Source organism: Haliotis rubra, unplaced genomic scaffold (genome assembly GCF_003918875.1).
Source record: "Haliotis rubra isolate DU_JTF1 unplaced genomic scaffold, ASM391887v1 Scf577, whole genome shotgun sequence".
NCBI classification, from domain to species: Eukaryota; Metazoa; Mollusca; class Gastropoda; order Lepetellida; family Haliotidae; genus Haliotis; species Haliotis rubra.
Genome location: NW_025767276.1, coordinates 1 through 67,666, shown reverse-complemented (window position 1 = coordinate 67,666; position 67,666 = coordinate 1). Strand labels below are relative to the sequence as shown.

The following is a 67,666-nucleotide window of genomic DNA, read 5'->3' as shown; positions in this document are numbered from 1 at the left end:
ACAACTACATTCAAGCGGTCGTGATCATGAAACAACTACCGTCACGTTGACGTTTACACAGACTTTATACACTCATATCTACGAAAACTGTAACTGTTTTTTCGTCATTTCTGTGGCTCTTGTCATCACTAGAAACCGTTTGTTCTCTCAAAGCGTCCTTTGGTCAGCTCCTGCAATGTTAAAGCTCACTGAATGTTTCTAGTGTTGTTGTGAGTGTTTGATTGCCCAGGAACCTCTATTGTTTTAACTGTGCGTATTTTCTTCTCGTGATGTGTGCAGTGATATCACTGGGCTGTGACCGGATTGTTTGATATCAATCCGGGCCAACATTGGCGTGAAGGGGAAACAGACGCCAGGGATTAAAGGATAATCCGAGAGACCGACGACTTAGCGTTGACTCTATGCTAATTGACAATTGTGCCTGTAGTGTGTAAAGAATAGTGCCTGTAGTGTGTAAAGAATAGTGCCTGTAAGGCAACGGAAATGAAGTTAATTTCTCTGGACAGAAACCTGTGACTGTATTAAAGGTCTCCGCGACTCTCTTCTTTTGACAGAGGGTCTGTGGGGTAGCCTAGTGGTTAAAGCGTTAGCCCGTCACGCCGAAGGCCCGTGTTCGATTCCCAGCATGGGTACAATGTGTGAAGCCAATTTCTGGTGTCCCCTGCCGTGACATTGCTGGAATATTGCTAAAAGCGGCGTAAACTCACACTCACTCACTCTTTGGACAGAAATTGTCATATAGGCAGAGCTATTACAAGCCAGTGTATGTACTTTGACAAAATAGTAGCGTTAACTTTAATGGTGGTTGAGAAGTTTTAACTCTAGTGACTCTTTTTATATGTAGCACTTTGAGCATGCTCTGGGTGGACTATGGCGCATAAGAAATATCCATTTATTATTATTATTATTATTATTAACTGGCCGAGTGTGTGGTTTCTGTTTGTTATAAGTGCTGCAGATCTGTAACATATTTACAGTCACCCTAGAACGGTGAGGTCGCCCTGTAGTTAAAGCGTTAGCTCGTCACGCTGAAGACGCAGGTTCCATTCCCCACATGGGTACAATGTGTGAAGCCCATTCTGGTGTCCCCTGCCATGATGTTGCTGGAATGTTGCTGAGAGCGGCGTAAAATCACACTCAGTCACTACCATCATCCCGAAACGGCATTGTTATGAATTATGACAGTTGTAATGTGTCGTGAAAGGGCTTATAGAATTACCGCGACTGCAGTTGTTGAAATCAATATTATATTACACAATGTACACAGTAATATGTCGATAAATATCCAGGAATAAGTAATTCTGTGTAATATACTATCAAAAAATGCATTTGTGTTCATGATAGCGGTAGTCAGTTTATATACACGAACGCCTGATTATTGGGCAAAAGAAACAAAAAAATTTACTCGTCGTGTCCTTGAGGGACAGTGGCGTAGCCCAGTGGTTAAAGCGTTCGCTCGTCCGCCTAAGACCCGTGTTCTATTCCCAACGTGGGTGCAATGCGTGAAACCCATTTCTGGTTTCCCCGTCGTGATATTGCTGAAATATTGCTAAAAGAGGCATACACCCAAACGCACTCACTTACTATGATTGAAGGAGGGTTTTACGAGTGTATTCAGCTAATGCCAAGAGTGCAACGAGTAGTTAGCCGGGTAACGACTGATTTCGGGGTCGACACGTAATAATTCATTATGAATTGAGTATACAACAAATTCGACGAAGATAGCTGCAAGTACATCTGTCTCGCGATTGTATTACACATTGTCTTAAGATAAAATGCGAAAATGAGCGAATTAATTGAGATGCAGTAGCGACTCCCCGGATATGACATTGACAATACCCAAGATTGACTGCAGTCTTGGATATGTCTTTAGATCACGTATATGGAATTACGATTGATATGTCGCAAATGTTCAGTGTAACAATGTTCCAAGTTAAAAACATTGTACCTTATGGGTCAGGTGTGTGCTACATTTAGACAGAGTTCTGGAAGTTACCACAGTTTACTACCATCTTTTGGGCCTTTTCGGTATATTCTGACCTAGGGAATTGAAGAATCTTCTTGAGTCTTATCGTAGGTATATAAAGGGGGCTAACTCTTGCCTCCCACCTCGGATTACATCTCAAGTTAAGAAAAGACAAGCAATTTTGTGGATATATTTTCCAACAGCCTATTTACCAGTATATCTTTATTGCTATAAGCATTGCTTTTGTACTATACTGCCTTTGAATTTATGCTGCCGCTGTAATACCTTTGTAGAGATTTGTATTAATTTGAAAGCTTAGATAGTTTTAGAATACACTGTTAAAAACATCACATTGGGCCCCGTTTCACAAAGCTATCGTAGCGCTACGACAATGGTAAGTCTATGTTACAGTATAGGAGGTACAACAGTCGGATCCCTACGATAACTTTGTGAAACGGGGTCCTGCTTTGTTGTTTGGTTTCACGCCGTGTTCTTTTACGGACTGATTTACCAGTTGCGTAGATCGATGCTCATGCTGTTGATCACTGGATTGTCTGGTCCAGACTCGATTATTTACAGATCGCTGCTATATAGCTGATATATTGCTGAGTGTGGCGTAAAACTAAACTCACTCACTCACTCTTTTCCAATTTCAATTATTGCAGACCATCATTTTTTTAAATATTATATTTGGGATTATTCTTTCTCAGTGAAGTACAGATTCTGGTACTTTTGTTGCTATCAGTCCCATCGGGGATCCGAACCCACACCTTCATAGTCAGGCACCTAATCGCCAGCACACAAAGTCAGCACTAACCAACTCAACCACCGCGGCTTCCATAAAATATAAGTCGGACAACTGGTAGTCTAGACCACGTCATATAGCTAGAACATTTGAGTGCAACCTTAAACAAGCCATACGCAAACAACCAAAATGGTAAATGAAGCTGTTATCAGACATTACAATGTCACCCTGTATGGCCATCTCCATGTTAGAGAGCATAAACTCTTATGGGAGGAAATGGCTCTCTTTGATGTTGCGTAAAATGAGCCTTAAAAGCAAACTTAGGACTTTCCTTCTGCTGTGGTGTCATAGGCAGGTAAGCATCAAAGGTTTGTACAGCATTCTATGGAATGCCAACACAGCTTCAGCGCATATTAATATTGGATATCAACATTGGCTATTATCATTGGATATTAACATTGGATATTAACACCGCACATTAACAGTGGACATTAACATCGGTTATTAACATTGGATATTAACATGGATATCAACATTGGATATTAACATTGCATATTAAGATTGGATATTAACATTGCATATTAAGATTGGATATTAACAATGAATATTGACATTGGATATTAACATTGAATATTGACACTGGATATTAACATTGAATATTTACATTGGATATTACCATTGGACATTAACATGGGATATTAATATTAGACATGAACATCGGATATTAACATTGGTTATTAACACTGGATATTAACACTGGATATCAACATTGGATATTAACACTCCATATTAACACTGGATATTAACATTGGATATCAACATTGGATATTAACACTGGACATTAGCATTGAATATCAACATTGGATATTAACACTGGATATCAACATTGGATATTAACACTGGATATTAACACTGGATATTAACACTGGATATTAACACTGGATATTAACACTGGATATCAACATTGGATATTAACACTGGATATTAGCATTGGCTATCAACATTGGATATTAACACTGGATATCAACATTGGATATTAACACTCCAACATTGGATATCAACACTGGATATTAACACTGGATATTAACATTGGCTATCAACATTGGATATTAACACTCCATATTAACACTGGATATCAACACTGGATATTAACGCTGGATATTAACATTGGATATTAACACTGGATATTAACATTGGATATCAACATTGGATATTAACACTGGATATTAACACTGGATATCAACATTGGATATTAACACTCCATATTAACACTGGATATTAGCATTGAATATCAACATTGGATATTAACACTGGATATCAACATTGGATATTAACACTCCATATTAACACTGGATATCAACACTGGATATCAACATTGGATATTAACACTGGACATTAGCATTGAATATCAACATTGGATATTAACACTGGATATCAACATTGGATATTAACACTGGATATTAACATTGGATATTAACACTGGATATTAACACTGGATATTAACACTGGATATCAACATTGGATATTAACACTGGATATTAGCATTGGCTATCAACATTGGATATTAACACTGGATATCAACATTGGATATTAACACTCCATATTAACACTGGATATCAACACTGGATATTAACACTGGATATTAACATTGGCTATCAACATTGGATATTAACACTCCATATTAACACTGGATATCAACACTGGATATTAACGCTGGATATTAACATTGGATATTAACACTGGATATTAACACTGGATATTAACACTGGATATCAACATTGGATATTAACACTCCATATTAACATTGGATATTAACACTGGATATTAACATTGGATATTAACACTGGACATTAGCATTGAATATCAACATTGGATATTAACACTGGATATCAACATTGGATATTAACACTGGATATCAACATTGGATATTAACACTGGACATTAGCATTGAATATCAACATTGGATATTAACACTGGATATCAACATTGGATATTAACACTGGATATTAACATTGGATATTAACACTGGATATTAACACTGGACATCGACATTAGATATTAACACTGGATATTAACATTGGATATTAACATTAAATACATATTCCTGTTAATACCAGAAGAACTAAAGTGGTTATTGAAAATAACACAGTAATTGTTCGTCTGACCATGCTAATAACCACCGTCACCCTCGAGGTATTGGCGTCTTAGTAGCAGGAATGGTTAGCAGTGGTATCAAAGGTAACAAATTTATGTATAAGCTTAGCAGAATCTCTTGTCATGGAGGATCAGAGCTGTTCAATAATGTATATGATAAGTGATAATATACAAAATTTTGCATAGCGCCTATGATTCAGGAACTAAAACACTCTAAGGCGCTTAAAATGATAAACGCTTTCTTTAATAACATCACACTCCAATGGTTACATGACCCTGGGGCCAAACAGTGACACATCTTGGGACAATGAAAGTGCAAATACGAATTACGTTTAACATAATAAAGATAAATGTTGATAACATTTCAACTTGAAGGAAAACCAAGTTCTATGGATAGTCAACTTCTTTATTGCAATGAGTGCGACGTTTCGGTGTAGGTACTAACACTGTTATCAAGCAAGTGATACAAAGAGTTGTAACATGGAGAATATATACATAGCTGCACAGTGTGTATATACAATTGACGAGGTTGATATACATTGGATTGCTAATTAGTGATTTGAAGGTAACGTTGATGTAAAAAGGTTGCATATATAATCAACAACACATTCAATAAACTTAGTATCTGATAAGAACGTCCATTGTACGATTCGAGCTAAACCATAAGCATGTGTTTATGAATCACTATCAGATATTGATGATACATTTGTCACTGGTACTTTAAATTGATACTGATCATTTGCGGCATAATACACTTTCTTCAATGCTTGTCATCAACATCTGTGCTTGCTATATGCCACATGTGTACAGCGAGACGAGGAAAATTACGATATGCAGTTAAAGGGAGATAACTCTGTCGAGAGTACGTTGAGTATAGTTCGATTAAAACATCTTACATTGCCAAGAATGGATCGAACCCATCGCTGACGAACTTTTGCGAAATACCTTCTCACACACGCCAAATGAAAACAAACGTTTGAAGTGCAAGTCAATGTGAAAGATCTATGATATATACATATATCTTGCTATGGTATATTTAGGAGATAAACCTACTGTGTGGGAAAATCAGAGGTATATAACGGAATTATAATAGCTCTAAATTTAATTTAAAACCGAACGCGTAGCGTGAGGTTTTAAATGAACAATTTAGAGCTATTATAATTTCGTTATATACCTCTGATTTTCCAACACAGTAGGTTTATCTCCATTCTACCATGACAATTTTATGAACAATTTCAGGTGGAGCTCTTTCTTTGGTTACAAGTCAATACGTGAAGCGGCCTCGCATTCCAATCTCAAGTGGTATCGCCCGAAACGGGTGTTTGGTGGCAAACCGTCAATGACTAACAAACTCCAGATTCAGTAATAACAAATCACGTTTTGTTTTTCAATGCATCAATCACCAATCATTAACTGATAAGTTGGAAAACATATATCAAATAAGTTTAAAAGCTTGGTTCACATTTGAAAATTCCACCGTAGACCCTTTTCCCCACCAGAATAGTGGCAGCAACCTCATGGCCTTGACCTTTTCTCGAAGTCATTGTTTACATTTGGAAAGATGCGACAGGAGAGCCACTGACAGTTTGCGCAAGGTTAACCTGATTGTATGACTGAGATAGTCTTTGATATCTAATTACTGGTACTGGTACAAAATTTAAGAGTAGGGGCGCTTTTGCTGTAACGAGAAGTCCGTGTTGTACCGAATTTAGATACTGTTGAATTTTGCGCCCTGTCAACTTGACGATTTCACGCACCTCTACGTCTGCGTGCGACAGCTGTGGTGACTCTTACACACTCATGTGTGTACTTTGTGCTCAAATTCGATTCTACGGATATTATTTTCTACATTTTGGAAAGTGTTTTGTGACCTAGTGGCTTCAAAGTGTAGTGAATTCAAATTGAATCGGATTCGCTGGCATGTTCGCGAGTCTGTTGACAAAGAGCCAGATTTGTGGTGATATTTCCGAAAGGATGGATCAGGACATGAGGGTGTACCTCTGGCATAAACACGGTAAGGTAATTAATTATACTTTAATAGACTACTTTAGATCAAGCAATGTAATGGATAAGAGGGTCATGACTAAGCTAAATAACTTTTCAACGATATTATATACTTTTAGAAAAAAATATGTTGGGCTAAAACAGAACGGTTTGCAGATTCTGTTATTGTGTTTTACTACCTCTAAATTTGAAACAGTACAAATTTCAAAATATCATTTTGTTTGAATTGATAACCCAACTGTTTATTTAAGTGGACGGAAGGCATTAAAATTTCTTCGGCGTTCGATGTTAATGCATCCTCCGTTACCGGATCAAGATCAGTGGCGATATCGTTGACGAAAGCTAATAATAAATTTAACACGGAAATTATGTAGCAGTCTATTGCTGGATCTATTCTGACATAACATAGAATCAAAGTAAACATATTTGTTTTTGCTGAATTTTTATTCGGAAAGCAGACGATGTTTTGATCTTGTTCGACTGAATATTTGTTTCCATGCTTTCGAAGTACTTTTGTATGTATAAACACCTATTGCTGGGATTTACGCAAGTAGTGAGTCGAGCCCGTCATCGCTAAATCCATCTTTAAAGACAAATGTGTAATTTCCGACAGTAAAATCGCCGTAATTTATCGATGCATCGGTAGGTTGTTTGGTGTCCGCCATGTTAGTGGGCAGACAAAAATAGTGCATTACCGTAAACCATGTATGATTGCGCACGGAAAACAGAGACCTGTATAACGTGATTATATACCTCTGAATGACTTTAATTAACCAATCACAATCCAGTGTTTACTGAAGTCATGGTAGAATATGAATTGTATTACTAAATTCTAGATGGTTAAAAGCATTTATACTGCTGCATTTACACACTTCTCCCAAGTAAATTATTACCATCACATATGTACTGTTTATTAATATCACATGCGTACGGTTAAGTATCATTGACGCAATGTAAGTATCTACATAGATGTTAATGTTATCTAGGTAAATCTTCAGTATTTTAGACCGTGACACTAATAGGCTTCCATACTATTGTGTGATTCCGTGTGAACAGTTGTGCACACTAATAGGCTTCCATACAATTGTGTGATTCAGTGTGAACAGTTGTGCACACTAATAGGCTTCCATACAATTGTGTGATTCAGTGTGAACAGTTGTGCACACTAATAGGCTTCCATACTATTGTGTGATTCAGTGTGGACAGTTCTGCACACTAATAGGCTTCCATACTATTGTGTGATTCAGTGTGAACAGTTGTGCACACTAATAGGCTTCCAAACTATTGTGTGATTCAGTGTGAACAGTTGTGCACACTTATAGGCTTCCATACAATTGTGTGATTCAGTGTGAACAGTTGTGCACACTAATAGGCTTCCATACTATTGTGTGATTCAGTGTGAACCGTTGTGCACACTAATAGGCTTCCATACTATTGTGTGATTCAGTGTGAACAGTTGTGCACACTAATAGGCTTCCATACAATTGTGTGATTCAGTGTGAACAGTTGTGCACACTAATAGGCTTCCATACTATTGTGTGATTCAGTGTGAACCGTTGTGCACACTAATAGGCTTCCATACTATTGTGTGATTCAGTGTGAACAGTTGTGCACACTAATAGGCTTCCAAACTATTGTGTGATTCAGTGTGAACAGTTGTGCACACTAATAGGCTTCCATACTATTGTGTGATTCAGTGTGGACAGTTGTGCACACTAATAGGCTTCCATACTATTATTGTGATTCAGTGTGAACAGTTGTGCACACTAATAGGCTTCCATACTATTGTGTGATTCAGTGTGAACAGTTGTGCACACTAATAGGCTTCCATACTATTGTGTGATTCAGTGTGAACAGTTGTGCACACTAATAGGCTTCCATACTATTGTGTGATTCAGTGTGAACAGTTGTGCACACTAATAGGCTTCCAAACTATTGTGTGATTCAGTGTGAACAGTTGTGCACACTAATAGGCTTCCATACTATTGTGTGATTCCGTGTGGACAGTTGTGCACACTAATAGGCTTCCATACTATTGTGTGATTCAGTGTGAACAGTTGTGCACACTAATAGGCTTCCATACTATTGTGTGATTCAGTGTGGACAGAGTGAGTGAGTGAGTTTTTGAATTGTTTTCAGCAGCCAATGCTGGTCGTAAGAGGCGACTTGCTGGATTGTGTGGTCAGGCTCGCCGACTTGGTTGACACATGTCATCGTATCCCAATTGCGAAGATCGATGCTCATGATGTTGGTCACTGGATTGTCTGGTCCAGAGTCGATGTTTTACAGGCCGCTGCCATATAGCTGGAATATTGCTGAGTGCGGCGTTAAACAACAAACAATACATCACTGGCTTGGTGACGGTGTTAGAAACATTGCTCCTCCCCTACCACATAACCTAGGTCAAGATCCACAAAGCGTTCGCAACGTTACGACCTGTCGTAACTCTATAGTTTATCATAGGCTTACGAATGGCGTAGCGCTACGAACGTTTTGTGGATCGGGACCCTGTTCATCCATTTACCGTATCCTAACTTAGTGAACTCAATTCTAAATGCACCTCAAAGAGTTATGGAAATAATGCACACAAAAAGACTACAGTTATAAATGAAGTGAGCTGAGTGTGTCAAATGAAGTTGAAGGGAGACAACTCCGTTAAGACAGACCGTATTCACTTGCATAAACAAGGCTGATCGACCTCATAATATCTTTACTAGTTCGTCACTGTATCCAGATAACAGTTTTGGTAAAACATATCAGTTGTGATTCCAGTTGGTATTTATTTACCTATATGCACTGGAATTCCTGTACTTTTACACAACAGTCGTAAATCCAAATTACTAACTGGATTTCCCGGATCATCGATCACTTGATTGTCTGGTTTGTTTACCTGTCAGGAGTACTGCTGTGTATCTCCATGTTTAGCCAGTTGTGTTAATTTCGGGTGCTACCGGTAGAGCAGGAAATGCTTACCCTTTTCGCGAACACCTTGTTTCATCACTGATTTACCAACTTCTTTGTTGCGACGATTCGGTGGAGATACTAACACCGTTATCAAGCAAGTGATGATAAGTATTATTGAATGGAATTCAATAACCGATAATATACAACTGTATCTTCCTTGGTGGCCTTTCTCTACCCATATATTGGTGGAAATGACGCCTAAGCTAGTACGTATATATAGACAGGCAGTGTTCTCTTTTTCATACCTGAAGAAAGGGATTTCCGCCATATCGATTCAGAATCACAAACAGCGCCAATACCGACAGACAAGAAAAACCTATCATATTCTTCCTTGGTATTTGTAACTGCCTCCGTGGTGTAGTGGTTAGAGCGCATCATACCAAAAGACGTTAAAATATGGTACTTGTTGGACCCTGCCTGGCGCTCGGCATTAATGGGTACAACCAGGACTGGTCGACTCGGAGTCAGTATAATGTGTCTGAGTGGGGTATTCATGCTTCACTGCGGCATGGTATCTCAGTGGGCTAGCACTATAAAACCAGCTTCAGTCTGTGCTAGTACAAGCAGACGCACATACACATACACACGCACGCACGTCGTCATATGAGCGAAATATTCTCAAGCACGATGTTAAACCCAATTTCACCTCACCTTGGTATTCGTCTGTATTGGTATTCAATGCCCGCCTAACTATCTGAAGCGGTCATAAAATGCTCGATTTCCGTATCCCGCCCTGCCCACTTGTCGAAAGAGTTCAATCCAGTCAACAGGTTGACAAGGTGTGTTTATCTTAACCTTCCCTTTAAATTAGGCTAGAATACCCTGACTGCAAGCTGACTGCAAACAACAAGCTTCAAAGGAAAGTTAAAGTTTTGTTTATTAGAACAAATATGGTAAACGATTTATATCCCAACAGGTGGTGGTGTGTGGGCCTGTGCATAAAGCTCAGGTCATAAATCGACCCCCCTCTGCTCATTAACTGTCGGGTGTTTCCGTAATAGGCGGAAGTACGAGTACGTTTTTGTGTTTTTATTGCTATTTTACAAACTTTTATTCAATTTTAATCACGGAATGTGACTTTTAGAATATCCTTTACAATATATCAAAAGTTTTGTTTCATTCGTATTCTCCCTTAAAGAACAAATAAACTTTGTTTTTTTGTACTCTTTTAACTATTACATATGAAAGATTTTTGGTCAGTATTATGCGGAACACCAAATTCATTCTTTAAAAAACTTGTGGTTAATTAGTACCGAGCGATTAAAAGTTGCGAAAAAGTCGCCTGCTTCACTCTCGCCCGCCAACGAAACCACAGACAGGTTACGTAACTCTGTCGCCAGAGCACTGCAGTGACGTCATATGAGGAACGATTTTCAGTTAATTGTATAGAAAGTGTGTAGCAAACTCGTCATTTTGATGATTTCTCGACATCAACGAAGACATGCCAAATCGTTGCGTTGTCGTCAATTGCTCCTAGAGGTCGGGCGATGGTGTCGCCATGCACAGATTTCCACAGGACCCCGCAGTTCGTGAATGCGAAGCGAGCGTTGTGGAAGCCTGAAACGATATCTTACTTGTGTTCAGATCGCTTCACGGAAGTTAAAGAATCAAAACTACTTACTAGTCGTAGTAAAATATGTATATGATTGATGACCATAAAGATTTTCCATGACACAACTTGTAACATAACGATTTCTGCCTCAGAAGCGAGGTTGTGGTAATAATAATACTGTAAGTACATGTAGTATTATATTGACACTCACCTCGCTTCCACGAGAGAAATTGTTATGCTATACGCTATGTCATGCAAAATCCTATTGGCCATCAATCAAATACATATTTTACTACCAGCAGAAAGTAGTTTTGAGTTTGTAACTCGGTGAAAACAAACCTAAATAGCATTTATACTCAGACTGGCGGATGTTCGCGATAGGGCTCCGCCAGTTTTGAAAATCGTGGAGTCACGGGCTAAAGACTGTTAGACGTAATGAAGTTATGGTTTGTGTTCATCAAGTTAGGAAATCAAAACTACTTTCAACTTGTAGTTAAATATGTATTTGAATCATAACCAAAAGCATTTTGCATGACACAACTTATAACATAACGATTTCTTCCACGGAAGCGAGGTGGGGGGTCGAAGTGACAATACTGCGCGACAAATTTCTTGCTACATTCACGTGGTTAACGTCCACTCACCAGTATGTAGATACTAGTCAATGTACGTCTTTATATTTGGTCTTATAATCCTAATTAGTTTATTATCATACTTGTATGAATTTTGAAACTAAATAAAAAGCAGACGATCTGCTGATACTTATAGTGCATTTATAACAGGACTGTAATATCTAGACGTTTTATAGTTTGCCAATGTGAATCATAATTCGCACACACGCCCTAGTGTATGTCTCATTACACTTCACGGCGAAAACAACGATTCTGTTGAATGCTACGACAAATGAATAAAAACAAAATGTAAATATTAAAGTTAAAACAGATTAAATTTATAGGAACAATGTCAGGCTATTACCTTGTTCCAGGAATGTATCCATTAATATCCACAAAAACGAGTGATATGCCATTCATCTGCAGCTGTTCCAAGTAATGTGTCTTTTAACAGTCTAGTATACGAAAAAGTGATATATCGTTTCAGGTATGTCACATTGGTGTATAGTCTCATTGGTCACCCAAGATAGCACACCTGGCAACTGATTACATAATGTCCGCCATTCTTTAAAAGCGGTAATTTAGTTAGCCAATAATGAGCAATCAATCACTGTATTGGCGGTTAATTTTACGCAGACACAGACACGACAGACTGTATTCAGTATAGATTAGTAAATCTACATACATAAACACTACCTTATGACAAATCCGCTGTGCAAGATAAAAGTAATTAATCAATCAGCGTGTTATGGGTTAATCCTTTGATCGATGTTTATAATGTTGAATATTTACTCCAGACACAAGAAATGCCAAATGGGAACCTTTGTCGGGTAATCTAAGTGGTGTTACCACTAATTATACCTGTTATAAATTCATTAACTGACCATCAAGTGAATGATGACAAATAACATGTGTATGTTTATACCACCTAATACGGGTTACAACTAGGGAGTATTAATTGCTGTATTGCATGTGAAAACTTATGGGCCGACACTGTTTTGTGAATACAAACAGAACTTCATTGTTGCATAAGAAATACATATAAGCATTTGCTGTGTGCTAAAACTGTATGTAGTTTTCTAGCAATGGCAAAATAGGGTTGTTTAGTTTACCGATTCAAATAAAACAATGTCAATTTTTCATATCATGCGTAATAAACGTCATATTTTTACATGACATGATTAAATATCGAGGTAAAAAAAACACAGAAATGGGATCAATTTGGATCAGTCATTATACAAATAAGGCCTAACGACACCAAGCGATTTTGACAGAATCGTCTATGAAAACAAGTTGTAACTCGGAAACTAGGCAAAGCAGGAGACAAAATTATATGACAGTAGATTGTGCGAACATATAGCTTTCATTTTCCACAACAGTTGTCACGATTTCATGTTTATACAAACCTGTAAACAAGATAATTTACCCCCTGAAATGTAGATGAATTCTGCATCGGCCCTAATATCTATTCCTCATATTACGTCACAGAGACCCCCGCTCTGATTGGTTGAAATTTCGTTCGCGGGTGAGAATTGTGCACTGTTGTCAAAAAGGTCGATTTAACTTGATTAAAGATCGAAGTGAGTAGTTTTAATAACGGGGTTTCATTTATAGCGATGCCAGTTAGTGATTTATGTATTTGTACCCCCCTAGAGTATATGTGAGCTTTAAGCAACGTTGGTTGGGTGATCGTGTTTGGCAGCTTGATGTCTGAGAGTTTCTAGGACTTCAGTCCTGCCCCACAACGAAGCACATGTGATACATGTGGTCTCACCTTAGGCAAGTAAGTTTGTTCAAAATCGCCTCTGTTCACCCAGCAGAAAATGGGTACCCGGTGGGATAAGTAATGTGACTATAACTTTCTAACGCAGCTTGGTTTATCCGGGGTAATAATGTGTTAGTGAGTTCATTTTTACGCCGCCTTTAGCACTATTCCAGCAATATCACGGCGAGGGACACCAGAAATGGGCTTCACACATGTGGGGAATCGAACCCGGGTCATCGGCGTGACGAGAGAACGCTTTCACCACTATTCTACCCCGCCGCCCCTATGCTGAAAGAGATAACAAGCTACCACAAATGTCTTGAAATAACATTACAATGCATGAATATGTGGTCCTCAGATATACCATAAAAAATTCGTTTTGAATGAAGTTATTGCTGTCCAAACTAAATGTTATCCTCGAATATGAAAAATTGAAATTATTGCTTCCAAACTAAATTTTATTCGAATGTATTGAAATAATTAATTGAAGATTACCATCCAAACAACTGCATTTGTACGCATAAGTGTATTTTATTGCTTATTCCGTCACAACGCATGAAATGACCCTCATGGTGACTTCGCACAAAAACACATGCAAATCATGAAAATGGCAGTTAATGTAGGGGTGTATAAAAGCCCATGTGCTTTCGTATTATATTCATTCATTTGTCGCCGAAAAGCTGTGTTGAAAAATGCCACGATTGAGTGCTGCCGACCGAAATATCGCCATTGGTCGTGTTCGCCGGAGAAAGTTTTGGAACTGTTGCACGGCACCTAAATGTTCACAAAACAACGATATCCCGACTTTGGAGCCGCTACAACAACTTCAATTTGACCAACGATCGCCCGAGAAGTGGAAGGCCAAGAATCACGACCCCCCTTCAAGATCGGTACATCCGGGTCCATCACCTGCGTAATCGGCATGCCCTACCAACCGTGACTGCCACACAAATACCAGGTTTGAGGAGAGTGTCAGCTCAAACGATTAGGAACCGTCTGAAAGAAGCGGGTTTACGTGCCTGTAGACCAGTTGTTGGACCTGTACTACGCCCCCTACATCTCCGCCGACGACTCAGGTGGTGCAACAACGTAAGGATATGGACTTTACAAAACTGGAGGCGCATCTGGTTTTCTGATGAATCCGTTTTCTTTTGCAACATCACGACGGAAGAAAACGTGTGTATAGGAGACGTCATGAACGTTTTGCGCCCATCTGCGTCCGACAGGGGACAGATTTGGCGGAGAAAGCGTTATGGTTTGGGGATCCATCTCATACAACCAGAAATCAGACTTGGTGATCGTTGAAGGAACCTGACAGCCCAACGTTACATCAACCACGTATTACAGCCTCACCTTCTCCCGATTATTGACCAACAGACACAGATTTTTCAACCAGACAACGCCCGGCCTCATACTGCACGTGCAACAATGAACTTTCTGCAGAATTCCAACGTCAATGTCTTGCCATAGCCCTCTAAATCACCAGACCTCAACCCTATTGAACACCTGTGGGATACTCTGGGTCGACGCGTACGTCAACGTCAGCCGCCGCCACAGACGCTGCAACAGCTCGGCGTTGCACTGCAGGAGGAGTGGAGAGCCATTCCCCAGGAAAGAATCCGGCGTCTTATCCGTTCTTGTCCAAGGAGATGCCGTGCAGTGATTGCAGCTCGTGGTGCTCATACGAGATACTGAGAAAGACGCCCCCCTGGTGACAAACTGGTGTCTGTGAGATGACTTTTGAAATGACAATTTTAAACATGCCCATCTTGGTTATTATTCTGCCAAATTTCAGACTTCTGTCTTAAATAATAAAAATGCTGTGTCGTCTTAAAACTTCAGATCAAAATCTCTAAAATACAGGGGTTGCGTTTCTTTTTTGACAGAGTTTATATGCATGTGGTTAACATTATAATACAGGAATGTGTGCTCTATCCTTGGTGTGTTATTGTACATATGTTACTTCTGTGTTGATGGTCAAAGGTGTCAAACATGTATTTGCATAGCATTGTATGAATGTGTGAACCGATGATGTACATATTCCCTGTATGTTTGGTTGCCATATGTGTGTGTGTGTGTGTTTGTTTGTGTGTTTTAGAGTGCTTTTTACATTTCAGTTTATGTTAGTAACATATGCACAAAGAACTAGCCTGAACATATACTAAAACGAATATAAAGACCAACAATAATCAAAAAGATTTTTTATTGTATCGGACAATGGCTAATCACAATACTTGACATTAGTTCTTATTACCGGAGATGGGGTGATATCGAAACATCCTTAAGCACCCCCTGACATATCTCACGATTGAATGAGCCCCGATCTTAACCCTTTGGCTGACTGACTGAGTTTAGTTTTACGCCGCTTTTAGCAATATTCCAGCAATATCACGGCGGGGGACACCAGAAATGAGCTTAACACATTGTGCCAATGTGGGGAATCGAACCCGGGTCTTCGGCGTGACGAGCCAACGCTTTAACCACTAGGCTACCCCACCGCCCCCTTAACCCTTTAGAGCATATCTGGGACATAATTGGTCGTCGTGTGCAACAAAGGGATCCTCAAGTACAGAACCTGGCCCAATTGGAAGCTGCTTTACACGAGGAATGGCCCTTGAGAGGATCAGGAGGCTGGCAAGGGGTATGAGGAGGAGAGTGCTGGCTGTCATACAGTCACATGGAGGTTACACGCGGTATTGACCTTGAATCGTGTAAGACACGCAAAATGAAATTTTGAATGTTCACATTGACCAATAAATTCAACATTAAACATACTTGTACAGACATGGTTTTGTATGAAAATTAGTGTGTGTATTTTTAAATGAGCAATTATCATAAAAAAATCAACATGGATTCCAATCATGTTGTTGGTCTTTTTTATGAGTCGAAGGATCATACGGGTCAGAAAAAGTCATCTGCCATCGTGGTCACCATGAGAAGTTTTATGTACGTGTTGAAAACCGATCATTGCAAATGTAAAGGGGGTGCATAATTACGTTCTTTGTGTATATTTTAATTCTCTCTGTATCACAGTTCCTTTTGTTTGTAGCCGCACTCAGCAGCATTCCAGCTGTGTGATGCGTTTGTGATCGACTTCATGAGCATCGAGTCAGCCATCCTTACCACCCAATCCCGTTAGTCGCCTCTTATGGCCAGCATGGGTTGCTGAAGATCAATTCTAGCCCGGATCTTCACGGGCCACTGTTCTTAATGACACTCCCACCGCATTCGAAGTTATTCAGTCGACTGACATTCAAGCGTCTTGCAAATATTTACTTTGTACAGGTTGATTCACGCCGGGTTAACAGGGGCACGCGTACATCCGCGTTGACTCAATGGCTGGTGAAGAAAATGCGGCTTGATAAACAACTTTAACCAAGGAAGAGTGAGTGAGTTTAGTTTTACGCCGTACTCAGCAATATTCGAGCTATATGGCGCCGGTCTGTAAATAATCGAGTCTGGACCAGACAATCCAGTGATCAATAGCATGAGCATCGATCTAGGCAATTGGGATATTATTATCCGTGTCAACCAGGTCAGCGAGCCCGAACCCGTTAGTCGTCTTACTACATGCATGGGTTACTGCAGACCAAGTTTAACCCGGATCTTCACGGGTTAATCAAGGAAGAGAATGTATAGAATGTTCAGTTTATTGTAAAGAAAACAGGCTGTCGTGTACAGAGCCCTCAAAAGAACTGTATACTGAGTAAAAACTTAATGTGTGGTTATGATAATCATTGAACTTGGTATGGGTGTTCAGACGCTTAGTTTTAACGTAAGTCTTCTACAAGACCCCATTGTTATCGGAGCGAGTGATGGTCCTGATAGGCATCACTTGCTTGATAACGGCGTCAGTACCTACACCGAAGCGCCGCATTGCATTAAAGAAGTTGACTATCCATATACCTTATAATAATAATAATAATAATAATAATAATAATAATAATAATAATAATAATAAATGTGAACTTAAAATGCGCCTTTAATATGTTGCAGCGACTTGAGGTTGGCGATACTCCGTTGGTCCCAGGGTATGGAAATTAGGTGAGGTGAAATGGGGTGTTCCTTCATCTCTACAGTTTCTAAAATGCCTCTCAAAGCAGTCACCCGAATCAGTTGTTAACTAATGTTGCAGCGACTTAGCGTCCATTCGATGTGACATCCCGACTGCGTTCGATGTAGTCATTGCGTGATCTTGTTTCTTGTCAAAATAGATTAGTATAACAGTCATCAACTGACGTTTGTAATGCTGCTTGAGGTTGGCGATACTCCGTTGGTCCCAGGGTATGGAAATTAGGTGAGGTGAAATGGGGTTTAACGTCGTACTTAAGAATATTTCGCTCGTTTAGAGATTTGAAGCTGAATAGGTTGTTTTCCAAGTTCTCCATAAACCATAAAGATCGGGGTGTTATTTCTAAGCCGGGGCGACCTCCTTCATCTGCAGTAGGGGATGTAAAAAAGAATGTTTTCTTGATTTTTTCTGTTTGTACACGTGGCAACAAACTAAACCATTATCATTATTATTATGTTTTACAGATTAACATTTATTATTATTCTGTGATATTATTATTATATGTATTATACCTATTAGCATATTATATTGTGCTAATTATAGAAACAAAACCTGTTGTGATCTGAATAAAATTATGAGGAAACATGTCTTGTTTTGTTAAATACAGTAACGCGTTTGAATCACTAAGCATGTTTTGACAGCATAGCCGGGAGAGCCACATTCCATGTTCACGCAACCGTAACTATTGCCGGGAGAGCCACATCAATTTAGGCTATCTGTTTCGGAAATGTGGCTCTCCCGGCCTGTAACCGTGCCGACCAGTCCTTGTTGTACCCATTAATGCCGAGCGCCAGGCAGGGAACAACTAGCACCATATAAATTTGGTAATGACGTAGCCGGGGATCGAACCGGCGACCTGTATGGAAATTAGGACATACATCCAAGTGATAGTTTGTTGTGCATACTTAATTACTTTCAATGAAAACATATCTGGTTTAAACATATTTTTATTTCGCCAAAACTGAAACCTGGATAGGCGAACAAGCCTTGTGGCTTATATAAACGCCGCTCCAGTACATTGTTCAAATAGCTGGATACATAGAAATAATTTAACAACAGAGTGAGTGAGTGAGTTTAGTTTTACGCCGCACTCAGCAATATTCCAGCTATATGGCGGCGGTCTGTAAATAATCGAGTCTTGACCAGACAATCCAGTGATCAACAGCATGAGCATCGATCTGCGCAATTGGGAACCGATGACATGTGTCAACCAAGTCAGCGAGCCTGACCACCCGATCCCGTTAGTCGCCTCTTTCGACAAGCATAGTCGCCTTTTGTGGCAAGCGTGGGTTGCTGAAGACCAATTCTACCCCGGATCTTCACGGGCCTTTAACAACAGAAGAATAATACTGAGAGAACATCATACATTATATAAGATATATGATTGAATAACGAACATGTTTGTTATGTTATAGTTATGCCTAGCAACGAAATGAGCTGCAACAGAAATTCCAATTAATATAAACTTGAGGTACATTGAGTATATGTAGCGGTTATCACTGGAAGCGGTTACTTTTAGAAATGATGAACTGGTGTAATAAGCTGAGAATGTTAGTATTATAGTACTGTCGGAAATAGAAAAAAAATGTAATATCTCATTTATCTCTACAATTTATGTAGTTGATATGTGCAAGTGTGAAATATCTCTTAAACTAAGTTCGGCCTAACTACAGTCTCAATGGTAGGGACACAAGAAACGTAGAAAAAGGACTTTACTGAGGAGAGCTCGAGATTAGTGCAGGAATGAGCAATGCGATTTTTTCCAAGGCCAAAACTAATTATTTGGAACAGACCATGGCTGTATGCAAATTAGTGTGCGACGATATTGTATTATAAAGGACACTTTTTGAGTGACCAATTTGAAGTTAGACGTAGCTTCATTATAAACGATAGCTGGCGTAAAAAATAATAACTTTCATGCTGAAACTATTAAGGATGTAGCTACCATGGAGTCTCACTGTCACTATGGAAAGAAACAGATACACACTTGTTAATTAGGAACACAGGATAATTAATTGAGGCGATTTAATCAAGAAATAACGGTAGAGCGAGCTGTATAAAATGTTTACAACCGACATGAGTTTTCATCACAAGATGTCTGTCACGAGTACACCAGCTGCTAAGCGACCCCTTGTAGAAGTCACGCCATTGATCAAGAAAGAAATCTCCTTTTGAAGAAAGACAAACCCCAGACAGCACAACAAGAAGTCATCACTTTTGCTGAGCAGAAGTTTGATGTGAAGATTGGACGATCAACCGTATCTGACATCCTAAAGCAGTCTGCTTAGTGGTTGAGCGTCTCTACGACTGATTCCAATGCTTCAAGCTATCTGAGGCCAAAACATCGTTGAACACTTTGCAAACATTTCTGACACACCACTTAGACGTGTTTGATGTTAATGACCATCAAAGACTTTTTCAAGTTATAAATTATATATGTTATGATACACGCCTGATTGTACATTAGACGTCAACATGTTATTATGGAAGTAGTTGTATGGACAGTGTAACATATTCAACATCCGGGTCATAATGGCAGCTGATATGCGGTAAAAACAAACTTGAGTTTTGTGCCAATGTGGTCATGAAATAGATATGAAACTGTTCGCTTATGTGATTATATATGTATGTTATGCCATCCATGAATGTTAATAAATGAAAACAAGTATGTATTGTTAGTATTTCTTATTTCTGTGAATATTTTTACATACGATGAAGATAACTAGATCTACCATTTCTGATATGCATGCAACAGTATGACGATCATGACATTTAGTAAACATTGATATTTTCACACAAATACATTGTTCCGACATTTTCATTAATCCGACATTTTCGTTAATCCGACATATTTCTCTGCAACCACAAGTGTCGGATTAACGAGAGTTGACTGTAGGAGGGTTCGTCTCAAAAGCAAAACCTGGACGGGTGTGTTACGACGTAAATTGTAATAAAAACGCAAATTGTAATACTTGCAGCAAATTGTAATAAACTTGACGTAAATTGTAATAAAAACGTAAATTGTAATAAAAATTGACGTAAATTGTAATCGCAAATTGTAATAAAAATTGACGTTAATTGTAATAATTTTCGTTGCGGTAAAATGTAATAAATATTTACGTAAATTGTAATAACAGTTTTAATCACTCGTAAATACGCGCGTGTTTGTTTTTCGTTGCATTTTATACAGCAAATAAGCTTCTTAGTGCGATAACTAAAGAAAGAAATGATGGATTTTGTTCAAATTTGGTACCAAGGTATATTGGCGAGATGCACCAACACAAGTGAAATGGAGTGACCTTGAGATAACTTTCAAGGTCACAGCAAAAATCTGAGGGTTTTGCCAATATAAAGATTGTTAGCGCGATAACCCAAGAAAGAACTGACAAATCTTAGCCAAATGACGAAAATGATATTCGTCCTGATATATAATCGATATAAAATCTCTTACTGTCCTCTGTATCATGTCTTTTTCGCAAATATCTTGTAAGGTTTTGATATGTATAAATATAAACTGGGGTGGGGTGGGGTGGGTTTCTAACGGGTATATCAAATCAAATCAAATCAAATTAGACATTTGTATAGCGGTACATATCCAGAGTCCTGCTCATGTGCGCTTAGTCGAATGCTCGTTTGAAGAGGATGGTTTTGCAACAAGATCGGAAACTGTTGATATTTTCCGTTTTCTGACAATTTCAGGTAATCAATTCCAGAGTACAGCACCCGGTCTGCTAAATGATCTGTCTCCGTATGTTGTGGTTCGGACAAATGGAATAGCCTAGCTGACTAGCAATGGAATGCATCACAAATTAAACTTCAGGAAACAAAATATGCAAGAAACATTTTTATATGTTTGAGATTGGTAGAGGTCGGCTAGAATCAAACATAGATATTAAACTTCACAAACAGGCATTTTAGAAACTACAATCGCTTGTTCAAATGACTCCCCCTTCGGTTTACTGAAAAAACTCGAGAAAGAAATGATGGATTTTGTTCAAATTTGGTACCAAGGTTTATTGACGAGATTTACCGACACCACTTGAATTTAGTGACCTTGAGGTCATTTTAAAGGTCACAGCGAAGGTGTAACAGTTTTGCACATGCCAAGCTTGGTAGCCGCGAACTCAGGAAAGTATTAATAGATTTTGATCCAATTTTATATCAAGGTGTATTGGCGGGAATCCCCCTACACCAATTGAAACAAAATATGCAAAAAACATGTTGTATGTTGGTAAAAGTCAAACATAGATATTAAACTGCACAAAAAGGCAATTTTAAACTATAATCGCTTGTTCAAGTGACTCCCCCTTCATGTTTACTGAAAGAGCTTGTTTTGGAGACAGTATCCACCCCCTTTCAGTTGACGTCATCATAAGGATATAACTCATCCTAAAGTTTTCACTTATTCATACATGGTGTCAAGGGTTCAAACTAAATACTGAATGGTCACACAAGTGTCAGCTCTCAATATGTTGTATATCTGGACACAATGTTTTTGAAAATTTAAAATGAGGGTGTCCTAAAAAAAACAGTCCCCGTCTAAATGTAAATCAAGCAATCCAAATATTTGAATGTTGATGAAGACGGGAAGTCATCCAGTACTATGCTGAACATATTTTATATGATACTATCTGAGGGTATACCATTATCCAAGAGATAGCGCAATAGTGCAGTTGTAAGGCGTCTGCCTATCACGCTGAAGGCCCTGTTTCGAGGAGGCACCGAGGTTCGGTTCCCGAGATGGGCACATTTGCGTAGTATCCTTGGACATGATACTTAGATCTACACTGTCTCAGTTCACCCAGCTGTAAAATGGGTACCCGTGAGTATGTGCTGGCAATGTGAGTGTTTAGTTCATTGCGCCTAACATGCAGCATTGCTGTACAGTCCCCAGGGAGTTGAAAAAGTATCGGAAACTACGATAGTGTCCTATGATCGGGGATAGTAATGTACGTAGCGCCGTGAGCAGGCAATGTGCCTGGATGTGAGCGCCATATAAGCGGACTATTACTATTACTAGATACCAAATGGGAGATCGTTTTCCATTTTCTGCAAATTTGCAAGAAACATAATACCCCAATGTTGTGATGACTAATATCTCGTTAACCACATTACCCACATGAAATTTTGGATATGACTTTGCTAATGATTCCTTCAAAATAAAATGGAAGCTTCTTTTCAAACATTGGACATCGAGAAAATAGTAAGTTTGACTACTTTTTCAACGCCCCTCGTAACATACTTAAAAGAAATGAGAACGTCTAAGGAAAAAAGCATTTCGATCTCTGAATACTTCTGAGCTATTTAAATACAAAAAGCAAAGGAATAAAGTAAATAATCTAAAAAGAATAGCCAAGGGAAACTTTTATTTCAATTTTGATAACTCTTTATCACCTCAGTCTACTCAATCAGGTGGTTAGTACTTCATCGGGGCCCACTCCCCTTCTTGTCACTGATGATTCTGGGATACATTCAGTTTTTACAGATTTGAATAAAGCTCAAACATTAAATGAATATTTTGTATCTGTTTCAACTGTTACTGATGGCGGCAAGACTTTGCCACCTGTTAGCCATCGCTGTGTTAACAGTATAACAAATGTCATTAACACGTCACAATTTAATTCTGGACTCACAAAAGTCCAGAAACTCTCCGCACTGTGGGTACTTTCTGACAAGTGATTTGACCAAATTAAACCAGTTGTTATGAATATATGCCAAGGATTTTGCGAAAACTTTAGATTTAAACTCGCTCGCCCATGGGCCGGCCCATGGGCGAGAATGTTTAAGTTTGCTCAGAATTCATGTTCTGGAGGTTGTAAATGAATGAGTGTATGTTTATAAGCATCATGACACAAAATTCAACTCATTTTGACTTAATTCGACTAACTTTGGGTGATATTAAAAAATCTCGCCCATGGGCGAGAATGTTTACTTTCGCTCAGAATTCATGTTTTGGAGGTTGTAAATGAATGAGTGTATTTTTATAAGCATCATGACACAAATTTCAGCTCATTTTGACTTAATTCGACTAAGTTATATTATATTCATAACTCTAACTAACTCTCGCCCATCAAATTATATATTCTGTGAGACATGAAAGGAAAAATAGTGAAAAACATTTTTTTTCGTAATGTTGCATTGCTGTACCTTTACCCGTCGGAGAAGTCCTTCTCAAAAGATATATATTCCGTTGTTTGGAGCAGGCCTATATGACTATAACGCCCCAGTGCTGCTAAACAACTCGTAGACTTTTAGTCTGACATAGACGCAGACCTCGCATGTTCAAGTTCACATCTGATAGGGGCCGAAAAAATTGAATCCGACATGAATGCAATATCTCATTTGGTTATTGTTTTCCTAAGTAAGTGGAGTGTCTTCTACACCATTGGAGACAAGTTTATCGCTGTCCTTCTGATATTCCCCCGAACGGAAGCTCTACCCATTTTAGGTACAATGTGCATGTTACAGAAGAGTAGGGAATAGTCTTAAGACGTTTCAACTTTGACCAGGATTCTCCGAACTTGTAACAGTCGTTTGAGAGATCAAAAGAGAAAGGGGTAGTGCGCGATGTATCTGACGGACGTATGTGGAGAACGTTTGAAGAATGTTACTGTATAAATACAATAATTGAGATACCAGTTATGTTTAAAAAGTACCCTCAATCTGATAGCCAGAGAGATTATTGTGAAAGATCGCAGTATTTATCTTCATAAATGGGCCAAGATAAAAGTACATGCCATTCATCCCCATATTATATCCCTTCTATATACAAGGGACATCGTTGTTACAGGTAGGGCAAACACTTTCTTCTATAGGTATCCGCCGGTTTCACGCTACATACATGTATTCAGATTATTGAGAAAACTAGCGACGCAAGATCTCCTCCATTACACATATAATTGTATACACATACCCAGTGATTAGTGATAGCGTTGAAGCAACTTATTAAAATTTACGACAGACACTATCAGCTGCAGTAGTACTGCCATACCTAGCATCGTATTTATTACTCTCTTACATAAGTGAAATATCACAGGGTTGTCATGGTAACGATAATTTGGCATACTATTGATTGTCTTACTCTTTAATCAGCGATTAGAATTTAAATCAGTTTTGAGGTCAGCATGTGTAGAGAAAAGAAGTTGCAAAACGAAAAGTATTGTGATCGAATCTATTGGCCTTTGTAAAAGCAAGTTTCAAGCCACCTACATAAAAACCTGTTTTCATGATAAATATCTGCTAATCCGTGGCATGATTCCGACCATATCATGAGCATGTGTTTGTGAATCATAATCAAATAGTGATGTTACAAGGTGTCCATGCCGCGTCAACAACACATGCAAACGCACGAGAATTGCAATACGAGCCCCTACACCAATGATTCTCCGTGACCTGGAGACACTTGTGATTGAGCGTATGTAGGGACGTAGTCTGTCATACAGACCCTGAAGCAAATATATCCAAGTCCACGCAAGTCTAGAAAATGTGGCAAGTCTAGATTTCCACAGCTTCAGGAGAATGTCTCAGGGATCCTTTTTATTTTATTTCTCTTTTTTACTATGAACTTTTATTCTGTAAAATATGTTCATTTCAGAGACCAGTTGTTCGTCTAGTAGGGACGGGTAGAAGACAAAAGACAAAATGGATACTCGTGCTGTCATACTTTTGAATTATATGTAAACATTCGTTCTTGTCTCGGGATTAATGTATATTTTCCAGTTTCAACTAAATGTACATTCGAGGATATCGAAATCTAGGTTAAGCTATTTGAATCATATTTACAATTAAAATACCCAAACAATGGTCTGTTGTCCAAATTGTTGGTTGTCCATACCTTGTCCCAGTCTGTATCACAGTCACAGACCGATATTGTTTGCCCTTCTGTCCAGCCCTTACTGTAATATGCATACTGCAATACTGTATATGTTGCACATATACTACACAACGTATTATGCATGTAGTCAATGCTATGCTAAGCAACGTCCACTCGTATTCAAGATTACACCTGGTTAGAGATGCAAACAAATGTGTATTCGTATGTGCATTTTAATGAAATGAGGAACCAAGCAAGCAAAATCGTAGTATGCATAAAAATCAAGTTGGTACACTGGGATTCGTTATCATCGGAGGAAGCTCACAGTTTACTTGTATGGACGATCTATTATAAGTACGTGTTGTCTGTCTGTAGTAGACAGAACCGTTACATAGCATGTAGAGCACGGATACACTGCTCGTGCATCCCACACACTCACGTGCACGTGCTTCACAACATTCGCAGCGCGTTCACCGTTAACATCTGGCGGTGCGTGTCACTGACTGAAGACGTGAAGGGAGGCATTGACAACTTCATGAGCACATATTATCATATTTATCTAAATCATAGAAATTGTTGATTTACATCACATGTGAATCTCTGCAAAAGCGCAATGTTACTGTAAACAACACAGTTTTATGCACAGTTATACTGATGTTAACATATGTAAAGCATGGAGTCATGATGACTATCGACAGTAACTGTTCATGAGATCGTGCAAGGGCATTATGGGTATTTCAAACAAGTTATCTCATGACTGTAATAGTATTCATTTGTCTTGACTCAGACTAATCACCACCTTGAGTTTAGTAGACTTGCACACTTCATCGAAGTGCTGTTGGCCACCTTTCTCGCCGGCCCGTCCCCCATCTTAATGAGGATGCATGACCCCGCTGGTCACCCATGACGCCTCAACTTTCTTATACAAGACCAGTTGGCGGGCCCTTCGACCTTGCCCTGCTCGGGTCCGGTAAGATCTTCATTGATGATAAATCGTGTCAACTGACAAGTTATGCGTTCTCCTAAGGTCCTCATATAGCTTCCCGTCTCCATTAAGATTTGTGAATCTTAAATCTGAATCCTATATGTGTTAATCAGAATGGTTGCATTGTATTCTCTCTTCAGAAACAGTTTTAAAAATGAAGTAATAAAACTATGTTTTTCAATGGCAATGCTAGAAAATAAAATTTTTATATATACACATACTTCACTTTCCGAATGAAAGCATATATGAAATTATCTGCTGTGTCCATATATGAAAACAACCATAGGAATGTGCTTGATGTTTAACAAATTATGTTCTGGTCACGTGTCCTCGTTGATCATGGAGGGTCGGTTTGCTTGGCTAGTGGTTAAAGCGTTCGCTCGTGGATCCAGGTTCCATTCCCATATTTGCATAATGTGTGAGGCCACCCCCGAGATATTGCTGGAATATTACAAAAAGCGGCGCAAACCACACTCACTCGCTCACTCGTTGATTACAGAGTAACAGCATGCTACGAGATTCCTTCTTATCGTTTATTTGCATATCTCCTTAAAGGCATTGTAACTCTTTAATCTTGCATGAAAACGCATTTAGATGATATCAGCTTTACTGACATTATTGTAACATGCAATTTGTATGTGTCTCTGCATGGTTCATACACGGACATGGGCGACGGCAAAATAGTCGGGCTGCATGAAATACATGGACAGTGTCGGTTATAATGAAGTGAGTGGGTGAGTTTAGTTTTACCCGCTTTTAGCAATATTCCGGCAATATCACGGCGGGGGACACCTAAAATGGGCTTCACACATAGTAACCATTTGGGGAATCGAACCCGGGTCTTCGGCGTGACGAGTGAACGCTTTAACCACTTGGCTACCCCACAGCCCAAATAATGGCTGAACGTTTGTCAAGTTATATTTATCAATAATACCATTTGCAAGGCATTACATGTACCTGACTTCATACTCACAGGCATATATGGAGATATTATTCATATTGGTCAACCAATTTCGATCGTTATTAAAAAGTCATTACTGCAAAATTTACACTAGTCTTTCATGTTAAATACCTGTCTTTGAAACACAGCTTCTATTCCGAGCTGATTTGCTTTTCAGTCACTTCACGTCCCACGCCCAGCGATGACACTGGCATTATGTGATTTACACCAGCCATTAATGTAAATAGCTGTCTTTGAAACACAGAAAGTATTCCGAGCTGATTTGCTTTTCAGTCACTTCCCGTCCCACGCCCAGCGATGACATTGGCATTATGTGATCTGACAACGGAAAACAAATGAAGGTTCTTGTGCTTTTTTACTCTTTGAAGTGTAGCGTTTCTACAACTTAACACATGTTAAATGATACATAATAGTGGATAAAAAGAAACCTTGCTTTTTTAATTTAGTTTGTAAACTACTGACTGTTTTTTGCTATTGAACACTCACTGAGTACATGTTGTGACAACAACCATCTGTCGTCGTATGTCTCATAAAGCGAGAGCGTGTAGTGAACGCCTGTGTTTTGTTCGTGCTGGTCTTTCCTTTGGGAACATGAATCTAATCAATGCCCTGTATGGTGTTTATGCATAACTCCATGTTGAGTCACTAACTCAACAACGCTGGGAGTTTTAAAAACTCTTGTTACCTTTGATCGCGCAGTGAATATCGAAGATATTCAGTCGCAGATGATATTGTGAAGCTAATTCATAACGCCATTCGTGTTGAACATGTAACGGATATTACTTCATACGTTTACACGCGCACCACCTCCTGTACAAACTTGACACAGAACGATTCTCTATGAACGGTTCTATGTTCATGATAACTGTCTTTTACAGTAATATATAGAGTTTCAAGTTAGGGTTTAGTACTACGGAAGCGTAGTAGGGCCACGGTGAAAAAAATGTTTGGTCTCACTATCTCTAACGTAGGACTTAATATCTTCTACGTAAGGCATATTTTCTCCAGCTGAAGTTTTGGGCACCAGTTATTGTAAACTCATAGAGTCTGTACAAATTAAATTTTGTAAGTATTTCTTAAAAGTTGGTAAATCAACTTGTAATAATGTGGTATTTGGAGAATGTGGTAGACTCCCTTTACAAATTGTATATATGACTAAGGTTATCAAATATTGGTGTCATTTATTGTACTTTCCCCCAAACAGACTCCCAAAACACTGTTACAAAATGCTGAAATCATTAGATGATGTTGGACGTGTAACTTGTGTAACTAATGTTAAACATATTTTATTTACTTATGGTTTTGGCCATGCATGGGTCAGTCAGGATATTGGTAATGTCAAGTATTATATGTGTTTTTTTAAACAAAGACTGACCGATAATTTAAAGCAATCCTGGTATTCTTCCATTGAAAATTCACATAAAACTGTTTATTATTGTCAGTATAAGACTCTGTTAGATGTAGAAAAATACTTAAATTGTAATATTTATTTAAATTTGAGATCTGCCCTTTCAAAATTTAGATGCGGAAACTTTAATCTAGCAATAGAGACTGGGAGATATGAAAATATTGCCTCTAATGAAAGATTTTGTTTATTAATGTTGTTGAAGATGAGTGGCATATTTTGTATATTTATGAATGTTTCTCTGATATTCGAGGGAAATATATTGGGAAATATTTAAGTAAGCCGCCGACGATAAACAACTTTATCCATATTATGCAATCTGCAAATGTCGATATGATTAAGAATGTTTCTTTATTCTTATATAATGTACAAATTAGAATGAAGAGCAGAACATTTTTATAAATCATTGTGTACCATTCATGTGATCACGCATTTGACTGTATTATGGGCCAGTGGCCTTTTACTGAATAAAACTGTCTGTCTGTCTCTCTGTCTGTGTGTCTGTCTGCATATTTTCTCCTACGTAGGACAAATTATCCCCTACGTAGTACTTAATATCTCGTATATACGTAGGAGATGAGCGATATATTAATAGACATTAATCTGATATGGTCTACTCAGATCCGCAGACATATATATATATATAGTTTTATATATATTTATATATATATAGATATAGATATATAGTTACATATATATATACTGAGTCAAAAAAGAAACTTCACAAAATGTAATTTGAAAAATAATGAATAATTTTTCTCTGATGATACATCTATGTATCCTAAATGGGATCCCTATCTTTCGACTCTAGAAAAACGTTAGCAAAACCCACTCAAACCCATCCATTCGTCGTGCAAATGACGTTAGTGCCAAATCAGGTTTTGCACGTGCAGTCGATCACGTGATCTTCGCATCGAAGTTTTCTTCATATGCACGTGTTTGCATTGGCCTCAAGAATTGAAAAAACACTTTTAAACCACAGTTCTAACGGTACTTGAAATGCCACGATTGTCAAATGTGCAACGTGAACGTGCCGTGCCGTTGGCATGTTGCAAGTGGGAAGATCGGTTATTGACGTCGCAAGAGCAATGGGATGCAGCCGTCGTACTGTGTATGACTTGCGAGGTCGTCTACAACAAACTGGCACCACTTCTGATCGCCCAAGGTCGTGTCGTCCACGTGTGACGTCACGAGCAGAAGACCGTCAAATCGTCCTACGTCACCTACGCGACAGATTTCTGCCGACTACACGAACCAGGGCTGAGATGTTTAGAGGTCGACTGTCCTCACAGACAATTCGAAATCGGTTGCGGGCTGCCAATCTCCATTCTCGACGTCCATATCCTGGGCCAATATTGACGCCGTTTCATCAACGTCAACGTCTGCTGTGGGCCCAACGTCACCTCCGATGGACCCAGAGAGACTGGAATCGAGTCGTCTTTAGCGATGAATCCAGGTTTACCCTCAGATTCGCGGACGACAGGCAATGTTGTGTACAGGAAGTCGACAGATTCGGGGGCGGAAGTTGCATGGTGTGGGGTGCTTTCTGTGGGAACAACCGTTCCCGACTTCTGGTCATCCGTGGAAACCTCACAGCTGCTGCTTACCGCGACCAGGTGCTCACCCCTGAACTCGTTCCTTTCATGGCGGCTCATGGCCCAGGTCTACAGTTCCAGCATGATAATGTTCGGCCGCATACCGCGATGTTGACACGAAATTTCCTTCAAAACGCCGGAATCAACGTCATGGACTGGTCATCGAGGTCCCCTGACCTTAATCCAATAGAGCACGTTTGGGATGCACTTGGGAGAAGGCTTCGTGGTCTTAAGAACCAACCTCAGAATTTGCAGGAACTTGGCGCTGCCTTGCAAGAGCAATGGCGCAGAATCCCCAACCACGTGTTCACAAGCATCAGGCAGTCGATGAGGAGACGGTGTTTGGCAGTGGTGAATGCGTGGGGCGGCCATACACGATATTGAACTGAGAAACTTCGCATTTTTATTCTTGTGACTTGACATTCTGTATACCCAAGTTTTGGAACGGCGGTGTAGCTTAATGAAACTGATTATGGCACTGTCAGTGTATCGAGTACATCACACAGATCTCAGCAATGAAATAATAACAATTTAACCATCTTACCATCTCTTGTTCTTTTATAGTGCCCTGAAGAAAGAATGTGAAGTTTCTTTTTTGACTCAGTATATATATAGTTATATAGTTATATGATTTTTCTACTGGAGTATATCATCCGAGTATTCAATGTGCTGCACGTCCACGTGAACTCATTATTCTTATCACCAAAAGAGCCTGACAAAGAAAGCAGTATTACGCAAGCTAACACGCCTTATTAAGCTGCACTCGCTCTTGCTACCAGTATCAGTTACGTCTTGTCTGCGGTGTTGGCAGATCTTGTGAGGTGCTTGTTTCGAGGGATTAAAAGGTTCAGTGGTGAACAAAGGGCGATGAGGTGCCTCTTTGTCCTCTCAAGTGTCCCTAGTTGTCCCAATAGAATAGCATTTTATCTCTCTTACATCCTCGATAATCTCCAGGGTATACGTTACGATCACTCTCCACTATACCCTGGATGCATCCACGGCTTAGGGCGATGATTTTATTACCTCAATTGGCTGGCTTTTTATCCAATCAGGTGCCTACGCTGGGAAGTTGAGCGTACCAATCACAACTCACTTTCGCTTCTTAAATTATCTAACAGTTAAAACTTGGCAACACAATTGATGTACAGGTACTCTGAAAGAAGTAGAAGGAGTTCTGTCATATATTTTTTAAAGTTTCAGATCTGTCAATTTGTCTTTATTATTTCCCCAAAAATCTGAGTGGCACTGCGAAAAAACCTTCGCGACTGCTACCGCTTTCCTTGTTGACACTGGCAAGCTCGGTTGTAACGGCAGCTTCAGCTGATTGGCTACTGTGAGAATGCGGAGCCAGCCAAGGGAGGTAATAAAATCATCGCCCTAAGCCGTGTATGCATCCAGGGTATAGTGGGGAGTGATCGTAACGTATACCCTGGAGATTATCGAGGATGTCTCTCTTAGAGCATAGCCAAATATGCCACACGTACCGACTCGTAATTCTTAAGTCTATTCAGCTCACTACGTTAAAATAGTTTTTGGCAGTACATAATTGGAATATTATTGCGCTGCATGTGACCTTTCTTAATAGTCTCACAGTGCCGAAATCGTGTTATTTCTCCTTCCGCTCAGCCTTTGCTGTAATAACGCCTTACCTTACCAGCAAACAAATCTAGTGGACCTGATGGCATTAACATGAGAGGGGTAAAACGAATTTGTACATCTATAGCTGAACCTCTTTGTTTATTGTATAATATATCACTGAGTGACTGTATTTCCTACATTGTGGAAAACGGGTAATATTACTCCTATTTTGAAAGAAGGAAATGCATCCCTCCCAACTTATTACAGACCTATTAGTTTAATACCTATCCTTTGGAAAATCCTAGAAAGAATAATGGTAAAGCATGTGCACGACCATTTCCATGAACATAACATTTTAAGTAAATTCCAGTCAGGTTTTACTGCTAGTCATTCTACTACATCTCAACATAGACATTTATCATAATATATGCTCAGTCCTAGATAATCACCACCTTTACTGTATGCTGTTTTGTGATATTTCAAAAGCTTTTAACAGGGCAGGGCATAAAGGTTTATTGCACAAATTAGAAAATGATGGTGTTCGTGGAAACGTACTTAGTTGGTTAACTAACTAGACGACAGTGTGTCTCTGTTAATGGAACTTTATGAAAAACTAAATGTTACTGCAGGGGTTCCTCAAGGATCTGCCCTTGGTTAATTTGTGTTCCTTGTATATATCAATGATTTACCTGGAAATTTACAAAATATCACAATAATGTTGGCCGATGAGACATCAATCGGTGTTGCGGGAAAATATGTAAAATCCAAAGAAGCAACTCTCAACTATGATTTAGCGCAATTGAATCAATGGGCAGAAAAGTGGTGTGGTGTGTTCTAACGGTTATATCTAGCATACTTTAAGACATAGAGGGGGTGGTGGTGGTTCTAACGGTTATATCTCAAATACATGTAGAGGCGGGAGGCTTAACGGGTATGAACAACAATAAAAACTTTCATGCATTTATGACCCACATTTTCGAACCTTTTATCAGTCTCTAAAAGGGAGCTGGCAATAGATTTTAATGAGCTTCGTCCTTCAAGCCTGAAAACCTTTTAATATGGTTGATTAATTCTTTGTCATTTATCAAAAAAAGTAGTGAGGTTGTGCTTTATTGTTATAGATTTCTAAAATATATGGACACTATTGGGACGTTGGTAACCGTCATCAGTCATTATTTGACGACATTTCTCATGGTTTGAATATAGCCGACTTTATAGAAAATAAATATCAGTTTACAACACAACTGCCTAAATCTTGGTATTTTCGGAACCAGAGAAGGAATATGCCGATATTTAGGTCGTAAACCTAGCATATTATGGTCACGAATATAATTTTCTATTTATTACCGGAATTGCGGTAATTGTGGAAAATTGCGGAAATTTCGCGATAATCTAGTTTCCAACAAAGGCAGGCTCCCCGTCATCGTTGTATTTAGAAGGCGGCTTCTTAGAAGCAACGTGACGTCATAACATTGTTCATGATGTCATGTCACCATGACAAAGTGATATTTCACCAGGTGCATATCGCATGAAAACAAATTATCCCCGATATGTTTGCCCTCGTATGTTATAAGCATTGTTATGATCATTCTTTGAGGTTAATGACACCCGTTGAATTCTTTGTTGTATTTTGAGCGGTGAAACTAAATAAATGATTTCTTTGGTCTACCCATAACAATTAAGGTGTCAACTTCCACTGTATACCTTACAGAAAGAAGTTTTGACTTTACTTTGATAACGAGCACATCTGATCGATTCCTTGAAGCAAATGATGAAATTCAATATCATTTCTACATTTTATTTTATATGCATCAATCAAATACAACAAATGAGTAGACAGATTGACTGCTATGTGACAAGGAATAACCAGGCGCCAGCGATTTATGATATCCTTAGCAAATGTAACTTAAAATTCCTCTCATAAAAATACAATAATATGTAGTAATATGATGAAGAAAATAATACGAACCAGGTTAAACTATGACAACGCAATATATGAATGTATGATCGAAACATAAATCATAATAAATCACATATGATTAAAACACTAAATTAACTTCAAATATGTCATTGCGTCAACATTGAAAATAATTCGAAAATGAGGAAAAAGAAACGTACATTTCAAAGCGTAAACAAACAATATCCTGTTATTTTGGGATAAGCTATGAAGAACTTCAAAATGTAATAGAAATAACATTGAATTATTGAAAGCTATTGCTCGTAAAATATGTCCTTGCGTCAAAATCGAAAATAACTCCATAATGAAAAACAATTAACTTTAAACATACACAAATAATCTCTGGCTTTTTAAAGGCGTGTCACGAATAATTTCACAGCTGGTAGAATTAACATGAAATTATAGAAACCATATGCTAACAAAAATTTGAAAATTAGTAATGACAAAGCGTTTGTCACAACCATAGCTATTACCCCCGCCACATGTCGATATCTGAATGTCGCAATTATCCTCTGTCTGACCCTGAAAATTATGTAAACGTTACCGAAACTGTCATCTGATGCCTTGATACAAACTGTGAACAAATTCCACCCATTAGGTTTGGAGATATCGCAAGAATACTCGCTGTGACCTTGAAAATAATCACTGAATTGGACTGGCGTTAGACGATACTCCCAAAGCATCTTGGTACTACCTTTAAGCAAAACATATTAATTCTGTCTTGTATTTTCGCACTAAAAAGTTAGAAATGTGCAAAACACTTTTCACTGTGAACTTAAAATGAGCACAAGTTTCCCAATCAATTGGTGTAGGGGGATTCCCGCCAATACACCTTGATATAAAACTGGATCAAAATCTATTAATACTTTCCTGAGTTCGCGGCTACCAAGCTTGGCATGTGCAAAACTGTTACACCTTCGCTGTGACCTTTAAAATGACCTCAAGGTCACTAAATTCAAGTAGTGTCGGTAAATCTCCAATCTCCAGTCAATAAACCTTGTTACCAAATGTGAACAAAATCCATCATTTCTTTCTCGAGTTCTTTCAGTAAACAGAATGGGGAGTCATTTGAACAAGCGATTGTAGTTTTGAAATTGCGTTTTTGTGAAGTTTAATATCTATGTTTGATTCTAGCCGACTTCTACCAATCTCAAACATAGCATATTTCTGTTCCTGAAGTTTGTGATGCATTTTATTGCAGATTTTACCTTTTTGGGGAGTACCAAGCCAATATACAAAGTCTCACAAAATGGGGATCGTGAGGCTGCAACATAGCAAAACCAATTTGCTTGAGGCTGACAGATAATATGTAGAAAAAGAAAACATAAAAACAGCTGCATTTGTATCATATTCTAGGTAAGGCTGACTACTATTTGAACGTCCCTCGTAGTTATACCCGAACACCCACCTCTCCGACTCTACATGCATGCAAGTGTGTTAGATATACCCGTTAGAATCAAACCCCTACCCCACCCCCACTTTATATGTATACATATCAAAACCTCAAAAGATATTTGCGAAAAGACATGATACAGAGGACAGTTTATATCGATTATATATCAGGACGAATATAATTTTCGTCATTTAGCTAAGATTTGTTAATTCATTCTTGGGTTATCGCGCTAACAATCTTTATATTGGCAAAACCCTCAGATTTTTGCTGTGACCTTGAAAATTATCTCAAGGTCACTCCATTTCACTTGTGTTGGTGCATCTCGCCAATATACCTTGGTACTAAATTTGAACAAAAATCCATCATTTCTTTCTTGAGTTATCGCCCTTGCAAGCTTATTTGATGTATGACAACGAAAAACAAACACCCGCGTATTTACGAGTGATTAAAACTGTTATTACAATTTACGTAAATATTTATTACATTTTACCGCAACGAAAATTATTACAATTTACGTCAATTTTTATTACAATTTGCGTATTACAATTTACGTCAATTTTTATTACAATTTACGTTTTTATTACAATTTACGTCAAGTTTATTACAATTTGCTGCAAGTATTACAATTTGCGTTTTTATTACAATTTACGTCGTAACAGGGTGTCGCAGACGATCGTTGGGGTCGGGCTTGGGGATAGAGATATCAGCTAAGATACCATAATCCTTTAGGGCAATTATACTGGGGAAGTACACGGCATGTCATAACAATTTTGAAAATAATATCCAGTCCTGTCGATCTTCGCGATCGGGTGGTCATGCCACCTATATATTTTGAGACATTTAATACGATGCGTTTCTATGGTTATCAGGTATCAAACTCTTTTACATATCTCAACATAAACTTTATGAAAGAAAGACACTTAAGCTGTTAATCAATAGATGAGACATTCAACACACATGAAAAAGCACAAAATATCTTTGAGATGACCCCTTGTGCCTGTAGGCAGCACGTGCATATCATGCCAGGTGAGTCGACGGTCCGTCGTCATACGTGGCTGAGCGACCTGATTGCCATCTATAGTCTGATTTATTGTTTTCAGCAGCTATTCGTATTTTTTCTAAGTTTTGACCGATTTTACGAGTAAACATGCTTTTCTGGATATCCTATTACGCATCCCACTGAATGCCAAGTTAGGCCGAAGTGGGTTATTTCGACATATGCTATTTGTAGTTGTGTAAATTTTAGGGATACAGAGTAAGAGCCTAAAAACAGTTTTTTTCTATTTCCGACAGTACTTTAGTTGGGTTATTCAATGTGCCGTTACCGTATAGAGTAGTTTTAACATGATCGCATTCGTGGACATACAAATACATAGTTGTTCTGAAATTTTGATAGTTGGGACATGTGAAAAGGTAGTGAATAACGTCTTCGTGATAATGACCACATGAACACTTGGATGTTTCCGATATATGTCGATTATATCTATCTGCGTTTAGATCACTACAGCCGAGCTTGAGGTGACATTGGATGATTTGGAAAATCTAGTCCCAAAATTTAAATCAAAGCAATTGTGAGTTTCTGTTGGGTTGGGGAAAACACATCTGTCACACCAGCCACTAAACGGCAAAGAAAGAGGTGAGGTGAGGTGAAATTGGGTTTAACGTCGTGCTTGAGAATATTTCGCTCATATGACGACGTGCATGCGTGTGTATGTGTATGTGCGTCTGCTTGTTCTAGCCCAGACTGAAGCTGGTTTTATAGTGCTAGCTCACTGAGATACCATGCCGCAGTGAAGCATGAATACCCCACTCAGACACAGTATACTGACTCCGAGCCGACCAGTCCTTGTTGTACCCATTAATGCCGAGCGGACGCTCTAACCGGCAAAGAAAGAAGCTTCGTATATATACAATATTTAAATAGATTGAAAGAAAACACAGAACCAATTTCACTCCCACGTGTCTCATTAATTTACTCTCTGCAGAAATTAATGAAACATGAAAGAGTGAAATTGGCTGTTTTATTTTGTTAAATCTATCTAAATGCATACCTGTGAACTTTTAATATATATAGATAGATAAATAAATAGATAGATCTATCCTTTTGCCGGTTAGTATAAAGGAATAAATGACTGCATTCTGATCAAAACGAGATTATCTTAATTTCTTAATTATGTATATCATTGGCATATTTTTTCAGATGTGCATCGCAAACAATTACCTGAACAACAATCTGAATAGGTTTAGAGCATAAAGGATATATTAGACTTTGGCGGTTGTTATTTGTATGGCTCATTCAAACTGTTGATGTCCTCTAACGAAAATAGGCTTCAGGTGTTTCAATAGTTGAATGTGTACAATCAAACAAGAAAGCAAACGACCTTAAAGTTTGTATGGTAATCATACAAGACCATATAAACTTAAACCACCAAAAACCAGTGTATCTGTAATGCACTCAAATGGCATCTTTTGTGTCGTGGTCATAGTCCATTTTCCGCCTCCCCAGATTCTCGCTGTTTTCATTTTTATTTTCAATTTCAATGTTTGTATTGTCAGAAGGTTCCTGTTACAAGATTGATGGTCGCTTCCAGGGAAATGGGGACTCTCATGTGTACAGTATGAAAGCTTATTGACAGAAATTCTGACATTTTCTTAAAAAAAGAAGAAGAAAAAACCCAAACTCATTCACTTTCACATTCATACTAATACTGTTGTATGTTTAAAATAAACAGCTAGCTTTTACTATATGTCTGCTTTTCACTTATACTTAGGCTAGATTGACTGAAAGGTGGACTGAAAGAATGCCCACTTTGTGCAAAATGTATTGAGTTTGTTTCTGCTTGAGAAGCTAATTTTCTCAATAGAATACCTATGTTCACACACTTTCTCAAAAACCACCAATGTGTGGTTTTACCCCTTGACACCAACATTTATACACAAAGAATTTAGCCATCAATAGTAAGAGGTCAAAAACAGCAGCTGTGACAGTACTCGAGTCACATCCAAACATAACAAGTTCAGCAGAGAGCTCCAGATTGAATATATGGTCACATTTTTGTGTCAAGCATCTATGCAAGTTATTCCAAAATGAATCTACAAATGGACACTGCCAACACAAGTGAATAAAAGTCTCTTGCTGTTTTCCCATAGCAACCGATGCTAATGACTCGGGAAAGGACATCTTCACAACTCTTTTTCAGACGGAACCAAAGTCATTCGACACACAAGATTCGAAATGAAAGCTCTCTGTTAGGTGAATTTATTCAGTATTATTGAAAGTAAAATTCCATAGCCATGTCTTTCTTGGATTGTACGTCTATAACAGTTATGCCTCAATTTCGTGTTAGATTGATAGATTTCATCCTGGCCAATGAGGTTTCATACTTTCGAGGTTCCTTTTCTTAATATCATTCGGTTCTGAAACGTTCCGAAGTACCAGGATGTCTTTATTCTACATATCTCTCATAAAAACTCAGAATGTGCAGAATGGCTCAGAAAGTCTCAGAATAGTCACAATAACTCAATATCAGAATACGTAGTATGTCTCCGAGTGCAATAGAATGACTCAGAATACGCAGAAAGGTTCCCAATGAATTAGAATTGCACAGAATACCCCGAATGTATTAGAATGACTCCGAATACGCAGAATGTGTCCGTATGTATTAGAATGAAAAGTTCCGAAGTACCAGGATGTCTTTATTCTACATATGTCTCATAAAAACTCAGAATGTGCAGAATGGCTCAGAAAGTCTCCGAAGAGTCACAATAACTCAATCTCAGAATACGCAGAAGTTATAATGTCTCAGAATGTATTAGAATGTCTCCGAATACGCAGAATGTCTCCCAGTGTATTAGAATGTCTCAGAATACGCAGAATATCTCCGAAGGTATTAGAATGTCTCATTTACACCAAGCCCTGAGCAAGGCTAAGAAGACAGTACTACAGATTTGTTGTCAAGGGCGACGACCAGCTGGCACTGCTTGCCATTCCTCAAGTTCATCAAAATACCGATACGTATCACCACGCAGTAAACTGACATAGTCGTAGCATAGCGAAAGAAAACTACTTGTGTGGTCCCGAAAAAGCTTGGCGAGTATGATGTTTATTGCAGTTTGGTCATAACGATGACACTTCTTGTACTTGTGGATGTGCACGTTACAGTAGGTATCGTATTCTGGATCCCGAGGACACATGCACTTATCACTCACGGCACAAACTGCCCATGGTTTCACAACGGCCTCTCGTACCCACTGCTTATTGTGAAACATGATGAATGTTGCTTCATGCTCAAACAATGGAGCTAGGGTGCAGACGTCTTCCTTCATGTAGTCCATTGTAACCTGTAGAGTATGCTGCCCCACAGAGTTTGTACCTGAGGCTAAGACCATGCCTCGTCTCTCTGCATCATCTAGCAGGGGTTTGATGATATTGTTGGAGAACCTCACAGACGCGTCCATCCACACCAGTATGTCTGCCTTATGTAGGTTAGCCTGAAAGTACAACAACTAGATGCAAACCTATCCTAAGATGTTACAGACGCGTCCATCCACACCAGTATGTCTGTCTTATGTAGGTTAGCCTGAAAGTACAACAACTAGGTGCAAACCTATACTAAGATGTTACAGACGCGTCCATCCACACCAGTATGTCTGTCTTATGTAGGTTAGCCTGAAAGTACAACAACTAGGTGCAAACCTATACTAAGATGTTACAGACGCGTCCATCCACACCAGTATGTCTGCCTTATGTTGTACTTTCTGCCTTATGTAGCCTGAAAGTACAACAACTAGATGCAAACATATACTAAGATGTTACAGACGCGTCCATCCACACCAGTATGTCTGCCTTATGTAGGTTAGCCTGAGAGTACAACTAGATGCAAACCTATACTAAGGTGCTACAGACGCGTCCATCCACACCAGTTTGTCTGCCTTATGTAGGTTAGCCTGAAGGTAGAACAACTAGATGCAAACCTATACTAAGATGCTACAGACGCGTCCATCCACACCAGTATGTCTGCCTTATGTAGGTTAGCCTAAAAGGAAGTACAACAACTAGATGCAAACCTATACTAAGATGTTACAGACGCGTCCATCCACACCAGTACGTCTGCCTTATGTAGGTTAGCCTGAAAGTACAACAACTAGATATAATACCTAGCCAAAGACGTTACAGACGCGTCCATCCACACCAGTATGTCTGCCTTATGTAGGTTAGCCTAAAAGGAAGTACAACAACTAGATGCAAACCTATACTAAGTTGTTACAGACGCGTCCATCCACACCAGTATGTCTGTCTTATGTAGGTTAGCCTGAAAGTACAACAACTAGATGCAAACCTATACTAAGATGCTACAGACGCGTCCATCCACACCAGTATGTCTGCCTTATGTAGGTTAGCCTAAAAGGAAGTACAACAACTAGATGCAAACCTATACTAAGATGCTACAGATGCGTCCATCCGCTCTAATATGTCTGTCTTATGTAGGTTAACCCGAATCTACCACAGCCACATGCAAACCTATCCCAAGTTGTTACAGACGCGTCCATCCACACCAGTATGTCTGCCTTATGTAGGTTAGCCTACAACAACAGATGGAGAAAATGTATCTGAGCTGTTGTTGATATATGGTACAAGTCGAAAATGAGAATTGCATCATACACTATTTCGGTCACTGATGCGCCAAACTAAGGAAATACAAAACACATGTCCACCATAAAACGTTTTGAAAACTTTATGTAGGCTTTGAAGACACTAACCCTGGCCAAAAAAAACGTTGAGCAAGAATCATATGTCACTGTTTGCCAAAAGTCTATATACATCGATTATACTGGAAAATATTCAATGAATTTGATATTTTCTCCTGAAAATACACATGTTAATGTACGGCAACAGAAAAGAGCACACCTGTATAATAATCGGTTTCCATGAGTAGCATTGAAGATCCCGCAACCTTGACGGTATGGACTCCAGCGGAAATCTCCGAACTTCACAACGACAATGTTTCTCCATCTGTGAAAAAAGGAGACAAAACCATTGCCATAATCGTCGTTCCGCGGTACCATTCCGTATTCATTATAAGAATGTGTTTATGACAAAATCACAAAGTGATGATACCAAACGGTGAATATATCCTGCCCCGCCGGAGCCACGCTTCACAAACACATGCAAAAACAAGTCAACTAATTAGTGAGTGAGTGAGTGAGAATGGTTTTACGCCGCTTTTAGCAATATTCCAGAAATATCATGGCGGGGAACACCAGAAATGGGCTTTACACATTGTACCCATGTGGGGAATCGAACCCGGGTCTTCGACGTGACGAGCGAACGCTTTAACCACTAGGCTACCTCACCGTCCCTGATATACGTGTATTCATGTGTATAGGAACAAGATGGTTATGTTCATTATGTGGTTGCTTTGAAATCGTTTCGTATTATGTTCATTATGTCATTGTATTGTATTATGTTCATTTTGTAATTGTTTTGTGTTATGTTCATTCTGTCATTGTTTTGTTTATGTTCATTATACCATTGTTTTGTATTACGTTCATAATGTCATTGTTTTGCATTATGTTCATTCTGTCATTGTAATGTATTATGTTAACAATGTATTTGTGTTGTATTGTCTATATTCTGACATTGTTTCGCATTATGTTCATTATATCATTGTTTTGTGTTATTGTATTGTATGATGTTTCTTTTGTCACTGCATTATATGATGTTCTTTATGTCATTGCATTGTATTATGTTCATTATGTAACTGTTTGTATTATGTTCATTGTTTTGTATTATGTTAATTATGCAATTGTATTGCCTTATTTGTATTGTGTCATTGCTTTGTATAATGTTCATTAGGTCATTGTTTTGTATTATGTTCATTATGTCATTTCCTTTTTGCATTATGTTCATCGTGTAACCGCTTTGTATTATGTAATTCTTATACATCATCTTCTTTCTGTAACTCTTTTGCGTGGTGTTCATGACAATGTTTTATATAATGTTCATTACGTACTTGTATTGTATTATGTTCATAATGTACTTGTTTTGTGACTGGTAAATTGTGTGACTGTTTTGCATTACATTCAAATCGAAACTATTTCTTCAAGTGTTGTTTTTCGTGATTACACAATGCCATTTAGAAAGTGGTCAAATGTAACATATGTTATATTTGGGATAACACTTTCTTAGTAAAGTACAAATTCTTGTACTTTTTTGAGTTGAGCCCCATCCGGGATTCGAACTCACACCCTGTGAGTCGACACCTAATCACCAGCACACAAAGTCAGCCGCACAAAGTCGCGGTAGCTGAGCGGGTTAGGCGGCTGACTTTGTGTGCTGGCGATTAGGTGCCTGACTCTCAGGGTGTGAGTTCAACTAAAAAAAGGACTAGAATTTGTACTTTACTAAGAAAGTGGAATCCCAAATATAACATATGTTGTTTGTCAGTGACACTATTTTTGCTTGCCGGTGGTATTTCCTCTTTGTGCAAGCAGTGGTAAACATGTTGCTTAGTTAACATTAGTCAATACTGATCATCATACAGAAACTACAAATAACAGGTAAATGTATCAGAGAACATATCATGGGTTTCACCTGCTTTCGTTCAGATGCCGTCAGTCCCAGATCATAGAGCACAAATGTGTAGTTATTAATCAGAGGGAAGACATTCCTGTGAAGGTTCCGGATCAGGGCCTGGGACTCGTAGAAGTGGTTGCTGGATGTTGCTGTGACAAACTTTGTTCTTTTGCCGGTAGGGGGCTCTGGGAACAGTCCCATTATTAGGCCCAAATCCCGGAGACTTCGTTCCGACATGGTAGACAGGACACTTCTCAGGTTTTCTTCCAGTGTTGTGGACTGTCGTGCTGGACAGCTTGGTTCAACACAGGCCCCATCTGCAAGGAGCCAGATGTGCATAACACCGTTGAATGAGTACCAAATTTGTTGTAAGGGGTGGGGTTGAAGCCCAAATCCTCCATTTTCTTTTTATGACGCAACATAGGTGTGACCTTTGTGTGACCTAATCGATTGTTGAACTCCACCCTCCTTCGGGAGTCCGGCCTAGGTGTGTGTGTCACCTTCAGGTTCACCTTAGTGGTCCGTGATTATTATTCAATTATCTTATGAGTGGTATGAGTTTGCCGACTCGAGTGTTCACACAGCTTAGACTAATGCTTAGTCTCTGAATATATATATATAATTTTGATAGTAACAAACAAGCCCGTTTAAATTGAAAAGGAGCCCTAATGACCCCAGAGATTCAGAACCTGAGGAAATCCAGACTTGCTTTATTTAGGGCTTTAGCACTGCAGAGAGGGCATATGGCAGTAGGGAAAATAATGTGGTTCAGGGACAGTGAGACAGACTAAGCATACGCGTTCAACGTAGAATTAATATCACACAATGAGGGGGAATTTAGCTGCTATTTATAAGGTCAAAATATCACAGCTCATTTTTTTAAATCAAAATTTAAAATACGCTGTCACACAAGGAACAAGTATTTTACATATCTGTCAACAATAAACGGTTGTAGCTTTTAAATTTCATGTGGGCCTGTATATGCGTGAATGGGGCCCTGTCTATAGGCATCAATACATAACACTATGCTATTCTGCATAGCAGAATCGCTTGCTCACTGAGCCGTCACTGAAGAGACATGTGACAGCTGTGATTGGATGAAATAGTGTAAGGTGTTATGTTTGTTAAAAGCACCTCCATCCAGTCATTAAAACTGACCACCATTTTTAAGTATTTAATGCTGTCATTTGTATCAATGATGCTTATGCGTGTACAAATTATGTTCAAGTAGGTGACAGTTGGTGCGGACCTGGGAGGGTTGATGTGTTTAGCTTCCTGTGTGTGGCTTCCTGTGCTCGCAAAGTTATCTGGTTCAAGTTGACCAGAAATTGTTTTATTGTAGGTTAAAAGTCAGACTGTAATCATGTGTACATGGTTGGTGATAATTTTCAGCGTGGTCACAAACGGTCAGCTTCCGCTGTTTAAAGGTCAGACTGTAATCATGAGTACATGGCATGGATAATTTTTCAATGTGATGTTGAATGTATGCTGACAAGCGGTCAGCTTCCGTTATGTAGGGAGACAAGTGTCTGACCGGAATTAAATACAGGAAATAGTAAGCAGTTGACGACTGATGGTCACTGAATATCTCAAGTAGTTTGGTTGTACGGTGATGAAATGATTTAGCATTTGTCATATATATTACTGAATAAGAAATATGTGTTCTCCTGTAAAACTTTCACTTTTACTCAACATTTTAAAACTTTTACTCTCAAATTGCAAACATAAAAAAACACCCATCTTATGTCCATGATTATGACACTTATTTGACATCATGTGACACATAGGTTACTGACATGCCGTTACTCGCCTCTTACGACAAGAATGTGTTCCTTCTTTAACCCTAGTGACTACAGTCGTTGGGTGTAAAGCCATTCTTGGTTTAGACACTGTACTGTGCGGACGTGTTACCACTGTTCTGGGATATCATGGATGTGTGTGGACATTACCCACTCGACAACACACTCGATTGCTGTGCAATCTTTCATTCCAGAAAAGACTAGATTCGTTTAAGGACTGGCCAGTGCAGATGAAACAGAGTCCTAGTCGCATGGCCCAGGCAGGATTTGTGTACTTAATCAGAGGGGACACTTGCAAGTGTTTTCAATGTGGTCTCGTTCTCAAGAACTGGGAAGTAGATGATGATCCCTGGGTCGAACATGAAAAATGGTCTCCAGACTGTCCGTATTTGGCCCTGGTGGGAGTACCTCAGAAAAATATGGCCCGCTGGGGGTAGTCATGTGGATTTGCAACCAAGAGTGTGATGTAAAATGTGGGAATATTAGAAATAAATCACTGTTAAGAGTATATATATGCATTGGTTGTCTATGTATAGTCGATGTATAAATAGAGGTTTACTCAAATACTAATCTCATTGATATCCCAACCACGATAAGAGCTTGTTTGCCAGAATTATTATGGCTAGGTACCTGTTGAAACATTACGAATTTTTAAGGTTCATGTTAATGTTTCAAGACATTGAGGAGATTCGACAAGACATCTTAGAAATGAACAGCAAACAGATTCTTGCCGTCAATGGTATTATCAATAGGTTATTAAAGGGAAGGTTACCAGTGACTTGATATGAAAGGCGTCGTTTCCTGAGGAAAAATGATAAAAATAACTACCTAACTGTGTTATGAAGATTAGTTCTCCCCCTTTGGACGACAGACAGTATGTGGAAGAGTCTTTTTGCCAGTAACATGCCAATCGTAGCATTTGTTTTGAAACCACAGTTTGTCAATGCACTTAGAGATGAGGCCATTCAAAATGCCTGGTTGTTTTATAGAGCATTGGCTTAGTACATCTGGTACACCCGTCTTAGGTTTGTCAATCCGGGGAAAGAGCATGTATGACCATCCTGGCAGCGATGTTGAAAGCTACACCAAGCCCAAGGTCAATGAAGATATCTATATAACAGGCCACAAGGGCTATCTAACTTCATTTAGCCGTGGACCAGTGACAGTGACGCATCACCTCAAGCCGCTCCCGTTTTCATCATGAATAATCCACAATACAAACTCTTCGTACCCGATGCCGAAAAATGGACACGATTTTACATGCTCAGGGCTGAAGGGAAAGGAGATCCTTATCATTCTTATAATGCGTGGAGGAGAAAAATCTGCCATGATGTCTGTCGATCGATATTTGGAACTGTATGACCCAGAGTGGAAGAAAGATAAACCAAAAGAAACCTCAGAACAACCTAAGATTAATTTTGTTACCCCTACTCAACAAGTGGTCGAACAAGCCAAGGCTCTTATTCAGATGCAGAAGAAAGGGGGATCTAAAGTTGGAAGTTCCTCCCAGAGTCCCATGAAGAAACGGAAGATGACTTTTAGATAAAAGCAGTCAGTAGACAGGTTCCCTGCCATTTAGACTCGGACCACCATGCAGTCAACAACGTGTCCCGTGTGCTATCAGACTTTTCCAGGACAGACAATATGTTGAGACATAGAAGACAGAAACATCAACAACTCAGCCACCCTCCTCCTCCTCCTCCTCAACCACCATCACCACAACCACAAGCATCACCACCACCTCATGGACCTCCTCTTTCATTAATGCCAACTTGGCAACATCATCGGCAGCATCAGCAACTACAGCAGCAGCAGCAGCAACAACAATCAGTGCAACCACATTCATCAGAAAATACTACCCAGTCATTGGAAGAATTAAGGCTGCAACATCCATTCACCATGATCGTCTCAGGGCCCACCTCCTGTAGGAAAACCTACTTAGTGAAACAGCTTCTAGAAAGGATGAACATTAAACCTTATCCTGAACGTATTATATGGCTCCACAAACGATGGCAGCCCTTGTATAATGCCATTCAAACCCATGTTTATCCCTATGTGGAATTTCATCAAGGCATTCCTTCTGATCTCGAAAAGGATGCATTTCTGGACCCCAGTGTTGTGAACGTGGTTATCCTCGATGACTTAATGTCTACTGCCAGCAAAGATCCACGCATTACAGATCTTTTTACCGAAGGAAGTCATCATCGTTATCTCTCAGTGATATCCTTGAACCAGAATTTGTATTACAGTAAGGATCCCACACAACGAAGAAACTGTCATTATCTGCTTCTGTTCAACAACCCTATTGACCAACAACCCATCATGACTTTGGCGAGGCAAATGTTTCCAGGTAACACAGACCACTTCATGGAGCCATTTCAAAGGGCCACCCAGAAACCTTATGGATACTTGTTGGTTGATCTAAAACCCCAAACACCTCCCCATTTGCGACTTTGTCCCAACGTATTCAGTTTAAAAGGAGGCCTCCAAGCTAGGACAATTCAGTCCGAGTTAGACGTTCAGAGTGAGCAGACGTGTGAAGAAAACCTCCCAACAATGCCATCTTGTGATGACTGTGGACTCGTGTTTCAAGACGTGCATGATTTGCAAAAACACAGAAGAAACTGGTGTCCTGAAAAGTCTTCAGTGGGTCCACCTGGAATACCCCAAGTGAAAAGGAAGTGGGAGGAAGACGACAACTTCTCTCCTGTGAAGAGACCACGTCCTCTGTCAGATTGTGACTATTGTGGTCAAGTGTTTAGCAATAACCACAACTTACAAAGACATTTACACGATAAACAATGTCCTGAAATGGAAACTGATGAGGATGATGAATCGTTAAACGATGTCACACATGGCAACAGGAAAAATAACATAGTTGATCTCGAGGAGCAAGGTATAAGACAAATGTATTCACGGACGCGTGAGCTGAATAAAGACTTTTTGGATGAGAAACGACAGCTGTACATGAAAAGAGGTTTAAACGAAGACATGATTCAAGCCAAACTGAAGAAATTCATCTGGAGCACGTTTAAAGAGACGTATGCCCGATTTATTACTTATCTGTACCATATGCAGTATGGACCAAAGACACAAGGAATACTGAAACGAGTAAAAGACACAAATAATATGTATCATGACGTGTTTTCCAAACTGTACCAATATAAATCTTGGGTAGAAGACTTAATTGATGATGATTATGAAGACATGACATCTGATGTAGAGAGTGAAGGGCCGGACGTTGAGGAAGGGCAATAATACAATTAGCACAACATGTAAAGTAGACATTTGGGAGAGCTCCTATCCTAAAGCCTACTCATTTGAAAGAGAGCTAATAAACAATGAAATCTGTATATCTTTCTTGTTTCTTAATGTATTGTACCCATGAAGGTCTGGGCTACACTTCAGTAACCCATGCTTGTCGTAAGAGGCGACTAACGGCATGTGAGTAACCTATGTGTCACATGATGTCAAATAAGTGTCATAAACATGGACATAAGATGGGTGTTTTTATGTTTGCAATTTGAGAGTAAAAGTTTTAAAATGTTGAGTAAAAGTGAAAGTTTTACAGGAGAACACATATTTCTTATTCAGTAATATATATGACAAATGCTAAATCATTTCATCACTGTACAACCAAACTACTTGAGATATTCAGTGACCATCAGTCGTCAACTGCTTACTATTTCCTGTATTTAATTCCGGTCAGACACTTGTCTCCCTACATAACGGAAGCTGACCACTTGTCAGCATACATTCAACATCACATTGAAAATTATCCATGCCATGTACTCATGATTACAGTCTGACCTTTAAACAGCGGAAGCTGACCGTTTGTGACCACGCTGAAAATTATCACCAACCATGTACACATGATTACAGTCTGACCTTTAACCTACAATAAAACAATTTCTGGTCAACTTGAACCGGATAACTTTGCGAGCACAGGAAGCCACACACAGGAAGCTAAACACATCAACCCTCCCAGGTCCGCACCAACTGTCACCTACTTGAACATAATTTGTACACGCATAAGCATAATTGATACAAATGACAGCATTAAATACTTAAAATGGTGGTCAGTTTTAATGACTGGATGGAGGTGCTTTTTAACAAACATAACACCTTACACTATTTCATCCAATCACAGCTGTCACATGTCTCTTCAGTGACGGCTCAGTGAGCAAGCGATTCTGCTATGTATTAATGCCTATAGACAGGGCCCCATTCACGCATATACAGGCCCACATGAAATTTAAAAGCTACAACCGTTTATTGTTGACAGATATGTAAAATACTTGTTCCTTGTGTGACAGCGTATTTTAAACTTTGATTTAACAAAATGCGCTGTGATATTTTGACCTTATAAATAGCAGCTAAATTCCCCTCATTGTGTGATATTAATTCTACGTTGAACACGTATGCTTAGTCTGTCTCACAGTCCCTGAACCACATTATTTTCCCTACTGCCACATGCCCTCTCTGCAGTGCTAAAGCCCTAAATAAAGCAAGTCTGGATTTCCTCAGGTTCTGAATCTCTGGGGTCATTAGGGCTCCTTTTCAATTTAAACGGGCTTGTTTGTTACTATCAAAATTATATATATTCAGATACTAAGCATTAGTCTAAACGGACCACTTGCTGTGTGAACACTCGAAGGAGTCGGCATCACAACGTCATAAGATAATTGAATAATAATCACAGACCACTAAGGTGAACCTGAAGGTGCCACACACACACCTGGGCCGGACGTTGCCTTTGATGGGGAGGGTGGGGTTCAACAATCGATTTAGGTCACACAAAGGGTCACACCTATGTTACGATCATAAAAGAAAATTCCACCCATTGTCCCGCGAGTTGTAGATCTGTTTTATCATGAAAACATTAGTGTAAGTACAATAATATGAAACTTACCTCATCCATTATATTATGGATGTTTATCCCAGAACTAAATGAGATCTTAATGAGTTGATCTAATTGATTCGGATGGCGTCAACCAATCGTTACTCGTCACACACTGTGTAGATCACTGACAATGCCTCATTGAATATTGTCAAATCACGGTTTTTCACAGATGCGTTATTATTTGAAAGTATAAAAATGATACATTTCAACGCGATTGACCCATTGTTCACTTATTGAACCAAAATTATATGGTAGCTTCCCTGCGGGTTGATAGTTAGTATTATTCAGAGATATAGTGCCTTTAACCTTCGTCTCTCGAGTTTCATGCAGACCACCTTGCACGTACGGCACCGCATAGATTTCCCATTACATCCGACCAACTGCTTGAAGTGAAGCAAACGTTTACTTACCTCTAACTTTCCTTGAGTACTCTTTCAGCAACGCGTTGAAGCTAACTGTAATAGCGTCACAATAATTATTCACATGACTGCAGACAGTTGTCTGACTGATAGTGTGTTTTACTCGTAAAATCTGACAAGTCAAAAAGTAAGAGGTGATTGTTCATGCATAATGAATGTACTTTGTACAAAACTCTGATACTATGCACTGCCATTCTACTGCGTGTGGTGTATCAACCTGCTGCCTGTGGTGTTACACAAGCAACAAGCACAAACAATAGAGCGGTACAGAACAAACAACAGAGTGATACAGCACAAACAATAGAGTGGTACAACACAAACAATTGAATGATGCAGCACAAACAACAGAGTGATACAGCACAAATAATAGAGTGGTACAACACAAACAATTGAATGATGCAGCACAAACAACAGAGTGATACAGCACAAACAATAGAGTGGTACAACACAAACAATTGAATGATACAGCACAAACAATAGAGTGATACAGCACAAACAATAGAGTGATACAGCACAAGCACAAACAATAGAGTGATACAGCACAAACAATAGAGTACTGCAGCACAAACAATAGAGTGCTGCAGCACAAACAATAGAGTGATACAGCACAAACAATAGAGTGATACAGCACAAACAATAGAGTGGTACAGCACAAGCACAAACAATAGAGTGGTACAGCACAAACAATAGAGTGCTGCAGCACAAACAATAGAGTGATACTGCACAAACAATAGAGTGATACAGCACAAACAATAGAGTGATACAGCACAAACAATAGAGTGATACTGCACAAACAATAGAGTGATACAGCACAAACAATAGAGTGATACAGCACAAACAATAGAGTGCTGCAGCACAAACAACAGAGTGCTACAGCACAAACAAAAGAGTGCTACAGAACTATGTGAAGTATAGTTGTAATAAGGAGGTAGGTACAGAGAAACTTGCATTACCTGGTTCTCGTTCTTTTGGTACATTTCTAAGATGAGACAACTTGCGAAAGGTGATATTGTCGAATAAAACTGAAATCAACGGAAAAATACAGTGGTATTACAGTGTCGCCATTTCATCTTTATACTTACTATCTCACTATCTCATTAAGTTAACGTTTATGTGTGTGTGTTTGTGTGTGTGTTTGTGTGTGTATGTGTGTGTGTGCGTGCGTGTGTGCAGTTGTGCATGCATGGGATGTGCGTCAATTCTGACCCAAAGCTGACAGCAAATCTTGACGTACCTTTGCATATGTTTCTGATCCATGAGGTGCCCGGTGTTAGCACTACTTCATTGTGATTCATGAACTCATGCTCAAATATGTCATGCTTGTTATCGGACATTGGTCTGCTTTTAGCAGTGAGGGTTTATCACTTATATCATCATCATAATCATAATCATAATCATCATACAAAGGCAACAATGACAATGCCAAAACATGTGAAGTTGTCATAAGGAGGGAAATATGGAGAAGCGTGCATTATCGCTTATATCATCATCATCATCACCATCATCATACAAAAGCAAGAACACCACTGCCCAAAAATGCGGTTTTATTACCTGGTTCTATTTCTTCTGGTACATTTGTAAGATGAGACAAATCTATGTATTCGTCTGTAACAAAAGAAGTACATTTTGTCAAGTCTTACTGCAAACCTACTGCACGTATATCTCGCTGTATGCTTTGATCAAAATCGATGAGAACACCACATCAAGGCACTTATCCATCATTGATATCTTCATTTTACGACATGTAACCGTTGATTTAATAATTATTCTACATGTTTTATTAATAAAAAGACACCTTTTTCATGACAAAATAGATCATTTACTTTAATATTTGGAAATGAGTTACAATCGTTAAATTCATTATTTTTTATATACTTGGCATCATTAAATATGATAAATGATATTAAAATGGTAAATGATACATACATTCATATGAAGGCTTGCTTATGAAAACAATGAAGCAGACGCAGAGCACCAAGATGGCAAGACCTGGAACCATACAGACTGTGAGACATGTTCTGATTAATTAATTCTAAAGATTTAGTGAAGGCAATATGTTATACTTACTGTTAAAAATGCTATTACGCAGGTGAAAATAGAGTGAAAAAAATCTGCATTTAAATGTAAACTAATAACTTCATAAAAAATATTACTTGTTCATTTCTACACAAGAAACAAGTAGGTTACAGTTTTATTATGTTTGGGGAAACGATATCTTACTGTGGAAAACTTGAGTTAATATTAATCTGTTTGATTGGCATTTTAGAAGTTGGTGAGTAATAGGAAATTAAGATAATTTATGAATGACAACTTCTTTATTATTTATATGATGCGAATGGTTGCCATTATAATATGGAACACGTTTTTATGGATAACAACTTCTTTATTTCGTGAGTGCGACGTTTCGATACAGATTCTTGTACCGTTGTCAAGCAAGTGTGATACATGAAGTGGAGGAGCTGCATATATATATACTGTATATAACAATGAAACAACATACATTGTAATTGACAAAGAAAACTACATAATTGCCATAATTGGTTAAGCAGTAAGCTGATGAAGCCAGTGAGTACACAAAGGATAGTGAATGGAAGCCGGAGATGTATAAATACAGGAGTAGTTACAATGAAGGAGATGTTTATGCAATAGGTGCAATGTTTATACAATAGATTGGGCTTGGTGGAGGAGTGGATTATAAGCTGATGGAATGAAGTATCCTTGGTCACGGTTGATGGTGGGCTTATGGCGTTTGATGTGAATGGCTTCGGTGAGCTTGCGTTTAGTGAAGTCCGTTTGGTGTTTGGCGAGAATGGTTGCCATTAGCTCCCAGTAGGGTTTTCAGTGGTGTAGAGCTGGTAAAGTAGGTTTCGATGCCTGCTTGTCGCTTCAGGAGACGACTGATGGTCTTCCTTATAAAGGGCAGAGAGATACGATGGGTGCTGGTTCAGGGTTGTTGGTCGCCGGGTTTCTTGTTGGCTGAAGTGTGGTGCTGATAATTTTGTCGACTAGCATGGATGAGTAGTGGTTGAACTTGGTGAAAACATGGCGGAGGTGCTGACGTTCTGCAGTAGGACTGGTGGAAAGGTGTTGATGGCTCGATTGCTAAAGATGGAGATTATGCCTGTTTAAATTTGAGTTCTCAAGATTTGGTTGGAGTCAAATTAATGTATTGGTCGGAGTGGGTGGGCTTTCTGTCGACACTAGTTTGATATTGTTAGGTGGGGTTCTGGTTACGAGGACATCTAGAAAGGGAAGTTGGCCGTTCGTCTCTGTTTCTATGGAGAACTAGACCCGGGGGTGCTGTTGGTTGAGGTGTTCCAGGAGGATTGCTGGGTCTTGGTCTTGTTGTAGAATGACAAACGTGTCATCGACCTTCCTGTACCAGCAGATATGTTTGATGGGTGATGTGCTGAGTGCTTGCTGCTCAAAGGAGGTTATGTAGACTTCTATGAGTATCAGGGACATGGCAGTCGCACCATATATATATAAGTTGTCATCCATAAAGTATCTTTCTTTATGAATTAATATGTAGGTGTTCAGAGAACACTGACACAAGGAGAATGTCTAAGCGCGGTGTCTATACATACTGATCTAGAAACGGACCGAGATGCAAAATGAGGAAGTCCAGAATTGGAATCAACGATCACAAGATTCTGCCATCACGCACCTCAGCAAGGCGGGATTCAGCGGGTTGAACGGCTATATCACCCTTTTCCCAAAACATTACAGAATTGTATGTAAGACTTTACTGAAAAAACTGTGTAATAGTGCTACTATTAGAAACTAACTTTCAGCGACTAGCTGGAGTCATCAAAGATTTTAATTGCGCCGCCAGTTTACGGACTGATTTACACCGTTATTGTTCCCCTTTAAAGCACATGGATTCTGTTGGTGGAAGATATTCGAGGTGCATTATTCTACGGCGTTGTTTGCATTGATCCGCTCCTCACCTGAGGACGAGTAGACAGTAAACTAATTAAGTGGGTCAATACTTCGTAAAGTACATGTACAATAGCGTCCACATCTCTTAATTAAATTAGTTAAATGTGTATAGAAGGAACATGATATGACTACTCACATACAACACGTCTGTTTGTAATCTTTCTGGACACCTTTTGAACTGTATGATCCACCGCCATCATCGCGTCCATCTGACGCATATGTGACATCGTGCGGCCTTTCAACATTGCCTGCTGATAGCAAGGATTAATCTACCGTATACATGGCAATGAATTTCCAAATGCAAATTCTCAGAAGGCTCAGGAGGGCAAATAATCCATCTTCACGAATCTGAGATCTAACGGTCATCAAAAGTAGGATTTCATGGCATTATTTTGTATTCCATAGTCACGGCGTTCAAGAGAGTGATGTAGACTTGATTCCACATCTCTGGGCAGGCAGTAAATTTCCCACCCATGTAGAGAATCTCAGCTGCTTGCAGAGCTTCTAACTGTTTCGAGGGTAAAGAGGAGCAGCTTGTCTTTGTCACCATCTCAAAGAAAGGAAAGGGCGACCGTCTGTTGTCTCTTTCCATCTTCCTTCCAGTTCTACTTCAGAAAGTGAGTGGGGTAGTGCAGGCGATGTCTGTACAGGGAACTACTAATGCTTGAGAAGGAATCTGGTCTTCATTTTCTTCCTCTAACTGCTCGTTATAAATGGTATGCATCTGCGTGGTCTCGCGTCTTGCTCGTTTTCTCATTGTACAGTATCTTCTGTAGGATGGTGGTGCCCGGTATGGTTCTTCCCCAGAAGTGGAACATCTTCCAGTGCAGGTCTTCACACAGCTCCAGCGAGTGGTTGTCTGTCTAACACTGTTTCTGCTGTGTAGATAGCCGTTCAGGGGTATTTGTTGAGTCCCTCCCTGCAAAGTGACATATTCGACTCAGCCACGCTGATACATCATCAAGGTGTATGTGGAATTATTTATACCTACCTTCTAGTTGTGACAGTGCTCACCAAAATTAGTTTGTTTGACGTTTAGAGAAAAAAAAAAATTAATAAAACTAAACCAAACATTTTGACAAGGGTTAAATAGATCAAGCGTGAAATGAGAAAGATTAGACCACATGCTACAACCACATAACATTGTAATAGAAAATCAACAATAACATGAACCGATTAACCACTGGCACACTCTAATCGTCGGAGCAATCTAATTGGGCTGTACCATTATGGATGTGGGTGTTGTCTTAATTAATACCCTATTCCACTGTCTAACAACTGGCTGTTTAATAATTTGCTGTCTAACTAATGGGAGATAAGCGCAAGGATTTATCTACCGTATACACGACAGTATATTTCCATCTGCAAATTCTGAGAACGCTCAGTAGGCAAAGAATCCTGATCTAAGGGTCTCCAAATATAGGATGTAATGGCATTATTTTGCATTCTATTGTCACGGCGTTCAAGAAGTTAGAATAATATCTTCATTAGAGGAAATAGACTATTACAGCGATAGCTTGAGAGACATTATGTTGTAATTTGTTTGTGAGAATAAACAAGACAGGGTTTGCTTTTGAACTGACAGACTCTATTTACCTTGACAATTTGAGATTGTCGGCTTTGAGATTGGCTTCCCGTGTCAAAGGTCTATTTACATGATTCGAGCCTGTATTGATCTTGATCACATGTTCCGATATATCATTTTGATTCGTTATAACTGTTACTGTGTCTGACCTTGAACTCATGTGTGTCCTTGTCGATTTCAATGTAAGATCGATATGTTCTGTATATCATTACTACTGCGGGTATGGGTACAATGTGTGAATGACATTTCTGGTGTCCCCCCGCCATGATATTGCTGGAATATTGCTAACAGCGACGTAAAACCTCACTCACTCCCTTCGACTGTTTTCTTCCCCTTCTTGCGACTCGGGACATTCTTCACCATTGCTCTCCCAACCTTAAAACACTCATTAGGATAACCGAAAATCTAAATATTGAATGTGATGTAATTTTCTAACGGTTTGGGGATGCATTTTTACCTGATAACAGCTCTTGTAATTATCAGACAGTCCACGTATGTCAGTATGACAGTAAATACTCGTGTCTGGACCAGACAATCCAGTGATCAACAGCATGAGCATTGATGTTCGAAATTGGGATACGTTGACATGTGCCAACCTAGTCAGCGAGCCTGCCACCTGGTGACACCTTGCCTGCTGAAGATCAATTCTAACCCAGATCTTCACAGGCAGCCCCATGGACATGACAAACTACCGAATAAGAACTGAGCTTTTGTCAAGCGTGTACCACCATTCAAAAATAATATTTACGAACTGCATGATTATGATTATGGCCGGACTGTTTAACCAACTGGTGATGCTTTATCAAACCTGTCATTTGTCCACCGAGTGGAATCATCTATAAACTGTATTTCCTTGGAGTGAGAGAGTATAGCTTTACGTCGCTTTAAGCAATATTCCAGCAATATCACTGCGGGGGAACCTGAAATGGACTGCTCACATTGTACCCAATTGTGGGGAATCGAACCCGATCTTCGATCTTCGGCGTGACGAGCGAACGCTTTAACCACTAGGCTACCCCACCGTCCCGTATTGCCTTGGAGCGTCACTAGTTGACGGCGTGACAGTTCCATAGAACTCCTTATTTAGGCTGTAAAACAATAAATTAGATTCCTCAGAAATTCGCGTTAAGAATGTGAGATGATGTATTCATATCAACGCAGGAAGAGATTTACTGGTTTGTACAGGCGGACCTATCAAAGCTGGGTCATATCTGGGTCACGCTGACATGCATTCACATGAATCATGTGTTGTTTGTGTGTCAGTGATCTATCCCGGGTGAGTGAGTGAGTGAGTTTGGATTTATCAAACCTGTCATTTATCACCCCTTATCACCCCTTTTCACATTCTTAGATTTAGGCAGCTTTTAGCATCATTCCGGCAATATCACGAGGACACCAGAAATGGTTCCACACATTTTACCCATGTGGGGAATCGAACCCGGGTTTTTTGGCATGACGAGCGAACGCTTTAACCACTAGGCTACCCCACCGCCCCTACCAAGAGTGAAGAAGAAATGCATGCAAACCTGAACGTTGGACATCACTGAGAAATCACTAATTTCATCACGTGCGACAGATAGTATTAGTAAGGCGTACATACAAACAAACTGTTTACTTATAAAGTCTTGAAACATGTCTTCATACACTTATTCTAACAGACATTCATTTACTTGATTCATTGTCAAAACTATGAGAAATACAGATATGTAATATTGTGTTTGTTTGTTTAACGCCGCAATCAGCACTTTTCCAGCTATATGGCGGTGGTGTGTATTTAATCGAGTCTAGACCAGACAATCCGGTGATCAAAAGCATAATCATCGATCTACGCCATTAGGATACGATGACATGTGTCAAACAAGTCAGCGAGTCTAATCACCCGATCCCGTTTGTCTGTAATATTATGATAAGAATCCAATGTTAACGTGTAATCCTTCGGAAGGATGTGCTCGAGCCCAGCACTTCAAGGCACAGGATAAGCCGCTCAACCTATATTTGACCTCACCAGCCAGTCTATATTTACACCGTTCTATGTACAATGTATGCGGTGGTAGTATGTCGAGGAGCGAGCTACAGCTATCCTAATAAGACATGCATAGTTTCCCTCCTGAACTGCTACTTTCATGATGGGTATTGAGTGACATCCACTGTAACGTGAACTTGTAGCATTCAAAGCTGAGAAATAGCTACCAGCTTTCGATCAACATTGAATTAAATTTGTAAGGTGACCTATAATGCAATGTATGGAAAACTTGGAGAAGGTCAGTTTGGTGCTGTGTACAAGTTGGCGATCGGTGGTCATGTATATGCTCTGAAGAAACTGAAGGAGGTGTCCCACCTGGATGGTAAACGTCTCGAGGGAGAATTACGGACACTGACGATGTGCGCTGATCACCCTAATATCGTAAAAGTGATTACAGCGCGGATTGATGTTGAGATTAATATTCAAATGGAGTACTGTAACCTTGGAACACTGAATGACTATGTCATAAAAAACAGGCCAGGAGAGGGAACGTTAAATTATTTCATGCTGGACATGGCACGGGGTATTCACCATCTCCACAGACAAAGGATCATCCACAGAGACATCAAACCCAGCAACGTCCTGCTGGTGGCCCGAGCTCATCATATACCCACCTGCAAGATTGCTGATGCGGGACTTGCTCGTTTGACCTTTCCATTTAGTAACCTGGCAACCATCTCCTACACCTACTACATGACTACCGGCTTGTGTACCCCTCTGTATGTCGCCCCTGACGTATTCACAGGTCATTATTCCACAGCCAGTGATGTTTTCTCTCTTGGAGTACTCTTCTACGCCATGCATTCTTTGCAGACCTTCCATGTAAAGAATAAAACGTTACTGTACCCAGTCCTCCCACAATCAAATGGGATGTTTCATTGTGCAAGCCAAGAGGAGATCAAGAGGGCAGTCATGATGCATGTGTTCAACGCACAAAAAGCCGACATGGTGAGCTCGATGCTGGAGTTGCAGCTATGGTCTCGACCTGGAGCCGACTCAGTGGAGTCTACTATCAATTCATTACTCAGGTTCACTAGGAAACATGACTCATGTAACTTGGTTTAATTTCTCTTGAAATACCAGAACCTTTTACAGGGAATTGGACTGCCTGGGGCATAATGGCAATGCAATGAAACTGTTACAGTGGTTTTGACGATTCATTTTATTCATTCTGATTCATACTGTTACATCAAAACTGCTTGCTTTCCTTAGAGTGGAAGAAGGGAGGACAGAAATGGAGGGATGTTGTGAGAGTGAGTGAGTTAAGTTTTACGCAGCTTTGAGCAATACCACGGCGGGGGATACCAGATATTGGATACGTATATTACCATACAAAATATGTACACGGTTACCATTACAGTACACGAATATGTGTTTTATTCCAGGTGTGTTATTGTTTATATATTACTTCAGTGTTTATGGTATCACAGGTATCAAATATGTTCATGGTTAACATTTCAGTACACGAATGTGTGCTCTATTCGAGGTGTGTTATTGTTTATATATTACTTCAGTGTTTATGGTATCACATGTATCAAATATGTTCATGGTTAACATTTCAGTACACGAATGTGTGACCCTCTATTCCAGGGTGTTATCGTTTTATATATTACTTCAGTGTTTATGGTATCACATGTATCAAATATGTTCATGGTTAACATAACAGTACACGAATGTGTGCTCTATTCGAGGTGTGTTATTGTTTATATATTACTTCAGTGTTTATGGTATCACATGTATCAAATATGTTCATGGTTAACATAACACTACACGAATGTGTGCTCTATTCCAGGGGTGTTATTGTTTATATATTACTTCAGTGTTTATGGTATCACAGGTATAAAATATGTTTATGGTTAACATAATAGTACACGAATGTGTGCTCTATTCGAGGTGTGTTATTGTTTATATATTACTTCAGTGTTTATGGTATCACAGGTATCAAACATGTATTTGCATATGAATGTGTGCACCAACGATGTTAATATTGTCTGTATGGCTGGTATGTGTGTGTGTGTGCGTGCGCGTGGGTGCGTGTGTGTTTTGGAGTGGTTTTTTTCATGTTCTCAATGTTATTTTATGCTTTTATTGGTATCTCACAACCTAATTAGGGTGGCTCATTGTTGAATAAAAATAGGATTACGAGGTTTGTACAACCGGTTAGATCTCAGAATATGCTTTCATTCTTCACAGTGTTTTTTGTTTGTCGCCACACTTAGCAATATTCCAGCTGTGTGATATGTTTGTGTTCAACAGCATGATCATCGATCTACACAATTGGGATGCGATGACATGTCAACAAAGTCAGCGAGCCTGATCACCCGATCCCGTTAGTCGCCTTTTACGACAAGCATGGATTGCTGAAAGCCAATTCTAACCCGAATCTTTATGGGTCACTGTTCTTAATGACACATACTACACATACTACACCTCCACCGCATTCGAAAGTTATTCACTGGACCACATTCAAGCGTCTTGGAAATATTTACTTTGTACAGGATGCTTTATCATCAACAGAGGCACGCGTACAGCCGTGCTGACTCGTGCTTCATTCATTCATTCATTCATGACACGATTTTATGGACAACAACTTCTTTTTATTCTTTATACGACGTTTCAGAGCTAATGTTTGCTCTTTCATCAGGTGAATGCCGAGTCAGTGTACAGAGTGAATATATATAGATAAAACAAAGTGGGAGAATGTGCAAAGATAACAATATACATGTAATTACGAAGAAAATTAGATAGGATTAATGTACAAAGATACCAATATATTGTAGTGACAAAGCCAAGTGTGGGGTTGTGTTCAAATATTTCCTGAAAACAAACCAGGATTCTACATATCAGCATCAACCACTGTACAAAGAGTTAACGTCAAGAAAACATCGAGATCCAGATAAAGAAGCCAGCCATTAACCGAGACAAAGGCATTTACCTTCCCAGTGTATACTCCATTGTTCTATAATCACCGCCGTGTTACATTATATTACCGTTTATCTCAATGGCTTCATCCTAACATTGTTATCTTTGTATATTAATCCTATCTAATTGGCTTCATAATTATATTGTTATCTTTATACATTCTCCCACCTAGCGCTGTGCGTTGGACCTTTGACATTTTCGTAAAAGCAAATGTATAAAACAGTATAACAACAGACAACTTTTACATTCCTTTTATTGTTTCTAGTGATCTGGACTACCAGATGTCCGACTTACGCTTTTGTGGAGAAGGCGTTGGCTGAGTGGGTTAGATTGCTGTAACATAATCATCGGGCCAAGCCGTGGATGCATCCAGGGTATAGTGGAGAGTGATTGTAACGTATACCCTGCAGATTATCGATGTTGTTAGGCGGCATCTATTGAGTCTTGGTAATTGGCAAGTCGAAACCTTTTTCAGGCGGAACCAAAGACATTCGACACACAGGTTTCGAAATGAAAGTTCTCTGATAGGTGAATTTACTCATTCCAGAGCAATGCCACAGGTTTCATCCTTTCGGGGTTCCTTTTGTTAATAACATCCGGTTCTGAAATGTTCCGAAGTAACATAATGTCTTTATTCTACATATGTCTCACAAAACTAAGAATGTGCAGAATGACTCAGAAAGTCTCAGAATACTCCGAATGTCTCAGAATACTCTGAATACTTGGAATATTTCTATACACCAAACCCTAAGCAAAGCTGGTCCTAAGAATACAGTACAACAGATCTATTGTCAAGGGAGACGACTAGCCCGCGCTGCATGCCATTTCTCCAGTTCATCAAAATAAAGATAAGAATCATCACGCTGTAAACTGACATAGTAATAGTATGGCGAAATAAAACTACTTGTGTGGTCCCGAAAAAGTTTGGCGAGGATGATGTTTATTCCTGATTGGTCAAATCGATGACACTTCTTGTATTTGTGGATGTTCACGTCACAGAAGCTGTCTTGTTCTGGATCCCGAGGACACATGCACTTAGCACTCATGGCACAAGCTGCCCATGGTTTCACAACGGCCTCTTGTATCAACTGCTCGTTGTGAAACATGATGAATGTTGCTTCATGCTCTAACACTGGAGCTAGGGTGCAGACGTCTTCCTTCATGTAGTTCATTGTAACCTGTAGAGTGTGCAGCCAAGCCACAGAGTTTGTACCTGAGGCTAAGACCATGCCTCGTCTCTCTGCATCATCTAGCAGGGATTTGATGATACTGTTGGAGAACCTCACAGATGCGTCCATCCACACCAGTATGTCTGCCTTATGTAGGTTCGCCTGAAAGTACAACAACTAGATGCAAACCTATACTAAGATGTTACAGACGCGTCCATCCACACTAACATGTCTGCCTTATGTAGGTTAGCCTGGAAGTACAACAACTAGATGCAAACCTATACTAAGATGTCACAGACGCGTCCATCCACACCAGTATGTCTGCCTTATGTAGGTTAGCCTGAGAGTACAACAACTAGATACAAACCTATACTAAGATGTTACAGACGCGTCCATCCACACTAGTATGTCTGTCTTATGTAGGTTAACCTGAAAGTACAACAGCTAGATATAATACCTAGCCTAAGATGTTACAGACGCGTCCATCGACACCAGTATGTCTGCCTTATGTATGTTAGCCTACAACAACAGATGTTGGCCTACAACAACAGAGGAGAAAATGTATCTGAGCTGTTGTTGATATATGGTGCAAGTCGAAAATGAGAAATTGCATCATACACTATTTCGGTCACTGATGCGCCAAACTAAAGAAATACAAAACACATGTCCACCATAGAACGTTTTGAAAACTTGATGTAGGCTTTGAAGACACTAACCCTGGCCAAAACACAGCGCAAGTATCAAATGACCATCTTTGAAATCTTCGCAAAACAGTCTGATCGATTTTACCCCAGCGTAGAAACAACTACGATATGAAGAGTGAGTGAGTATGATTTTTACGCCGCTTTTAGCAATATTCCAGCAATATCACAGCGGAGACACCAGAAATGGACTCCACACTTTGTACCCATATGGGGAATCGAACCCAGGTCTTCAGCGTGACGAGCGGCCCATATGAGGAGAAAGAATGGGGCACTTACAATCACAAAAATATGTTTGGTCATTTATTTTTAGGCAGGAAGTAATTGACTCTAAATACATATAAGTGTACGTTCGGGGAATACTTTGAAAAGTCAAAGGAAAACACAGAGATTGAAACTATGTGATTATATAATACATTAATGGTCAAAACAAGCTTGCACATGTACATAGTGTAATTGTCTGGAGTCATCCTCTCTCACTCATCATCCCTGCTGACACCAAACAGTTCAGATTTGTAATGATAACCTGAAAACAATTAATCTCTGTGTTCAGTTCTTCGTTCAGTTTACCGCCGTGGTGTTTACAGGTATACTCTACAGTATATTCACGGGTTTATCTCCGAACTGCATGCACAGACAAGGTTACGTACGGATTTATATGCGCTGATATGTTGCTTAAAACTGTTTGCCTAAAGTCTATATACATCTTATACTGGAAAATATTCAATGAATTTGATATTTTCTCCTGAAAATGCACATGTTAATGTACGGCAACAGAAAATAGCTCACCTGTATAATAATCGGTTTCCATATGTAGCATTTAAGATTCTGCAACCTTGAAGGCATGAACTCCAACGGGAATCTCCGAACTTCACAACGACAATGTTTCTCCATCTGTGAATAAAGGAGACAAAAATATTTCTATAATCGTCAGAAAAGATGTGTTCTGTGGTACCATTCCGTATTCATTATACGAATATATTGATGACAATATCACAAACACCTGCAGAGGCAACTCAACTGAGTAAATGTAAACAGTAAACATGTATACTGATAATTAATAATATCCAAAGTATTGTTATCACGTGAAGATAATTCATACTGGTTGCTAACTTCATTTTGTGCTTTGAAGAATTATTGTTATTTGATGTCATTGATTTCTATTATGTTCATTTTGTCATTGTTTTGTATTATGTTCATTGTGTAATTGATTTCTATTATCTTCATTTTGTCATTGTTTTGTATTATGTTCATTGTGTAATTGCTTAGTATTATGTTCATTATGTCATTGTTTTGTATCATGTTCATTGTGTAATTGATTTCTATTATCTTCATTTTGTCATTGTTTTGTATTATGTTCATTGTGTAATTGCTTAGTATTATGTTCATTATGTCATTGTTTTGTATCATGTTCATTGTGTAATTGCTTAGTATTATCTTCATTTTGTCATTGTTTTGTATCATGTTCATTGTGTAACTGCTTAGTATTATGTTCATTATGTCATTGTTTTGTATCATGTTCATTGTGTAATTGATTTCTATTATCTTCATTTTGTCATTGTGTTGTATCATGTTCATTGTGTAGTTGCTTAAGCATTATGTTCATTTTGTCATTGTTTTGGTATCATGTTCATTGTGTAATTGCTTATATTATGTTCATTATGTCATTGTTTTGTATCATGTTCATTATGTTATTGGATTTATTATCTTCATTTTGTCATTGTTTTGTATCATGTTCATTGTGCAATTGCTTAGTATTATGTTCATTATGTCATTGTTTTCATCATGTCATTTGTTGCTTTAGTATTATGTTCATTTTGTCATTGTTTTGTATCATGTTCATTGTGCAATTGCTAAGTATTATGTTCATTATGTCATTGTTTTGTATCATGTTCATTGTGTAATTGATTTCTATTATCTTCATTTTGTCATTGTTTTGTATCATGTTCATTGTGTAATTGCTTAGTATTATGTTCATTATGTCATTGTTTTGTATCATGTTCATTGTGTAATTGATTTCTATTATCTTCATTTTGTCATTGTTTTGTATCATGTTCATTGTGTAATTGCTTAGTATTATGTTCATTATGTCATTGTTTTGTATCATGTTCATTGTGTAATTGATTTCTATTATCTTCATTTTGTCATTGTTTTCATCATGTTCATTGTGTAATTGCTTAGTATTATGTTCTATTTTGTCATTGTGTTGTGTCATGTTCATTGTGTAACTGCTTAGTATTATGTTCATTATGTCATTGTTTTGTATCATGTTCATTGTGTAATTGATTTCTATTATCTCATTTTTGTCATTGTGTTGTATCATGTCTATTGTGTAGTTGTTTAGTATTATGTTCATTTTGTCATTGTTTGGTATCATGTTCATTGTGTAATTGCTTTAGCATTATGTTCATTATGTCATTGTTTTGTATCATGTTCATTGTGTTATTGATTTCTATTATCTTCATTTTGTCATTGTTTCTATCATGTTCATTGTGCAATTGTTTTTTAGTATTATGTTCATTATGTCATTGTTTTGTATCATGTCTATTGTGTAGTTGCTTATATTATGTTCATTTTGTCATTGTTTTGTATCATGTTCATTGTGTAATTGCTTAGTATTATGTTCATTATGTCATTGTTTTGTATCATGTTCATTGTGTAATTGATTTCTATTATCTTCATTTTGTCATTGTTTGGTATCATGTTCATTGTGTAATTGCTTAGTATTATGTTCATTATGTCATTGTTTTGTATCATGTTCATTGTGTAATTGATTTCTATTATCTCTATTTTGTCATTGTTTGGTGTCATGTTCATTGTGTCATTGCTTAGTATTATGTTCATTATGTCATTGTGTTGTATCATGTTCATTGTGTAATTGATTTCTATTATCTTCATTTTGTCATTGTTTTCTATCATGTTCATTGTGCAATTGCTTTAGTATTATGTTCATTTTGTCATTGTGTTGTATCATGTCTATTGTGTAGTTGCTTAGTATTATGTTCATTTTGTCATTGTTTGGTATCATGTTCATTGTGGAATTGCTTAGTATTATGTTCATTATGTCATTGTTTTGTATCATGTTCATTGCGTTATTGATTTCTATTATCTTCATTTTGTCATTGTTTTGTTTTTTAATGTTCATTGTGCAATTGTTTAGTATTATCTTCATTTTGTCATTGTTTGGCATCATATGTTCATTGTGCAATTGCTTAGTATTATGTTCATTATGTCACTGTTTTGTATCATGTTCATTGGTGTTATTGATTTCTATTATCTTCATTTTGTCATTGTTTTGTTTAATGTTCATTGTGCAATTGCTTAGTATTATGTTCATTATGTCATTGTTTTGTATCATGTCTATTGCGTTATTGATTTGTATTATCTCTCATTTTGTCATTGTTTGGTATCATGTTCATTGTGCAATTGCTTAGTATTATGTTCATTATGTCATTGTTTTGTATCATGTTCATTGTGTAGTTGCTTTAGTATTATGTCTTCATTTTGTCATTGTGTTGTATCATGTTCATTTGTGTAGTTGTTTAGTATTATGTTCATTTTGTCATTGTTTTGTATCATGTCCACCATTGTGTAATTGCTTAGTATTATGTTCATTATGTCATTGTTTTGTATCATGTTCATTGTGTAATTGATTTCTATTATCTTCATTTTGTCATTGTTTTCTATCATGTTCATTGTGCAATTGCTTAGTATTATGTTCATTATGTCATTGTTTTGTATCATGTTCATTGTGTAATTGATTTCATTATCTTCATTTTGTCATTGTTTGGTATCATGTTCATTGTGTCATTGCTTAGTATTATGTTCATTATGTCATTGTGTTGTATCATGTTCATTGTGTAATTGATTTCTATTATCTCATTTTGTCATTGTTTTCATCATGTTCAATTGTGCAATTGCTTAGTATTATGTTCATTTTGTCATTGTGTTGTATCATGTCTATTGTGTAGTTGCTTAGTATTATGTTCATTTTGTCATTGTTTGGCATCATGTTCATTGTGGAATTGCTTAGTATTATGTTCATTATGTCATTGTTTTGTGTCATGTTTATTGTATAGTTAAGCTTAGCATTAATGTTCATTATGTCATTGTTTGGTATCATGTTCATTGTGCAATTGCTTAGTATTATGTTCATTATGTCATTGTTTTGTATCATGTTCATTGTGTAATTGATTTCATTATTCTTCATTTTGTCATTGTTTGGTATCATGTTCATTGTGCAATTGCTTTAGTATTATGTTCATTATGTCATTGTTTTGTATCATGTTCATTGTGTTATTGATTTCATTATCTTCATTTTGTCATTGTTTTGTATTATGTTCATTGTGCAATTGCTTAGTATTATCTTCATTTTGTCATTGTTTGTATCATGTTCATTGTGCAATTGCTTAGGCATTATGTTCATTATGTCATTGTTTTGTATCATGTTCATTGCGTTATTGATTTCATTATCTTCATTTTGTCATTGTTTTGTTTAATGTTCATTGTGCAATTGCTTAGTATTATGTTCATTATGTCATTGTTTTGTATCATGTTCATTGTGTAATTGATTTCTATTATTTCATTTTGTCATTGTTTTGTGTCATGTTCATTGTGTCATTGCTTAGTATTATGTTCTTCATGTCATTGTTTTGTATCATGTCTCATTGTGTAATTGCTTAGTATTATGTTCATTATGTCATTGTTTTGTATCATGTTCATTGTGTAATTGATTTCTATTATCTTCTCATTTTGTCATTGTTTTCATCATGTTCATTAACGCAATTGCTTAGTATTATGTTCATTATGTCATTGTTTTGTATCATGTTCATTGTGTAATTGATTTCTATTATCTTCATTTTGTCATTGTTTGGTATCATGTTCATTGTGTCATTGCTTAGTATTATGTTCATTATGTCATTGTGTTGTATCATGTTCATTGTGTAATTGATTTCTATTATCTTCATTTTGTCATTGTTTTCTATCATGTTCATTGTGCAATTGCTTAGTATTATGTTCATTTTGTCATTGTGTTGTATCATGTCTATTGTGTAGTTGTTTAGTATTATGTTCATTTTGTCATTGTTTGGTATCATGTTCATTGTGG

At 38.5% G+C, this 67,666-nt stretch overlaps 2 protein-coding genes across 2 annotated transcripts; one reads left to right on the top strand and one right to left on the bottom strand.

Annotated features, from left to right (window-relative positions):
- Window positions 1-39,474: 39,474 nt before the first annotated feature.
- Window positions 39,475-63,613, bottom strand: LOC124254582. Its single transcript, XM_046688414.1, has 2 exons — window positions 63,349-63,613; window positions 39,475-40,011 (listed from the first exon to the last, which is right to left on the bottom strand). Exons 1-2 carry the CDS (start codon window positions 63,451-63,453, stop codon window positions 39,475-39,477), a joined length of 642 nt encoding a protein of 213 aa, XP_046544370.1. The 5' UTR covers window positions 63,454-63,613.
- Window positions 57,856-59,928, top strand: LOC124254594 (serine/threonine-protein kinase Nek7-like). The gene is made up of 2 exons (XM_046688427.1): window positions 57,856-59,197; window positions 59,706-59,928. The coding sequence occupies exon 1, from the start codon at window positions 57,984-57,986 to the stop codon at window positions 58,830-58,832; it is 849 nt and encodes a 282-aa protein (XP_046544383.1). The 5' UTR covers window positions 57,856-57,983; the 3' UTR covers window positions 58,833-59,197; window positions 59,706-59,928.
- Window positions 63,614-67,666: the final 4,053 nt, after the last annotated feature.

Excerpts from the sequence above, each read along its gene's own strand:
- LOC124254594 (XM_046688427.1), top strand. The coding sequence starts at position 57,984 with ATGTATGGAAAACTTGGAGAAGGTCAGTTTGGTGCTGTGTACAAGTTG.
- LOC124254582 (XM_046688414.1), bottom strand. The coding sequence starts at position 63,453 with ATGGAGAAACATTGTCGTTGTGAAGTTCGGAGATTCCCGTTGGAGTTC. Across the intron at positions 40,012-63,348 it reads GGAAACCGATTATTATACAG|GCTAACCTACATAAGGCAGA; the intron begins GTGAGCTATTTT and ends TTGTACTTTCAG.